Source organism: Wolffia australiana, chromosome 1 (genome assembly GCF_029677425.1).
Source record: "Wolffia australiana isolate 7733 chromosome 1, ASM2967742v1".
NCBI lineage: Eukaryota > Viridiplantae > Streptophyta > Magnoliopsida > Alismatales > Araceae > Wolffia > Wolffia australiana.
The window spans coordinates 302,779-373,780 of NC_135835.1; the positions used below are offsets into that span (position 1 = coordinate 302,779).

At 40.6% G+C, this 71,002-nt stretch overlaps 6 protein-coding genes across 9 annotated transcripts; 2 read left to right on the forward strand and 4 right to left on the reverse strand.

Moving 5' to 3' along the window:
• Positions 1–3,796: 3,796 nt before the first annotated feature.
• DEX1 (defective in exine formation protein (DEX1)) lies at positions 3,797–12,303 on the reverse strand. Its single transcript, XM_078571505.1, has 13 exons — positions 12,014–12,303; positions 11,561–11,671; positions 11,076–11,158; positions 10,791–10,908; positions 10,583–10,725; positions 6,030–6,478; positions 5,871–5,941; positions 5,424–5,680; positions 5,167–5,348; positions 4,796–5,076; positions 4,592–4,709; positions 4,291–4,473; positions 3,797–4,211 (listed from the first exon to the last, which is right to left on the reverse strand). The coding sequence occupies exons 1-13, from the start codon at positions 12,166–12,168 to the stop codon at positions 3,894–3,896; spliced, it is 2,469 nt and encodes an 822-aa protein (XP_078427631.1). The 5' UTR covers positions 12,169–12,303; the 3' UTR covers positions 3,797–3,893.
• Positions 12,304–24,453: 12,150 nt separating this feature from the next.
• Positions 24,454–27,793, reverse strand: LOC144700113 (Josephin family protein). 3 transcript variants are annotated; one of them, XR_013580671.1, is made up of 5 exons: positions 27,481–27,793; positions 26,211–26,992; positions 25,452–25,716; positions 25,280–25,376; positions 24,454–24,613 (listed from the first exon to the last, which is right to left on the reverse strand). XR_013580671.1 is itself a non-coding variant. In XM_078571517.1 (2 exons), the coding sequence occupies exons 1-2, from the start codon at positions 27,742–27,744 to the stop codon at positions 26,309–26,311; spliced, it is 948 nt and encodes a 315-aa protein (XP_078427643.1). In that variant the 5' UTR covers positions 27,745–27,793; the 3' UTR covers positions 26,112–26,308. The 3 variants fall into 3 exon arrangements, 1 of the variants encoding a protein (XP_078427643.1); XR_013580672.1 differs by lacking the exon at positions 25,452–25,716 and having other exon boundaries at positions 25,280–25,407; XM_078571517.1 differs by lacking the exons at positions 24,454–24,613; positions 25,280–25,376; positions 25,452–25,716 and having other exon boundaries at positions 26,112–26,992.
• A 2,260-nt stretch (positions 27,794–30,053) lies between these two features.
• LOC144700144 (Cysteine proteinases superfamily protein) lies at positions 30,054–32,462 on the reverse strand. The gene is made up of 8 exons (XM_078571560.1): positions 32,008–32,462; positions 31,781–31,913; positions 31,605–31,683; positions 31,404–31,467; positions 31,046–31,151; positions 30,905–30,959; positions 30,417–30,470; positions 30,054–30,336 (listed from the first exon to the last, which is right to left on the reverse strand). The coding sequence occupies exons 1-8, from the start codon at positions 32,039–32,041 to the stop codon at positions 30,199–30,201; spliced, it is 663 nt and encodes a 220-aa protein (XP_078427686.1). The 5' UTR covers positions 32,042–32,462; the 3' UTR covers positions 30,054–30,198.
• GIL1 (glucose-6-phosphate isomerase, putative (DUF641)) lies at positions 32,457–33,989 on the forward strand. Its single transcript, XM_078571537.1, has 2 exons — positions 32,457–33,081; positions 33,143–33,989. The coding sequence occupies exons 1-2, from the start codon at positions 32,538–32,540 to the stop codon at positions 33,919–33,921; spliced, it is 1,323 nt and encodes a 440-aa protein (XP_078427663.1). The 5' UTR covers positions 32,457–32,537; the 3' UTR covers positions 33,922–33,989.
• A 50-nt stretch (positions 33,990–34,039) lies between these two features.
• On the forward strand, positions 34,040–35,564 carry DET2 (3-oxo-5-alpha-steroid 4-dehydrogenase family protein). The gene has a single exon (XM_078571548.1). The coding sequence runs from the start codon at positions 34,040–34,042 to the stop codon at positions 34,823–34,825; it is 786 nt and encodes a 261-aa protein (XP_078427674.1). The 3' UTR covers positions 34,826–35,564.
• Positions 35,565–53,241: 17,677 nt separating this feature from the next.
• Positions 53,242–55,889, reverse strand: WLIM2B (GATA type zinc finger transcription factor family protein). 2 transcript variants are annotated; one of them, XM_078571572.1, is made up of 6 exons: positions 55,693–55,887; positions 55,441–55,601; positions 54,638–54,737; positions 54,492–54,538; positions 54,307–54,396; positions 53,242–53,624 (listed from the first exon to the last, which is right to left on the reverse strand). In XM_078571572.1, exons 2-6 carry the CDS (start codon positions 55,573–55,575, stop codon positions 53,373–53,375), a joined length of 624 nt encoding a protein of 207 aa, XP_078427698.1. In that variant the 5' UTR covers positions 55,576–55,601; positions 55,693–55,887; the 3' UTR covers positions 53,242–53,372. The 2 variants fall into 2 exon arrangements, with proteins under 2 accessions (XP_078427698.1, XP_078427707.1); XM_078571581.1 differs by lacking the exon at positions 53,242–53,624 and adding an exon at positions 53,647–54,094 and having other exon boundaries at positions 55,693–55,889.
• Positions 55,890–71,002: the final 15,113 nt, after the last annotated feature.

The following is a 71,002-nucleotide window of genomic DNA, read 5'->3' on the forward strand; positions in this document are numbered from 1 at the left end:
TATTCCATCGTGTTGGGAAGTCTAATGGGATATGGTTGTGATTCTTTTGCATGTCTTTGCACGTCTTCACGTATTGTTGACGTCATTGAGTTGATGATCAGATACTTGTTACTAAGGCTCTCAAATTGATGACTGCATCCCCCAAGGGAAGGGCAGTATCATGAATCACCATGTCTGCATGACTCGTCGCGGCCTTGCGCATGGCATCCAAATCATATATGTTAGTGTCATATACAGTAGCATGTACTTCATCAACTAAGCAGTTTTCCACAATCCTAGGAGGAGGTGTATTCACTGCTACATGCAATGACTTCAAGGAAGCTTGAACAATTATGTTCAGCACGTGGGCAACACATGGAACAAATCAGTCTACTGTGAAATGATTGTTCACCACCTTAAACTCCTTTGCCAATAGTGATATCATATGCCTATTGCTTGAGGCATTGTCTATAGTGCTAGCGCCAACCTACAACGAAAAATTGTGAGTTATGCAATAAAGAAATATACTACAGAATGAAGCTTGATGGGTTGTTGCTGACCTTTGTCCTCAAACCAAAGTCATCCAACTCTTGGAGCACAATTGTGCTCATGTTCTCACTATCATGTTTCCCCACTAGCTTGTGTATTGCAAGCACACTTTCACATACTTCCCGCCAGTTGTTCACCCAATGAACCGTGATGCCCAGAAGTACACATGACTTCTCAGTGGTCCACGCATCCACTATCAACAAGACCTTGGGGACATTTGCTAATAACTCTATTAGCCTCCCTTTCATGACCCCGTATAGCTCCTGTATCGTAGCCTTTATTGCCTTCGATCCTAGCGGGTAAACTATTGTCTCATCAGCGTACTTCCACATAATCTTGAACCCAACATTGTCCATGATGGCCGATGGGGAGTCCACGAGACAAATAAATTGCGCTATGATCTCCTTCGTCTTCACTGCACCACCCTGTTCGTACGACTCAGCTATCGACCCTTGATCAGAATGAATGCCCTTCAGCTTAGGATATATTCTAGAGTGACTGAACTGAAAATGCCTTTGGTTGGGACATCTCGTACCAAACGCAAAGAGAAGGCAGAAATATTGAGATATTTTACGGAGGTAAGAGGGATTTCCCTAACCTCTTCTCTCAATGGCTCTCCGGCGGAGTCACGCACACGTCGCCACGGAGAAATTCCATCGAACAGTAGCTAAATTAAAAAAATAACCTCATTTACCTAAATTCAAACATTTATATGATACATGAAATAAAGTGAATATTGAATAAGTTTCCATTAAAGAAACAATAAGAGAGAATAAACATTCAAAACTCCATTGTGAACTTCAAATCATGATGATACCCAAATTTATTACTCCAACATATAATATCAGGAGAAGGTCATAATGTAAGAGCAAGTATTGTGGTTTTTTAAATATCAAACATTCCAGAGTATTCTGAACATTTCAAAATTAGTCTTATGCTTAGAGGACAATCCTTTAGGAGAGGAAAATTTCTCAGAGTTTAGAGGACAAGCCTTGGAGATTAGCCAAACTTCACCTTCTTATGCTCCCTTTTACCGTTTCTGTCAAAGATCAATCAACAAGGATGAGAAGCAAGTATAATTTCTGATAGATAGAATGTAAATTCACAGAGATAATGAGAGATGGCAAGAGATAATGAGAGATAATCAAGTATAATTTTATATCACAGAGAATTGTAATATAAAATGAACCCTTCACTTCAAAGATCAATCAACAATTTTAATTTGTGATAGATGGATAAATTGATTGACAAATTTACTGATAGATAAAAGGAAAATTCACAGGTATACAGAAATATAGGTATGAAGATTGATTCATTCATTCATTGGAAGTGCATAGCAAATAGCAAGTATTAGAACAAGTGAGAGAGATAATCAATTGAATTTTCTAGAATGACCAATGTCTTATTTTATTTTTTAAAAATAGAGCTAACCAATGTCTTGTAGGATACTAAATATTTACTAATTCAACTGCAATGAACAAGGTTGGCACTATAGAAAAGAAGTTGATCAGTAGTTCTGAATTAGATTGGTGGGGACGTAGGCTCGATTTTTTATATCGATCTCAACGCAAATTTAATCACCAAAATCTTGAACGGGTTTTCAACTTTGTCGCCTTATTTTTCAACTTTTTTATTTTGGTCATTTTTATATGAATTAGACTCATCAAGTGAGAAGCCAGTAGATAAAATATTTTAACTAAGGAGAAATGGTGAAGGCTGAATCTGCGGAGGACGAATCATCGTCTGTACAGAAGAAAACTCAAAGCTTTCCACAAAATCAATACTAAAAAATACCAGACAATGGGTATTCTTCTAAAGAATTGTGCATCTTTCTTTCACCGGTCTCTGCATGCATAGTTTTTCTTGGTAAGTAGGATAATTTTTCCTTTGTCACCATGTCACATCGGAAATCAACATTCTGGACTTACCAAAAAATTCCAGATGGGTAGATAAACTTTTGAAGTAATTGATCTCAAACTACATCATTAAAATATTTAAGACATTCGCCCTTCAAACATATCTCTCTAGCTATAATTCTGAGTGACCTCTATCGATCAATTACTTTTAGGAGTGGTGATAGAAAAATAATATTTGACAAAACCTTCTCCTCTAACTTAGACATTCACATACTCTTTATGGCTCCAAAATCACACAATCAATCTCATTGTGAAGAGGCCATTAATAATTAAATGTAATCATTGAATAAAAATACTTGAAAATTTACAATGGAAGAAATTTGTGGAATGTATATGTGAATCACAATATAATTAGATGGAACACTTAAACGCAAGATTAGTAACATCATGGTATACTCAAATGTATGGAGTGGACTACACTGAAACAGATAATGAAATTCCTTATCATATCTGGCTATGATGTTTCGCTCCTATATACTCACATATATCTATGGTTCTTCATTGTTTTCAACAGCCGAGGAGAAAGATGCAGAGACAAAACCTGGTTGGGCAATCTTCGTTCAGTGATCTAGCTCCCTTCTTTAGCTCTTTTCCTTCTCTTTCAATTGCAGCAGAAAGACAGATTCATCAGACAGAGACGACCTTTGGCTTCTTGCATGGAGCTCCAGTCCCTTGCAGGGATAGAAACAGCGCGAGAGAACAGATCGAGAAAACAAGGGTTGTTCTTCCCATCACACGTGATGTTGACACCGTTCGATGACGGGAACGTGATGGGACATCGCAAAGAGGACAAGTGACACTGTTGTGATGGATTTTTAAAAAATCCGTGGACATGTGACAGGACAGTGACATGCCGAAGTTTCATCACGTCATCATCCGTGTGGATTGTCATCCATCCCATCACGTCCGGCGTGTGAAGTCCTGAACGTGCCGCTCCCTATCTTGTAGCAATGGTGACTCATCATCCTACAATACTAATATCTATTATTGTCTGAAGTTTAATTATCCTTGATAACTTTTCATTCAAATTGTTACAAATCCATATCCTCACTAGTAATGTGAGGGAACTAATTATTGTGATGATCAACATATCTGCCTTAGGTGTGTTCAACTTCTCAGAAGTAAGAAATTATGTTAGAAATCTTATATTCTGGAATTATTTCTAATTCTATGTTTTTAAGAATTTTTTGAGACCATTGGAGTCCAAAAAACTAGATAATGGCCAACCAGAAGTAGAACCAAAGTTTTTATTATGATGCAGATGACTCATAATCTTAAAACTTGATGCATCTCTCCACTCTAATGGAGATCCATACGATTGATGAATTAGGAACATAGATGCTTTTATGAGGTCATCAAAGTAAAAATCCTCTTTCCACTGAAGTATTTGAAACTCCTACATTGCGAGATCAACACCTGGAAAAGATGATGTCGTTTCAATTACCATCATCAGAGCTCAGTGTTCCTAGAGAATGACGGGAGGGGTGCATCATCTTGAGGGTGGAGGATGACTATCATGACAAACATGCCTAACATGGGCAGCACGAGCAGCCACTTAAGGAGCTTGTGGTAGTTCATGTGGAAGGTCAATGAGAACTCATCTGAGAAGAAGAGCCCATTCCTGTCCACCATCTCCACTGTCACCATCCCCGTCGTCTTCACCGGCACTGTCGGCAGTTTCACCCGCAGTTGTCCCGGCTTCTCCACCTCCTGGCTACGGCTAATGCGCTTCTCTCCTTGGTAATTACCCGGAACCAACAGAGTTGTCTGTCATCAAAAGTTAATGTCAAAGTCTAATTCAAATCTGGACGAAAGGTGAAGGAAAAAACAGTGGCAAGTTCCATACGGTGACGTTGTACGGGCCTTGATGACCAGACGGCAGCCTGTAGTTGTCAAAGATCTCCATCTCCACCCAAAAATGTTTCCCTTCCTCATCACGAAATGCTCTGGAAGAATGATGGATGTAAATCCCCTCACGATTATAACGAATGGCAGCGTTATTTCTTCCTTGATTTTGAGATCTCCATGCCTGACCAATACACAATAATGAATTCCCATCTCTATCTTATCTATCTGCTCACTAACCAGAATAGAGCGGTCAAAAATAAATAAAAGTTCAGATTTGGATACAGGAGTAAAGAAAACACCTTCAACGGGTGATGTGCGATGGGAGTTGAAAAACAGAAGACGTTGCCATTCATAGTGGTCACAATGAGGTCGAGGTCGTCACCACCATCGACATTATCCGCGAGGACCATGGTGTAGCTGCAACACCGAGGGAAGATAGATGAAATCTAAATTTCAGGATAGAAAAAGAAAATATGAACATATCTCTGGAAGAAGCCACTAACGAGGTCTCTCCAATGTCAACGACATCTGCACAAGCTGTTCTTCCATCAATGAGGTACAAATAGCCATCAAATGATGTGGTGACAAGTGTCAAGCTCTTTTGCTTTTCCTTGGGTGACAAATCGAGCAGAAGAACTTGACTCATCACCCTGCCGTAGGTGCGATACGGGAAAGGACGGACAAAGGAACCATCCTTCCCACTGAGAACATATATGTTGCCTGAAATAGTTGGAACCACAACATCTGTACGACCATCCCCATCGACATCCCCGATAGTTGGACTCTGAAATTGGAGACAAAATACTCATTCATAAAATAAAACGAAAGATAAGACAACTCATGAAATTGTCAAATTTACTCAATAAGATCTTGCCTGAGGAATATGGCTCTTAAGATGAACTTCCCATATTTCAACACCCTGGGGAGTCCAGGCAGCGATGTTTCCATGAGCATCTGTCGTTACTATTTCGATTTTACCATCATCATTGATATCTCCTGCCACAATGGGGGCTTGAATCTCGGCCATTTCAAGGGGGAACTTCTCCCTAATGTTACCTAAATGGAAACTACAATTAACACCGTTGACCAAGTAAATCAATAAATAAAAATTTTGGGAGAGAAATGATTTACCGTGATGATCCAAAACATAGCAGAGGCCAAATGAACTTCCGATGATGATGTCCAAGTTTCTATCGCCGTCCAAATCAACGACAGTGGGGGATGAGTACAGATAGGCGCGGAAAGTCCCAGTATCAGTGCTCAAGTCTAGCTCCCTCGTCCACTTGACTTCCCTTGTGTCGAGATTGAATACAACAATTGAGCCTGCTACGTACTTGTCGATGCTTATGTCACCCAATTCTTTCAAGTGTTCAGAGTCACCATAGTACCTGTGAATTCACCGATAGCCAAGAGTTTTCATCTCAAAAATTCCAGGAAAGGGAAGGGAGAAGGTTTGGATTCATCCAAAATTGGAGCTTAGGGTATTCCCTATATTTGAGCTAAACTATAATTCAACAGATGCCTTCTACAGATATAAAGAGAAAAATGAACAAAGAAAACTTTTAAGTGGCTGCGTACTCTCGGTCAAAGAAATAGGACGCTGCAACAATCATCTCAGATACGCCATCATTATCAATATCTGCTATAACCTGATTCAAAAAAAAATTAAAGTTGAAAATATTGGAAACTCATCCTCAACTGTATCTGAAAAGGAAATCAGGTTTATGTCAGATTTACCGGCGTACACAGAATGTGTGCGTCAACATACACAAAGTCCTCTGCCTTCTCATGTTCCCCTTCTTGCCAACCCTCATCACCCCACATGGACTCATCCACATCATCATCATAGTCATAATTGTATTCATCACCCATATCTTCTCCACCACGTAATATGTCAAAGGATTCATCAGCACCCTCCTCCAATGGTTCATTGTTCTCAACTGTTGGGGTCTTCCCCCCAGGTACCGCATTATTTGAAAGATTATCTTCAAGAAGCCTCCGTTGAGGAGAACGCGTAGAATTTGATTCAGTGTTATTAACAAGGCCGATTGATCTCTGAGAACTTTCTCTTGACATAGGCGAACTTAGATTTCCATCTGTCGCTGTCTCAGAAACATTACGCACATGAGCTCCAGAGATCTCTGAAGAAAATGATGTATTGGCGGATATTGTGCTGTGATTCTTTTCTGGGAGGACACAGTTGCAAAGATGAGTTATATGTCAGTGCAGGCTTCTCTACATACATCCTCTTGTACATGCCAAAAAAAAAGAGCCGAGAGGAGAAAAAAAGTACCGATGATCAAGAAGTTTGATCGTTCACAGTAAAACATAAACGAAAATGGCAGAAAAAATCCTATGTGAAAGAAAGAAAAAATAATGTTCTGACTACTCCATGACGTTTCTCATTCTTAACTAAGGCAGACATTGTGGGTCGGCCTTGATGCCTATTGATGTTACCATCATCGTCAATGCTCCAGCCATCAGTAGAATTAAGGTCTGAAATGTCCAAAATGCATGTATTGATTCCCGACCTGCCTGTTTGAATTCACACAAGATAATGGGCTTGGACAACTTACAATCCTTTTAGCTGAATCCAAAATTAAAATCTACGCTGGTAGTCCGTTTATGAGATGCCTAACTTTGAGGACCACTTCACACCACAAATCTTGGGGCCCACAAGCATAAGAAGGGCCCTACTAGTTTCCAACATATGACCACTTTCCCGTCCGCCACTCTATTCAACTTAGGGGTGTAAGACCAAGAGGATTCGTGAACTACGCTCATATAATGGAAGAAGCCAGTAACAGAGGTGTTAAAGAGCTCCTTAACACCAAACTGATTTTTAATCAGTCGTAAAAATCTTTAAATAACTTCACTGGCCAATGATTTATATTTAATGAGACAGACCCAGGTAAACTGAGCGCAGTCATCCAAAGAAAATGATAAACTGAAATATCCTAACACCAGGATGTGGTGATGATCTCCAGAGATAAAAATGAAGTCTATGAAATGGAGTTGCAATCCTGTTCTCCCGGGTAAGAAAAGGAAACACAACGTTGTCCGGACATTTGACAGGCCTCACAACAACAAGAAGATAATTCATTTTTACGGAATCAGGAACTTTACAGATGGATGTCTGAATGATGCCGACGAAGCAAAAGTTTACCTAGATAATCTGAAGAGGAGACAGATTGCGAAGTAAGAGTGTCCTCAAAGGCAGATTGGCCTTGAACTGATACAAAGAATCCTCAAAGCCACGGTTGAATTTTCCAAATGTAGAAAAGACTGCAGCAGGTGATAAATGCCTTGGAGCTCTTTATAAAGCAATTGAATTCTGAGAGGAAAAAGGCAGAAGAAGACAGAAGAAAGAGGTTGGGATCCCCAAGGACTTCCGCATACAGAAGGTTCTTGCTACACAACATCCAGATACAGCTCCGGTCGTAAACAGGACTTCTCAATATGAATTCCATCACGCTCGAGCCTGAAAACGTTAAGGGTATTTGTACACATTATTTGAACAGGAGGTAGGGATGCTCATGTCTTGACCATTTCTGCCACCATATTATCCTCTTATCCTCTTCTTTGATAGGTCCGTAAGGGGACTCTATCAGAACTTCCCAATCCAGCCTGCACCTTTTCCACAAAGAGAAATGCCACAGACCCGGGAAAAGTAGAAGAAACTTTCTCCCAGATGACACTGAAGGGAGCCAAATCTTGCCATTAGATTAGTACTTCAAGATGTCTGTAAAGACTCCCTGATTCTACTAGCGAATCCTTGCAAGATTCAAGAACTGAAGCACTTTAAGATACATCCAGAAAGAGAATTGTTCTCACAATTGCTCATCTGCGAATAAGGTGTAGAGAAGTATTGGGACAAAAATGATAGTAATCGGATCGACGCATCCTCGAATTGTTTAAGGAATCCAGCATTGTCAGCCTTCCCTCACAGAGATACTGTCAATAATTCCTCCAGGTCCACTGTAAATTCTCCTTCCTGGGTCAGACAGATAATGGATGACTTTGCCCATGTTGGCGAAAGGTGAGTTTCAACTGGGAGACATGGAAGATGGAGCGAATGGCTGCTGACTGTGGCAGTTTATCTGATAGGCGACAGCTCAGTACGCTGTGAAATACAGTAAGAGATGTCAAATTTTGAGCTTAGTTTCTTAAGAGGCGATAAGGCTTCAACAGGACCAATCTTCTTGCCCTAGATATTTCACAGAACGAACATATGCCAACATCAAATAGCATATGAAAATTCAAGTATGAACAAAGTGTTGATTAGAGACATTCCTTCTACGTGTCTTTGTTGGATCTTTCTTTATCTTTCGATTATTTGTCTGTAAATGGGACACATGTTATAAGAGGCCGATGACATTTCTGTTTCTTCTAATCAGTTTATGAGGGCCACAGTTATAAGTGGCCCACATGATCCTGTATCACTTGACTTATTCAAGAATAAGTCACATTATAATTACGACCCACCAAACTGTGTTATTTTTCTGGTATTTTAAGCCAGCGAGCTGGAATAGAGTTTTTGGCTTTTTGCTCATCCAAACCCTAGTCGCAAGAAACCTGTCTGCAGCTACCAGAGAGAGAAACATCCAAGGAGGATCAGAGAAGACATTGAACTTGTTTAGGTTTCTCGTTTGATAATAAATGGGCGTAAAAATAGGGAACATGAAGAACTAGCCTTCAAATTCCAAAAAACTGTATGGATTAACTATTACCGTCTCCAATAAGTTATCTTCTGACAGTAGGCTATCTGATACCAAATATTATGCTGTCCCAGAATCAATGAGAGAAAACAAAGAAGAATAAGTAAGAAACTACAGGCATGGTCAAGAAATCGACCGTAGCATGCTTGTAAACTGATCAATTTCTTCTCCCAATTTCCCAGTCTCTACCTTGGGTGCTTAGCTGTTAAACCAGTTCCTTTCCCAGTGTCAGGTTTCTTACTTGTGTTCTGAGGCTTGCCATGGATCTTCTAACAAGTATTCTTGGTTTGTCTTCCATGCTTGCCGTAAGTACAGAGTAGATATGCAACAGGATGCACTTTGAGTTTTTGATGCTTGAGGCTCTGTAGACCGATTCTCCCTTTGCTCCTTTATTCTGGTTTGAGAACCCAGGACCAAGACTTCCTCGTTACAAAGGACATTCATAGCAGTATTATCTGTTACATTGATGACATTCCTTAGAATCCTGTTACAATCCTTTTATTAGACAAGGAACATGGCTCCCTCCAAGTCTGGTATTATTTCCCAGGCAAAAATCCACTTCACAGGGGTTTTGTACTCGGAATTCAGACCCATCAGAATTTTTTACAGATGATCTCCTTGGGAAATGGTGTTTTATCTCCCTCCAAACACACTCCAATCAACAACCATACTCCAACACAGCCAAACATCCCAGAGTCAATTCATAGTATTGCACTAGACAATAGGTACGGGACTCATCAGCCTTTTGAAATGCAGTCTATGGACTTTCTCCCATAACATATTTCAGGATTTCAAGTACAAGAATTACTGGCCAATCTTTGAAGCCATGCTCTCCAGCGGTTAATAATGAGTTGGTGCATATCCTCTCGCCACCATGCATATACCAAATGTCAGTTTGTACTTCTTTTTGGGTTATTTCTATGCTGCGTTATGCCCATTGTAAGCGATCAACGTGTTATAAGTGGCCAGCTACGTTTTTAAGCACTTTCTGAGTCCTTTATTTCACATGTGTGAGATAAGTGACTTAACTTAGACCGCCCCCAGGTCCGTTGTAAAAAAACCAATATATAACTGGCTGAGAGGAATACAAATGTATGCCCTTTGCGTTTTCTTTATGGCGTGTCTAATCCAAACAGGAAAGGTGGCTGACAGCGGCAGGAAGGAGGAAGACGAATCAGAAATAACACCAAATCCACACTTCAAGTCGGCAACTGCGTAATACAATCCAGATTCCTTCCCTTAGGCTGCAAACCAAAACAGCTTTGCATCAACCACTCTTAACCTTGACAATGACTTTCCCAATTTAGTGCCACGATAATCCTGACTACTCGACTTGGAGATCTTTGTACTGCCAGTTCATGTACAAAGAGAAGATACCAAAATATCTGGACCATAATAGAATATCAGAAACAAATAAATGAGGAGAAAGAACAAAGCCGAAAACTCTTGTCCACTAAGATAAAAAAAATTGCATTTCCTTACTGAACACTTCCCACAACCATAAACATTTTATCTTATGGATCTAAGACATCACTCAGCAAAAATAACAGTTATCATAAAAAATTATCATACCAGCAGCCTGCTGAGTGAGGGAGGCATCGTGAATGTCAGGATGAGAACGATCGACAGGGTCTGGTTGGAGACCAACATACCAATTCTTTCGGATTTTCCTTCGAGGAACCTCTAACTTATCAGTCATCATATATCCAGTGGGCCTGTGGCACAAAAAGCGATAATAAATAAGGGTTCCTCATAAAAATATATATAATTTTATAATTACCTGAAGAAATTGATAACACCATTGTAGTTAGCTAAAATTATCTCTCGTGTCCCATCTTTATCAATATCATGCAGGAGCGGACTTGAATGCACAGTTGATTGATGGAAAGAAGGCCAACCTGGGAAACGGCAACACCAGATATCAAATGCCGAATAAAGGAAAATAAATAAATATATTATCTTCAATGGTGCATGGAAGTTTGCTTCAAAATTACGTAATTGGAATCATTTACCCAATTAATCCAAAAACCCTTATTTCACGAAGAACGAATATTGGAAATTATACCGGCCAATTTATCTCCATCTGATCCTTCCAAAACCTCCAAGTAGTGGACAAATGATGGGATCACCACCTCAAGTTTTCCATCGCTGTAAAGAAATCAGATAATTCCATCATAAATATGTTATGAGTCACAAACCTGCACAAAATTGAACCAATCGAACTTTATAAAGAAGATAATTAAATCGATTTTAATAAAGAAAAATAATTCAATGAAATTAAATTCAATTAATTTGGTCCAAGACAATTCTTCTACGCAATTAGAAAAATCTAAAAGAAAATTATTTTGGAAGTGAAATGTGACCAGTCGGTACGATTTTCACTTGAAACAATTTCCCTCTTGGCTACTCCAATCAGCGATTCTAAAATACTAAAGAAATGTCAAAAAACAAGACTGATGTGATCGTTTAGGAATTATTGTCGCTCTTCATCTGGCAAGTCATTAGGCATCCGTAATAGATATGAAAAGTGGACTCGGGTAGAAGTATAACCTGTTAATATCGGCAATCAGAGGAGTTGCGTAAATGCTGGAGCTGACCTCAGTTTGCCACCTCAACTCCACATGTCTAGAACACGTTGAATTCAGCAAAGAATCTTCATCCCTGCAGCAAATACCACCGGATGAAAATTACCAGTCAAATGTCGTCTTCGGCGGTTCTACACAGATAACTAAAACACAGTAAGAAAACAATTATTGTTTCGTAAGCCAAGCAGGCCACCGTTTGAAACGAATCATGATAGCAGCGCCACAACATCACTATCTTCAACCGGAAGAGAATCGAATCTCGAGCAAAATAATCCTCCGCCAAAGTTGCACAAATGGCTAAATTGGACCAATTTGAATCGTTCTCTCAACTCCTTCATTCTGGGTTGGCAATAAATTTTTCGGGTCGCGGAACGGAAAAATTAGAGCACCGTACCGAACGGGACGAAGTAAATCTTACATATTCGGGTAACCGAGCAGATCATCGCTGGCCTCGCGTTGCCGGAATTTGTTATCCTTTCCATCTTGCTGCTGATTTGCAGCGCCGTGAAGCCTCCCACAACAGGCCGATGCGAGGATCAACAGCAAGAAAACCTCCCTGGTGGGGGGACTCATTCGGAAGCCCTCGTTCTGAAAATTGAAACAATTCAGCAGAAAAAAAAGCGTAGCTAGGGCTTGTCTTGGAGACCCCGATCTCTGCAGCGAGGGCGACGAAGAAAACCCGACGATGTTGACGATCTAGATAGTAATTTTCCTGCTCTGACCCGGGGCATTTAATTTCCTAGTGACTTGATCTTGGATTAGACCGAGTGTTAGTAACACCAAACCTCGCATCATCCTCTTAAGTATACGGAAAAGACAAAATATTTGATAGTAGTAAAACTTGATTTAAACCTTAAAAATGGAAATTTTTCTATAATCATACTAAGGAATACATCGAAAATTTGGTCTCTGTTTAAATAATAAAACTTCAGCCGCTATGGCCTAAAAAATAATGATATAGCAACTTTTTGTGTGACTATGACCTAAATTTCATTCTATTGGAGACAAGCACTCCGATCAGAATCCGAAGGTTATGGATACTCACTCAGTCACTCACTAGGAATTTCTCTTGTTGTTGCTTCTAGGATAACTCTCACTGGCATTTCCGTGAGCAAGCTTGAGGCAGTCACATATGGAACCAGATGGACCTCACACGGGTTTACTTTTTTTCCCTAGTGTTTTTTGCATATTAAACTTTTTTTTAATGCCAAAATCACGGTGCCGGGTACGGCCAACCCTGCGGTTGTGTCCCTAGACCGATCCATCCGTGCCCTGGACTCCACCCAGGGGGTGTTTATTTATATAATGTAGTATTTTTTATCATTTTTAGGTGTGGAGCGAGCGTACATGTCCCAATTATACACTGACCCTACTCGCCCACGCCCATGTTGTAGGAAAGAAAAAGGTACGCAAGAGTTGGGGGAGCCCTCATAACAATGCAAAGTATGGAGTGTATAGTCCACCTCGCCGTTCACAGATGTCATTGTGGAGGTGCACGACTTGACAGACTATCAGGCGAGAGGGTGAGCTCTCTCGCGTCCAACACTCAAAGCTATCTGCCATTCACATCGGCCTTCCTTCGACAGTCTGCGATGCGTACAAAGGGTCGGCAAGCCGAGGCGTTCAATGTGATATCATCCACGAGTTGTCAAAGGGTGTGCCTACCAAGAAAGAAAAAGAGAGGAAGGGGTTCGTGTGTGTACCGCATGGTTGGCAAGGGCATCTGTTGTCTGATTTCCCTCGTGCAGTTGGTGACGAACACTAGTTGTGCAGGGGCGGCACCGCATGATGTCCTGTCATACGCGTTGCAGTCGTCACGAGGAGTGTTTGCCTGCACGAAGTATGTCAACTAACACCTATGAGCTCAATTCTACAATAATGTGGTGAAGGTTTCCTTCCTTGCAGAGAAGTAAACCATCATGTATTGCTATAGCCTCCGCTAATTAGTTTGTATATCGTAAAAAGAGGAGAAAGCAAAAAGAATACTCCATGTATGATCCCGTAGGATACCACCTCCCCTTACTGGCCCCGGGTTCCCGTTGGCCACACCATCCACATTTAGCTTGAGGATGTCGATTGGCCGTGGGTGCCAACGAACAATCTGTAGCCAAATGCGGATGGGGGCGAGGGTCAACAGAATACTCCAAGATCGAAGGAGGTCGCAGGCTGGGGCTGAGCTGTATCCATTGCTTGACTCGTCCCATGATATCCAAGGCGAGCATGGGAGTTCCTGCAAAATGAGAAGAATTTCGTCCTTCCCAAATCTCCCACAATAAGTAAGCTATGGTGACATGTAGTAGGGGTCTTCATTTGGAGTGTGTTGGCGAGAGATACATCTTGCTAAAACACTCTAAAGATGTCAGAGTGTAGGAGATACCAAGGAGTGGCGCCAATAGTGAATGATTTGGCGCCAACAATCTAGAGATGTTGCACTATAGAAGAAAAGGTGCTCCATAGTCTAAGCCTGGGGAGATGTGGGGCAACAATGACAACGCAAATTGTGAGATTAACCGATACGGGTCACTCAATCTTCAATCGGGAGGCCACGATGAAAGAGTTTCTGGAGGAAGGACGAGTAATGATCGCCAGATGCCAGATTCGGCAACCCCAATGTCGGGTGGGGGATTCCTCACAGAAATGCTCCCAAGAAGAGCGGCAAGAGAATGACCCTCCAGAGGTTGAAATTATGGAGCCCATGTTTTGTGACTTTCTTTGGTCTAGAGACCAGAATATGATTGTATGTCTCGTCTTTTGTCCAATCTCTTTGATGGAATTTTTTTGGTCAATGGAATAAATCACCATTAAGTCCACACCAATGCACTATAGTCCAACCTCTAGATGTGTCCATGCGATAATTGGCACATTAAATATTCTCATTCATCTCGATGAGCCTCGCTATTGCCCCCATGGTTGTCATTATATCCTCTCAATCAAATTGATAGCAGAGAAGAGCATGTCTTAATTGTGTGTGACCCTCTCGGCCCATGTATTAGTCTAGTTAAAGAATCTAATGTCCCATTAAAGTTGTTGAACTTCTAAATTAATTATTTATATCATCTTATAGATTAAACAATCACAAATTTATTTAACTGAATGATAGATTGAATTTCTAGTCCTTGGATGCCAAGCTACGCCTCTTGCTCTAGAAGATAAAAAGGAGTGTGTAGGATCACTCATGTAATATTTCTATCATGGGTACCATGTATAAATATTCCATCATATATTTGATCCCCCCAGGATGACTTAGGGCATGATCGACTATGAGACCCTAATCGGTCATCCATGTTAGCACTTAGTGTCAAAAACTATTCTAAATTATTCTATTACCTTGGCTAAGGAATGTGTCTCGTCAACTTCCTTGGGCTTTCTCCTCTTATACCAAGGCAAACAATCAAATCTTGACCATCCAATCATATTTGTTAACTTCTTGTTGCACTCAAGCTAAGAAAATTTAGAATTTCATAAATAAGAACTCTCATGTCGTAACCAAAGTACAACCATTCATTGACAAGACATCTTTGGTGTCATAGGTCGAAGGACCGCTTACATAACATTGATATGAGTCAACATGATTGATAAATTGGTGAAATATCATTCATGGATTTATATTAGATCAGTCCACTAAACCATTTTTGCCTAAGATTACATACTATCTAACTTTAGTGTCTCAACACTAATGGTTATAGGATCATTCGAAATCATCATTCTAGTGGACTAGGGAGCTATTTGATCCAGATACTTCAGTGTCTTTATCAATTATCCTTTGACTAGGAATATCTGGAATACATGCTTAAAGACGCTAATGATCCTCTATTATCATATCATCATAATTCACTAAGTCAGATCATGTATTCATAGAGTTCATCATCTGCATCACACGTGCATTATCATTAATATATTGTATTAATGAACATAGAACAAACTATTAATCTGTGATTGGCTTGCCAATCACTTATATTTCCATCAATTTGTCCATTTTATCACTATAAAATGATCAATTGATCAAGCACATGAAAGCGATCATTTTGGACTTGTTGTTTCTTTGCATGGTAGGACATGCTTAGCGACGCACACGATAACATGACTTGAGCTCTTTGGCATCTTAGAATTTCAAACACATTGCGCCCCCATCCCTAATGAACATGGTGAGAGGTGCATTGTGCGGCATGAGATAGGAATGTGTGAATGATGCCCCACATATGTGATGGAAATATATGTGGCCGACAAGCCAATTACACATTCCATATCTCGTTCGATGTTCATTGGTAGAAAATATTCATTATAGTGCACGTGTGATGCTCTTAATGGAGTCTATGAATACATGATCAGACTTAGTGAATTTGATGAGATCGTGATATGGAGATCACTAGTCTTTAAACATGTGTTCTAAACATTCCTATTCAAAGGATATGTGAGAAGGACATCAAAGTATCCATATAGAATAGCACTATCTAGCCTCACTAATATGATAAGTATGGTCGGTCCTGTAGCTATTAGGGTGGAGACATTAAGGATAGATAGTGAAAAGAGTTCACTGAATTGATCTATACAAATCCATGATTGGTATTATACCGAACTGTCAATTAGGTTGATTCACATCACGGTTGTGTAAGTGGTCCTTAGACCTAAGACACCAAAGAGGTGTTGTGGACGGACGGTTGTACTTTGACTTTGACCAACAAATCTCTAATCATAAGATTCTAAACGTTTTAGTTCAGGTTCATCAAGAAGTTCATGAAGATGATTGAGTGGTCAAGATGGGATCGTCCACCTTCGGTATAAGAGGGGACATCTCAAGGAAGACAATGTGATGAAGTCCTTCGCCAAGGTAGTGAAATATCGGAGAAGAGTTTTCTGATGATTTTCGAATGCATCAGTACTAACTCGGATGACTATTTAGGATTTGACATTTGACCATACCCTGAGTCGTCCAAGGAGCGTCAAGTGGATGAGGGATTTTACATACATGGTAACCGATGACGAATAGGAGAGTGAGTCGATACACACTCCTTTATACCTTCTAGAACAGGAGGTGTAGCTTGGCACCCTACGTGTTGGAGACTCGACCTATCGATTAGGTTACATCGATTCAACATTAATTAATCTATATGATGATATAGTTAATTAATTTGGAAGACCAATAAAGGTTATTGGGCCATCGGAGTCGTTAACTAGACTGATACATGGGCCTAGAGGGTCACACGCAAATGGTCTTTTTAACATTGATAGATATACTTCAGTTTTAGGGGGGTTTTATAAAAAAATACCCACTTAGTATAAATAGGGAAAGGCCCTAAACGAAATTCACCCAGACCAGAATTATTCAAGGGGCCTTCCCCTTCTTCTCCCCTCTTCCCATGGCTCCTTTCCATTCCTGATGTGATCGGGACGACGTAAGAACGACGATGGAGATTGAACGGGACTCATCAATGAGAAGGAGGAGATCCAATGTGCTGAGGACCGTGTGGATAAGTCTAGAGGCTACACACTTGAGTATCTTGACTCGTCTTGCTCCAGGATCAAAGAAATCACAAATGTGATCCATTCATAGGTACTTCATTTAATGATTTTAATGATGTCGTTATGATTGTGTTACGTGTCTTCCGCTACGTGGAATCATCGTCGTCTACCATGTTAAGGCCTCTAGGACCCAACAAGGATAAAATGATAACTTTATAATATATTTTCCTATGTTCTATTTTTATATTTATTTATTTATTTTTGAGACTAACCCCACTTGACTCCTTAGAGTTAAGAGGATTGCTCACATTTTCTTCAAGTTTCATTTGAAAAACAGGAGTTCGATAAATGCAATGGTGAATTTGAGATGCAAACTAGAGGAAAGTAGAGATTTAAGCCATCTGATAGATAATAAGAGAAGGCAAGAATTGTGGAACTAGCCCATAATTTGAATTTGAAAGGCATGTTTTGACATCTGGGAAGGAGGGAATGTGGGTCTGGGCTGAAAATTAAGAAATCCTAGCCCTCCAAAGCATTGGAATTAAATCCAATGACTTGGAGAGTTAGGGCATTTCCATTTATTATTTTATCCGCTCTCTTTGTATCTCATATTGGATTTATACTCCCAAATTGTTGTTGTAAGCCTAGTGTATCCTATTTCTTTGATCCATTGTTATTCTACAAGAGTGTGGGACAGAGAGTTCAAGGGTGATCAAGATTCTGGAAAAATAGCACCACCTGGCCCTTGGGGGCAGTGAAAACAAGTTTCATATCATTTCCTCGATGTTTGATTTGAAGTGTCAAACCTTTTTTCTCTAGGTAAATATTCCATTGTATATCCTAGATTGCAAATTTTCCAATGCGTTAAGCGACACTGGAAATCCCTTCTATAGCTAAAGTTACAACGTTTTCAGCCTACTACCCACCTGGCGGAGTGTCACCGCCCACAAATTATGGCCGAAGGTTTTATTTAATATTAAATCTTATTTATTGCACTAAAAATTCCCAATAATTACTTAAAATCACATTTAATCATTAGAACTTAATCTAAAATAAAATAAATATGTACTTCATTCATTTAAAATAGTTTTGATTAGTTTTAATTTATTTCATTGATATTCTTATTTAGAAAATACTTAAAATCCAGAAAAATGTAAATCACCTAAAATAATTATTTAAAATATATTTGAAATTAAATTTACTCTCTCATTACCTTGTGGATTTGACCCTTACCCTATTCTAAGGAAGGAAAATTTATAAATATTTTTGCATAAATCAGAGCCTTAAAAAAAATTATTTAACCCAAATTATGGTTTATCTATAATGTTTATAGAAAGATTTAAGTTAATTGATCCATATAATCCCATATGAGTGTATAATCAATAAAGTTCATGAAAGTGATTCAAACATGTCCAAGATTGGATTTAGAAAGAAGTACAATAAGGTGCTTATGTGGTCAATATGGGATTTTCCTCCCTAAGTATAGTAAGAGATTAGCTCGAGGAAGAAGATGCATTAATTCCTTGGCAAAGGTCGTAGGGATATTGGAGAAGGTGTTTGCTAATGATCCTCATTACACATCAAAACTAACTAAATGATGGATTAGGATTTATGAAAAATGTAAATCCTAAGTCATTTGGGAGTCTAGCACGGATGAAGAATTGTACTTATACGGTAACTAATGTTGGTAAGGGTTCCATGAGAGTATTCAACACTAGTTTTTATCTTCTACAGAAAAAGGTGTAGCTTGATATCCCACCGACTAAAAGCTAACCTATCAATTCGGTTAAATCAATAAATAAATTGAGACAATAAATGTTATTAGGCCATTAAAGTTAGTAACTAGATTGATACATGCTTCTAAAAGATTGCATGCATAAGATTATGTGGTTAAGTGTAAATAGAGGGGGGACACTCATTTTAAGTGGCCATGCCAGCTAGGCTTGGGCCCTTGATGGATTTTCTGTGGTCATCAAGCCAAATCGCGCCACGATGTATTATTTTAAGTTCATTGAATGAAATGATTCTTCATTATTTTTCCCGTTTAATGTTTATAATGAATTCCATGAATACATGAAATGACCTTGTGAATTAAGATAATATCATAATATAGTGATCACTATTGTTTCAACATGTATTATAAATATTCTTATTCGATGGATGATCAAGATGGACATCAAATTGTCCAAATAGAACAGTACTATTTATTCCTACTTATACGATGAGTATGGTTGATCATGTAGCCATCAGTATGGAGACATTAAAGATGGATGGTGGGTGCTCTTTGGTGAAAGAGCTCATTGAATTTATCTGCATGAATCCACGAAAGGTACTATACCTAAACATCAATTAGGTTGATTCATGTTACCATTGTATAAGTGATCAATTGACCTGAGACACCAAGGAAATCTTGTGGATGGACCATAATGTTCTGACCATGGCTTACGAGTCCCTAACCATGGTATTCAAAAAATTATTAGCTTGAATGAAGTAAGAAGTGCACATAGATGATTGAGTAGTGAAAACAAGATCAACCACCCTTAATATAAGAGGAGATCGACTCAAGGGGAATATGATGTAGATAAATCCCTAACTAGGGGTAGTGAGGATATTGGAGAAGGCGTTCTCCAATGATGTCAGTTACGCCTCAATATTAACTAAATGATGTATTAGGGATGGACAATTAACCATACTGTCAAGTCGTATTAGACTCTTTGGCAGACAACAGATTATACTTGTGCAGTGACCCATAAGAGAGCTCAAAGACTACTCTATATATTCTAGAGAACTAGGTGTAGATTGGCACCCATATGTCAGAAAATTCACATATCTATTTAGTTGAATTTATCATTTATTAATTAAATTGTATATTGATAATAAGGTTGGTCAATAAATGATATTGAAACTTTAAAGTTATTGACTAGAATGACATATGGACTTAGAGGGTCACACGATAAGACTAAAAGGACACTAGAAGACATAATTTATTTAAAGGATTTTTATGAAAAAATATTAATAAGTATAAATAAGAGGGCACCCATATTAGGTAAACATGCCCGCTAGATCTGGGCGCCCCCCTCCTATCTTCTTCCTTTGCTTTATCCACTCACTCCAAAAGCCTTGGTGGTTAGAAGTTTCATAAGATCTTCAAGAATAAATGGTGAAAAAGAAGAGGAGATCCAACAACCTTCTAATTACATGGATACCGTTAGAGGCTTGACAATTGAAAGGCTTGAAGAAGCTCTCCTAAGAAACAAGTCAATGGTATAAAAATTAACATCAATTTACAAAACATATTGTACATTTTAGAGATCAATTCTAAATTATCTTAGCTTTGTTGCACTGAAATTGGTTTCATGCACCATCACTCCATTGAGTTCTACACACTCAACAGCCCCCCTTCTTGATGGGGAGGATATTAACCAGATCTTCAGGAGGACTTGAAGATGAAGAAGAAGAGGAGATCCATCATTAGATTGATCCTGTGGATATGTCTAAACGCCTAACATGTGAAAGTCTAAAAGGGACTCTCCCAAGGAGCAAGGCAAAGGGGGAACATGTTCTAGATGTGAGCACCAATAAATTTCTAGATTACTCACAATTAATTTATATTTAATTCATTTTATTTATATGCTTGAATGAACAATCAAGCCCTAATAAAACCCAACGCTCTCTATGCTTGAAAACCCTATCAAACATTAAAATTTTACATTTATAAATTTTCCTGGACCATAGTTGGCACTATGTTTCTTGCCAATTAAAGAATATCATGAATATAGCTTTTAATAATTTCCCCATTAAATATCTTTATTAGAAAATGAATATTTGTTTTGGGTATGCTGAATACTCTAATTGTCACTTTCTTGCTCAAAGGGCTATTGCAATATTCCCTTTGATGCAGTAGTCGAAGTGTATTGCAATCATTGTCGAGAATCAATTACACAACTTCAAAACATCAATATATTATATGTTCTATCTCATGAAACTAAATGTATATCTAAGAAAAAATTTAATTGAATGGATATGATGACAAATGAGGCTTACTTTTTTTAATGCTTCAGGATGGCATAGTCTAATTAAAAAGGGTGAGCTTTATTTGAAATCAGTATGATTGTGTGACCAAGGATGGTGCACTTAAATAATATTTTATTTATGTTTTTTTTCTCATTTTAGAAGTTAAATATTGCAGTGTGCCCAATGTGACACAATAAAGTGATGCTACTTGTTGAGTTGGTGCTTACTCGTCTAATCCCAATAGGTTTAAATGTTGAAATGGCATGTGAAAACGCATTGCCATGTCATGTCTCTTCATTAATTTAATTATTTGTATCATTTTATTTGATTTCACAAGTATAAAAGGTGGAAGGTGATTGGACCACATGGCATGCCGTGTGATGTGGCACACAAATATGCATCCCCACTTCATATGCACAGTTCTGTACACGAATACACATTTTTCTCTTTTTGTGCACAGGGACACATGTCATCCCCCAATCATGTGATAAATCACATTAATCAGATAATATTGATAAATTAAGGATGCATAACCCTACTTAAAACGGGGCGGTGGGGATGATAAAGATAGAAAAATAAATGGATTAACTCAATGGCTACTAATTGTCCAACTTTAGGTCTTGATATCTGAGATGAAAAATGTATCCATTTTTCAATGGATACTAATTTTTATTTCTCCATTATCCATCCTCGCAGTTGGATCTATAAGATGAGCCTAAGATTTACCTAAAAAACATATTTGAACTTGCTTTCTTCTTTGAGAGGTGATCAGAAGAGAATGGGGTTTTGAAGATCCATCAAGTGTCCTTTGGTTCCTTGAGTGCTCAGATAATATAAAAAGCAAATAGGAGAGGCTTGCATGCAGCAGATTTTTTCTTTGTGGAACTGGCAGAACATAAGGACCTTTGTTAAGTGCCCTTGCCATACATTGCCTTGATCTATCTCCAACACATCTATTAGGATAGATCTACTTCTTGCAATCCATTTTACCATCATCACTACATCCGTTCCTATCACTTCCATCCCAAATATCCATTTCATCTTTAGTCAACCATAACCCCTAATTCACTCATTTCATCATTTTCTCCCCTTAACTATCATCTCATTCCATCATCACCTCTTCACATCCTCATTGATCTTACTCTCTCCTATTTTCATTTTTGTCAATTCATGTCCTCCTAATTATTCATGTTATTAAAAAAAAATTATCCCACTCTCATGTCATAACATTTCACTATCTCATAATTATACATTTCTCATCTCGCCCACTGGAATCACCATTGACCCATACTCATTGCTAAAAAAGAAAAATTTACTTGCTTGAGTATCAATTTTATATAAATTTATTGGTTAAACTCAAAAACACCAACCACATAATTAGACTCTAAAGTTTAAGTTTATCACCCCTATATTTGATCATATCATTCATGTGAACTGCGACATCATATGCCATGATTCTTAAGTGTGTTCATTTTTGGTGATTCTCTACATATGTATTAATCATAATTGTCTTGCTGATTCTTCCCTAAAAATCCGTAATAAATTCTAATTTTGATCCTGTTATCTTTTTGGGGTTCAATCTTCATTTTTGAAATGACGTGGAATGCATGCATACTTGAGGAAATAGTATCTTCACCGACAAAAAGTTGATATCAAGCATGAATGATTTTAGAAATTTCCAAAAGTTACATTTAAGTTCATTTAGTCTGTTATGGGATCAGTCAACATAATAAAGCCAAGAAAACTATATAATTTCTTCAACTCTAAACAACCTTTATACTTCTTAAAAGAATCCAGATTATATCAAAGGAATGTATGATTTAACTCATCCGAGATGTTAGATTCACATTATATCAAGACTACTGAATCATGTAATTATTTTATATTTATTGGCGCTGAATTATTGAATCTCAATGAAAGTCACTACACCACTTTTTTTTTAATAATGACATTTGAAAGATACCATCGTACACCTATTTGCGATCTTGAACTTTTTTCATTTACTCTGTAATTATTTATTTACATAAATAGGAAGGAAATTGAAATATTACTTTTAGTTCACATAAGAATACTAAAATCTCTTCAATATATCTATGGCCTCAGGACTCACTCATATTAAGTTTTACACATTCTTTATATGAATATTTTTGGATGAAAATCAAATCAAATTTTTTATATATGAGAAACATTAAGTTTTGATATTTGATTGTTTTTCAGTTTTGTGACTTCTTGAGACTTGAAAGTGCAAGGAAACATTTTGTGTTACTGGGCACTAATTTTTTTTAGTCTGACTCCACTAATAAATTCATCCTTTTTTTTTTTACTTCATGCATTTGATCTGGATATCTTCCAACCCTGACTAGTAATGATTGCTCGTTCAATATCCATCCAATATCCGATATCGGACAACTGATATCCGATAGAAATCTGGGGGTTTGTGATATCAGATATTGGATGGTTATTGAGTATTCATCCGACATCGGATATCGGAACAGAGATCACAGGGCTCCAGAAGTGGCGGATGCCGGTACCGGATTTCAAAATCGATATCCAAATATTGGATGTTGAAATCCGTACTGAAAATGGTATCCAGATAATGATATCCAATAACTGGATATTGGTTCAAAAGTAGAGGAATAATGTCCTATATGGAGAAAATTTAAATTTTGCAGCAGTATAAATATCTGTGGTCAATTAATTGTTAGAAAAGCTCGTTCGATATACCCAAATGACAATACATTAGTTAAATGGGCTAGTAATGTGCTTCGCGGTGAGAGCAATTTGGCCCATTTTGTACAGGACCAGACCAAATACGATATTAAAAGCAAAATACAAAATTAAACCATCAACAAAATCATAAAATACTCAAAGAAACATAATATATGACTCACAATAGCTTAGTTAGGTATTAAAAAGCATTCAAAATATATTTCCTATTTGTATTTCAGATGTCGAAAAACCCTATATCCGACATCGACATCCGATATCATCATCCAACCTTTGAGATGAGGGCGGATGCTGATATCGGGGCGGATAATGGTATGGGATTTCAGTGCTGTAGCAAATGAGATCAGTATGGGCAGATATCGAAAAGCCCATTTCTGAGATCCGGTTCAACATTCATCCCGATATCGGCTATCAATATTGGGGTTGGGGCGGGCGAACATTACCAACTAATCATGTATTCGCACTTATTTGGCCCACTGAATAGATCTAGAGCATGGCCATATTAGATACTACTCTTTGTGGTTTGGCTTGGAATTTCTCTTTCAACTAAGTTAGTTACAGCCAATAAAAATAAATATTAACTTGATACACGGAGCATAACACCACCTCTGCAAAACTGACCTAAAGAAAGCCTTGGGGCAACCACACAATAAAATATTGTCTTTCTCAGCAGTTTATGCTGCATTTCAATCAGTAATTGATCGTATGGATTGGAATCTCTCCATATATATGTGTGCGTCTGTGTCATGAGACAACTCCAGAGGCAATCCCGTAGTTACATGTGATGGCTAAAAAAAGCTTACACTTGAGATAGAACCTGGAAGAATGGTATAAATATTTTAAAACTCAAAAATACCACTTCTGCCTTTTTTATGGAATTTTGAGACCAGAGCAATGCACAAGTTTAAGAAATCCTGAAATTTCTAAAATAAGATAAGAAGCTTCATAACAAGAAAATTTGTTATTAATGAAGAAAGTAAAAACGAAAATTCATTTTAAATCCAAGGATGATCACTTTTTAGCCAAAAAATTCATTCACGTTTATAAGTCATGTCCTAAAATCCAATGATGTTTATTAATTAATAAATTTGTCCTAAAATAAACTATTATCTTATTGCAAAATACATAGTTTTTATTTTTTACGTTATTTATGAGAATTTGTGAATAATTTATACAGCTGGTTTGGAAATCAGCACAGGCAAAACATTTTACATTGTCGGATCTTGTGGGCCCCAATCACAAAAATAAGAAAGCTAAAAGAACAAATTCAAGATGTACATTTTACATTTGTAAAAGGCATAACAAATTATCAGCTAGGATTAAATGGATCAAAACCGACTATTATTGAGCGAATCCAAATATTTGTACGTGAAAATAAAGGTTTGATGGTTGATAAAAGATTTGAGACATTTGAGAGGCGAAAACATAAGTTGAATAAAAACTATTAACCACGCTAAGACAAAAGGGACTTATCAACTCTTACCAATAAAGCAAGAGAAGTTGCACTTGTCAAACCAGTCAGTAAGGAGGCCAAGGTCAATTCATCTCTGATTCGGCTTGCGGAGGGAAATAAATAACCGCTGCTGAGATGAAGAAGAATCTCTAGGAGAACTGAAAACAAAGAAGATGGCACACAAGATATCAAGTAGCATCACCTGCAGATCTAGTGATCCGACAAAGGCAGCTCCCTAAATAACCAGAATGTTGATTTCCGGGGGAGAAGATCTGAAATCTGGGATGACAAAATATGATTTCCGATTTCTGGCAAATATGATGTTGTTGGTGAAGAATTCCGGGATCTTGCAGAGAATGACAGTGGACATAGGATCAGCTGAAGGTCAGGACGATTAGAACTGTTTCAAGACCATATTGAACCTTCGATATGACCAGTATTTATACGTGCTCTTCCCCCGTAATATCCTGAAATCAATCAAATGACTTCTCCTTGAGATACTGTTGCTACATAGGGATTATACAGGGCCGAAATAAGGAATACAATCTCCAAAAGCCACACTTGTTGGCTGTGAACCTTTGGATGAGAAAATCACAGTCAGATTTGATCTAAAATCAAGTAAGGTTCATCATTCTGTAAATATCTAGTCCGGACAAGCGCCTGGCATTCTGTCTCCACGCTAGTCCTTTCGTGAAAAAAAACTAGAAGGGTATAATACTTTCTCTAAGATTTTTGTAACAGCTCCTGCTTTTCATCAGTCAACATTAGTTGTTCATTTCACAGAACAGATCAAGCAGAAAACAAAGAGACACAAGAAATCAAATCTCTGCACGCACATCCATGAAGAGCAATGCAAAGAGTATTTATGAGCATACCACAACAGACATTCTTTCAAGGTACGAGTTAATGTATTTACATCAGTTTCAGCGTATAGCTAAAGAAAGAAAAAATAAAAAAATACCAGAGAAAGAAATGTGAGAGTCGCGCATCCGGAATAACAGGTCTTGGCAACTATCCTTGGCAGGGCCATGTAAGAAAGACTAGAGGTTCAAACAATATCTAGTCACCGTTGTCTCCTTGCCCAGATTTTTCTGCAAAGACCTCCGCAGCATTTGCCAAACTGGCCTCAATAGCTGCACTTAAGATCTTGGCGTCATCTTCATCCAAAGAAAGAGACAATTCATTGCCTTCAAGACTAACATTGTCCTTTTGGCTACAAGGTTTCATCGCCCACTTCGAACTAGCAGCCGGTTCAACCATTGCCCTGGTATCATGACTACCCTCACCATACGTGGCAGAGCCCAACAAGCTGGCCCGTATAGCAGCATTGAAATCAGCCTCTTCTTGGGTAATTTCTACAGAATTAAGTCCACTGCTTTGAGAGCAAGACTTTGTAATCCTTTCTGCATCTTCTGGAGTCAACCACTGCCCAAACCCATTCAAAGAATCGGAAGGTGGGATTGGGCATTCCTTCGGGAAATTGCCCCAGACGACAAAGATGGTCCAGCCTGAACTTCTCAAAGAGTCTAGATAGGCTGAAAGGTAGAACTTTGTGAGGTGTTCTGGGGCGGGGTAGAGGCTGTTGAAGTTGTACCACTCCCCGTTCACCTTCCGGATGCAAAACCAGTGATTCTGAAGGTGGCAGATGTATGCGCTCTCCTTCTCAGCATCATGCTTGTTTAACTCAGGTGATTCAAGAGGGATTACAAGTAGATCCCACACTTCTAAAGCCTTCTGAAGTACCTGCAGTAAGCGACATTCACATGATATTTAGTAATGTCGGATCCATAGAGAACTGATAATATCTAAGAAAAAAATCCCCCACCTTATCCGCTAATTAAGGTCTCATTGATCGTGTATGAAACAAGAGGGTTCCTTTAGTCAACAAGAGGAAAAAATGGAAATAGATTTTAGAGTTCAAAAAATAATCCGCCGGAAGAATTCGACTGGGTCCTTTCCGAGTTGGTTTTCTGGTGAAGGCGGAAAAGAGAACGATGATTCAGTTGGATTTTCGTTAGCATCTGGACAGTGAGTTTAAGGCTTTGTAATGGAATTAAATCGACAGAAAGCTAGACCCCGACGAACGACCAATGAAAGAGAACAGATCACTGAGCATGACGGAAATAACGTTTTTCCCCAAAAAATTTGGAACCCATTTAAGAAACAACGAAATACATTCCACAAAAGAACGCCCCCAACGCCTCCCCACTGAGCAGGGAGATTCTCCTGACCTGGATGCTGAAATCGCCATCCATGGAAACGTTGTGCGATTCTTCGGAAAGGAAGCCACCAACACCCTTAATTGGGCCCAATTCCGTCTCGATCATCAACATCTGTCTCTCCTTCCGATCAAGATCCGAAGCCAAAGCGGCAAGATCAAATTCCGAAAAGAAAGGTCCCTGAAGAACAGTGTTGATACAATGCACGGCGCAGAGCTTCGATTCTTGCACCTCGTGGTACAGCAGCCCGCCGTTGCTCGGCGACGCCCCCTCCATCACGCCGCGACAAGCCCTAGAACAGCTGCAGATGCAACCCCTCTTTCATCCTCCCGTCTATATCATACATTCACACTGCGGGACAGAAATCAAGGCCGGGCCGGGCCGGCCCGGACCAGAATTTCGGTCCGGTCCGGTCCGGTACCGGTTTTTTTTTATTGGAGCACCTACTCTCTCTCTCTCTCTCTATCTATCTCTCTCTTTCTCTCTCTCTCTCTCTATCTCTCTCTCTCTCTCTATCTCTCTCTCTCTCTGTCTATCTGTCTCTCTATTTCTCTCTCTTGTTCTCTCTCTCTGTCTGTCTATCTCTCTCTCCCTCTCTCTCTCTCTCTCTCTTTCTCTGTGTTTATCTCTCTCTCTTTCTCTCTCTCTCTCTCTGTCTATCTCTCTCTCTGTCTATCTCTCTCTCTCTCTTTCTCTCTCTCTCTGTCTCTCTCTCTCTCTCTCTCTCTCTGTCTATCTCTCTCTCTCTCTCTGTCTCTCTCTATTTCTCTCTGTGTCTCTCTCTCTCTCTGTCAATGGTCCTCGTCCCATTGACACTGGTTGCCATCAACTTTGATGTTCATCTTTCCCATCATCAACGGTCGTCATCCCCGTCTATGCCAGTCCTCATTCCTATCGTCGACACTCATTGTCCTTATCCACGACAGTACTCATCCCCTTCTATAACAGTCATCTCTGTCATCAACGGTCCTCATCCCATTGACAACTAGTGTTCCCACGTCCTGAGACCAGTATAAGATGACTATACCGGGACGGATGCTGAACCAGATATCGGAAATGGGGTATTGATATCTGTTTGTACCAACATCTGGATCTCAGATGACATTATCAGATGTTAGTTGCTTCAGTACCAATATCCAATGCTGTTATTCCATCATGATATTGGCATCTGTCTTGGTCTCAGGGGTTCGATGACGATTTTGGATATCTTTGTCAGATATCAGATAGCGTGATGCTGGATTATAGTGTTCTTCAAGCTGGATCAATTTCGGGCCAGGCCCGGCTTATTACTAGCGGATTTTAGGTTGGACAACACCTCCTATGACTTCAACCAGACTACCTTGATTGAATACTGATTAAATTCATTAACAAAGATTGATTCTTCTCACATAGAGAAGAAATATGACTCATATAGCTTAATCACTCATTAATATGCGTGGCAATAAGATGATAATTATTTAAACTATATTTCAATTTTAAGATATTCGGTGGGCCATCTACCACGCGACGTTCATCAATGGAGCCACTGGTGGAGTTGCCAGCGGAAAGTAAAGTTTGTGAATCTTTCTCTGCTTTTTTCAACGTCCTATGTTCAAATTAAATTTGTCCGTCAAGTTAAAGGAGAAATAACTCTCTGAAATAGTAGAGATCACAGTGGCATGAGAACTATTTTTAGGTATGCCTTTGTTTCCAAAATAACTCTCATTTTCTGTCTGTTTCTGGTAACTTGCATTTTACATACAATTTTAATCTTCGTTTTTTATTGGATTGAGGTGGACAGTTTGATGGAGAAGGGCTGGCTCATCTTCATCATATTCATCCCCAATTGGGAGATGAATGGAATTGTCAACCTCGGAACAAGGGATCAATAATAATACTCCAAATATCTTCATTAGATGTCCTTGATCTATCAAATAGAACATTCTCTACTCTCTCGGAGTTTGAGATGACAAGATAAATTTGAGATGACAATATAAATTTGATAAACCCATCTCATGTATGTAAGTATAGTGCGGGGATGCGGACGGGACAATTTTTTCGTCCCGGGATAAAATCGTCCCGTTCAAGGGTTTGGGCGAAATTCAGGAGGAAAATTCGTCCCGAGACCACCGGACGGGACGGTTTTCGTCCCGCGGGACGAAAACACCAACAGTCCAGAGGTGTCACGTGATGGACGGACAAATCTGGACGAAAAACCACCAGATTGATATCTGACGGTTGAGATGTAGCCAAGTGGCCTTGCTATGACAATTTATATCAAAGTCCCTGTATTTTTAAGCGCGTGCAAACTGCCGCTCAGAAATAATTGTACATATGTCCCTTTGCATTCTCTCTCCTTCGCATTTCCCTAAAAAACTTAGAAAAATATATATATTAATATATTAAAATTTTAAAACAGGTTTTTTCCGTCTGGGACGAGGGACGGGCCGAAAATTCATCCCGGGAGGACTGGACGGGACGGTTTTCGTACCATCGGACGTAATATTCATTCCGTCCTTCGTCCCTGCACTGAATCCGGACGTCGGACGGGATGAAATTTGTCCCGTACCGTCCATCGTCTACGTCAGGGACGACCCAGAACTATATAAGTACCCGGATATCTCATGTTCATTTGCGTGAAAAAAAATACAGAGCAGAGGTGGGAAATTCCCACGAATGCTATCTGCTACATCCTATTAAAAAATGCAACAGATTAAGAATCAACGCCTCCGCAAAAGAATGTAGGAGAAGTCAAACCAACAAGTCATAGTGGTTCCTCCCGCTATATAGTAGCCTCACAGGCGCCCTTGGCTTCCCCTTGGACGACCCCTTCTTAAACTCGATCCCATACTCGGCAATGGGGATATAACCGTGGCCGCCGCCAGAGTGCTACATTAGCAGACAATGATCAAGAAAAAACATCCTAAAACATAGGCCAAAGAGGTAACTCTCTGAGAAAGAAAGCCCACCTCATGTTCAGGTATGTAGACGATGACTGGCTGGCGGCACAACTTGGACAGAACCTGAGAGAGACGTTATTAAAACTCAGAAACAGGGGGTCCTTTATTTTTTCACTATAAGTGAATGTTTTGTCCAATTCGTGGATCAAATTCGAATGGTTAATTAGTCAGTAGTCTTATTACTGATTATAGAATATTTTTCATTTTCGTTCGATTCATTTTCGTTCGATTAACTTTCCCGAATCCATATAAGAACATGCATCTGTGAAAAATTCAGATGAATCTATGGAATCTAAAGGAATCTGGATGTAAAAGATTTTGTGATGGAGATAACCACTTGGATAATAAATTCAAGTCTGTTTCTGATTGACGTAAAGGGATTCCGATTCCTCCAATGAACAAAGTAAATACTACCAATATAAGAAAAGGAAACGAGTTTTCAGAGGAAAAATCATCGAACATGTGAACTGAATAATATTGTGTGACCATGGGATTACCAGGAGCTCTGCTTCCCCTCCCCAGAAATCAGACCTGGAGATGAGCTTGCAATACCTGAAAAGGGTGAAAATGCAGCGATTGATCAAAAACTTGTAATGTCATGGCCTTCCACGGCGATGAATTTTTTTGAAGATGCGCACCTCTGCAATGAGTTCTCAGAAGTGATTGCGACCAGCGCCTCCTCGTATTGTAGTCGCTCGTTCCCACTGTCACAGATAACTTCCTTGACTGCCATGCGCAGCTCATCTGAAGAAATTTCAATTACCTGATCAAAGAAAATCCGTTGACCGAGCACAATACAAATCTTTATATTGAGTTGAACGGCCATCCTAATCGTTCATGAGAAAAATATCCTCATGTTCAAGGGAAAGAAAAAAGAAAGTCGCCAGAATTCAAAGGAAGTTACTTTTCTTTAGCTCGCCACCAGTTACAGAGATTTTCAAGCTTATCTTTAGTAGATTAATCTAAAAGGGATTTCGATGATTTGACATGGGATACCTGCATCATTCCTCTCTTGATGTGGACTGAGCCTTTCTCCCTTGTTCCTGGCCATTCCTTTCGCCTGAAAATCAAGCTTCAGTCGTTAAATTTTAACCAACTTCTACGGCGATAGGGTTTGATATTCAGTCGCCCATCTCCCCGTTTTCCTAATTAATATTCCGACACTGAATGTCGAGATGAATCGATGAAGAAACCAACCAGGGCACGAAACATGCAGCGTCCGTCACCCGTCACCTTCACGACTGAGTAGCGCTCCAGCTTATTCATCGCCGGAGATCTTAAAATTCGCCATATCCGAGAACAAGAAAAGCACACGCTCTCATTCATCGGCAGCAACTTCAAATAACACACAGAGAAGACGAGATAAAACTCACAGAGGCGATCCGATTCTTGCGAAGAATCCGGCACGGGACCAAGAAGAACCCCCGGATGGTAACGAGCACGTCGGCGTCGGGGAAACAAGCTCGAACTGAGCACTGCCTTCACTAAGCTCCCGTAGAACATCATCTAAAAGACAAAGGCAGAAATTAAATTGAAAACGAAGTTTCCATCAGCAGTTCTTCAACGAAATTCATGATTTGTAGTCGATTTAATCTCTTACCATTCGAAGGTTTCCTCTGTCGAAACAAGCCCATGGCGCCGACGAGGTTCAACTCCGCAACGAGACGGAACAAACTTTAAAATCGCACCTGTCTTATCCAGTGCGAAAGACGGATGACAGACCGGACGGGACGAAATCAAATAACTGACCGTTATCCGTCGTCCGTCCCGGATGCTACTATTTACTACTATAGGGTCAACATGTAATAATTGGCCCAGTTAGGGGCATATTCAATGTGACTGGCCCACAGACAGTCGGGGACACCGCGGGATCTGTTTAGTTACCCATTCCAGGCTCCAAACCGATCGATCGTGCGCACGAACACCGTCGGATCCTGGAGGAACAGTATAAGCAACATGTTCTGGAGGGAGCAAGATACGCCACCACGTGGCCGCAGCCTTTAGTAGTTAATAACGCGTCAGAAGAGTTTTCCACCCGAGTCGGAGTATGGACACCGCGGTCACTTTAAAATTACTGTCACCGTCCCGTTCCCGCTAACACGCCTCTTCTCCTCGTTCTGAGGAGAGGCGATGGCGGCGAGAGCGTCTTCTCTATCTGGCCTCCTCAACAGAGTATCCTTCTCCTGCCTGAACGCTCCCCCAACGCTCGCCCCGGGCGAAGTAGACGACTCCGAACCAGACGAAGGCGGAGAGAATGAAGTAGCAGAGGAAGAGCCAGAGGAAGAGGAAGCCACGGCGGCGGGAGGAGCAGCGGAAGCGCTGATGGAGGAGGTGTTCCAGGCGGTGGCGGCGCTGAAGAAGGCCTACGTGGCGCTACAAGAGGCGCATTCCCCGTGGGATCCGGCCAAGATCGCCGCCGGCGACGCGGCGGTGGTGGCGGAGCTGCGGCGGCTGGCCTGGCTCCGCGAGCGATTCCGGCGGGGCACGCCCTCAACAGAGTATCCTCTCCGGGAGTGTATCGTTCCCTACGCGGTGGCGATGGCGGACCTGAAGAGAGACTTGAAGGTGAAAGAGGCGGAGATAGAGAGCTTCCGGGAGAGGGTCCTCGCCATCGAAGGAAGAGGCGCCTCGTCGAGGAAGGGCCGCCGGCGCGTCCGCCGTAGCGCCGCCGTCGGTGAGTCCGGCTATCCGTCCTTTCTTCTTCTCAATTTCCTGAGATTTACTGTTTTCTGCAGCGCCGCTGGTGGGGAAACCGACGGCGGATCTCTTCCGGGGCCACATGGAGGAGGTGAGGCGGGCCGTCCGATCGTTGGCGTCGCGGTTCCTGACCCTGATCCGCGGGGCCCGGTGGGACATCGCCGGCGCGGTCCGAGCCATCCTCGACGCGGCGGGGACCCGCGTCCCGGACCTGGGCGCGGAGCACGCGAAGCCCGCCATGGAGGCGTACGTGAACCGGAAGCTGTTCCAGGGGTTCGAGAACGAGAGCTTCTACTTGGAGGGCAGTCTGTCGTCGCTGCTGGACCCGGACAAGCACCGGCGGGCCTGCTACGCGCAGTTCCGCGACATGCGCGGGATGGACCCGGGCGAGCTGCTGGGCGTGCTCCCGGGCTGCCCGTTCGGGCGCTTCGCGGCGGCCAAGTACCTGGCCCTGGTGCACCCCAGCACGGAGGAGTCGCTCTTCGGGGACCTGGACCAGCGCCGCCTGGTCCAGGACGGCGCGCACCCCCGCACCGCCTTCTACGGCGAGTTTCTCCGGCTCGCTAAGGCGGTTTGGCTGCTGCATCTCTTGGCCTTCGCGCTCGACCCCGCTCCAAGCCTCTTCGACGCGCTCCCCGGCTCCGAGTTCAGCCCGGCTCATATGGACAGCGTCGTCCCGCGCCGCCGCGGCCTCGTCGGCTTCGCCGTCGCGCCCGGGTTCAAGCTCGCCGACCGCTCCCTAGTCCGGGCTCGCGTCTACGTCGTCCCCGCCGACTCCAGCTCGGAATCGGCCCGCGTCGTCCCTCTGATTTCCTAACCCCATCTACCTATAATTTATTCTCCCGATAAATGCGGAAAGGCGTGTCCTTTCCTTCTCCTCTACAAGCTCATCGGCCTGAGCCTCTCTCTTAGAAAAACCGTGATTTTTGACGAGAATGGAGGACGTAGACTCGTCGATCTTCTCCGCCGCCGTCTGGGTTCTGTTCGTGTTCTGCCCGGCGACCGCCGCCGCGCTCCGCTACGTGACGGCGCCGTACGGGCGCCATGGGCGAGCTGGGTGGGGCTTCTTCCTGTCCCCCGCGCTGGGCTGGTTCCTGATGGAGAGCCCGGGGATCTGGGTAACGCTGCTTCTCCTCCCTTACGGCCGCCACCGGCGGCACCCGATCTCCGTAGTCGTCATCTCCGCCTATCTTCTCCACTACTTCAATCGCAGCGTTGTCTACCCGCTGCGGCTCCTGAAGAACGGCGGGAAGGGGAAGAAGGAGAACTTGCCCGTCTCGGTGGCCGCCATGGCCTTCGGATTCAACGTTCTGAACGCGTACGTTCAGACGAGGTCGGCGACGCAGTACGTCGAGTACGAGGGATTGGGCTGGCGGGCGTGGGCGAGGGTGGCGGCGGGGTTGGGCCTGTTCGGGTGGGGGATGTGGGTTAACGTGGCGGCGGACGCGGCGCTGTTGCGGCTGAAGAGGGAGGCGGGGGGCGGGTACAGGGTGCCCAAGGGGGGATGGTTCGAGCTCGTGGCGTGCCCGAATTACATGGGCGAGGCGGCGGAGTGGCTCGGGTGGGCTGTGGCTGCCGGCTCGCCCGCGGCGTTTGGGTTCTTCCTCGGCACCTGCGCTAATCTCTTTCCGCGCGCGCTGGATCACCGCCGGTGGTACGTCGAGAAGTTTGGCCCCTCTTTTCCGCCGTCCAGGAGGGCTGTCATTCCCTTCATCCTCTAGAATCCCCGTTTTTCTCTCACTGCGATCTCTCTCTCTATCTATCTATCTGGATCTCTATCTCTATCTCTCTCTGTCTATCTCTATCTCTATCTCTCTGTCTATCTCTATCTCTCTCTCTCTATCTCTAACTCTCTCTATTTATCTCTCTATTTATCTCTCTATCTCTATCTCTATCTATCTCTCTAACTCTCTCTATTTATCTCTCTATTTATCTCTCTATCTCTATCTCTCTCTCTAACTCTCTCTATTTATCTCTCTATCTCTATCTCTCTCTCTAACTCTCTCTATTTATCTCTCTATTCTATCTCTATCTCTCTCTCTAACTCTCTCTATTTATCTCTCTATTCTATCTCTATCTCTCTCTCTAACTCTCTCTATTTATCTCTCTAAAACTATCTCTATCTCTCTCTCTAACTCTCTCTATTTATCTCTCTATCTCTATCTCTCTCTAACTCTCTCTATTTATCTCTCTATCTCTATCTCTCTCTAACTCTCTCTATTTATCTCTCTATCTCTATCTCTCTCTAACTCTCTCTACTTATCTCTCTATCTCTATCTCTCTCTATCGCTCTCTATCTATCTATCTCTCTAACTCTCTCTATTTATCTCTCTATCTCTATCTCTAACGCTCTATCTCTCTCTCTCTATCTCTCCCTCTCCTGGTGGTGTATCACAAACATAGACGGATCTGAAACCGCGAAAATTCAATCGGTTATACTCGCCGATATTTTTATTGAAATGTGGTGACCTTTCCTCGACAAGTGGGTTGCAGCGGATGACAGTGGGGGTATAAAAATTGTGGGAACACATTAAAAAAGGAACGCCGACGGGTTACCAAACAACTATCACGTCTTTAGTAAAGAATGAAAATGAATTCCTAGGCACAGCAATAAATAGAAGAATTCATGACCATGGAAGGACAGTTGATTTATTGTTGTCGTAAAGATGCAAGTGGAAGTTTCAAGGATGCAAACAGGAACTACTCTGTAATCAGCACAAGGCGTAAAAAAATTTAGACAACATTTATCTATAGAGTGTAGGTCTCCTTGGACAGAATCAGAACTCTGAAATGGGCTCGGATGCTCTGAGAACAATGACCAAGAATCACACAATGGGGCTTTTTTTTAATCGTCATCACGGTCTTCTTTCCACTACCATCCCTCTCTTGCTGACCCGACTGCTCTGATACCACTTGTTGGAGGGGAGGGGCTGCTGTTGCATGAAGATCAACAACACCTGCAAGAGAATGGGACAAATGAAGCAACATGGGTGGAAGATGGCTGAGCTCTGTGTGATGCTATACAACATGCCAACAACACTACTTATCAAACTTCAGATATTACTGAACTGCCTCAGTCAGCATGCCCCATGGTCTGGCCCGTTTCTCCCTCTAGTGAATACTATAACATAAAGGTATTTTGGTTATTGAGTGCTAACTTCCAGAAATTTTATTTTGGATGTGTCATCTTCTTACAATAGTTTTACCACAAGTCTTCCTCAAGGTCTGGCAGCTGGAAATCGTGGCCTCAATTGACTCTATTCAAACTCAATTGAACAACATAATATTGAATCAAAGATGGATCTAAAATTAAAACTTATTTAAACCAAAATCATCACTTTTTCATGCACTGAATCAGCAATTTATTGGTTCTTTGTATGTGCATATTCAAGTTACTAATTGTTTAGCTTCCATACATATGCATGTGATCTTCAAAGTGTTGTATTTCATCTTCTTCCCCCAAACTGTTCTGCTAGAAATCTGATTTCCTCTCAATCTAGTTTCACTGGAATTAGCATGTATGAAGAGCAACAAAAAAAAGGGGAGGTATCAGAAGAGGGTGCCCCCTTTTATTTGAACTCCCTAGGAAATGTTTATATAAATCCTTAGTAAAATTTCATAGAAGTCCTTGTCCTTCAGGTAAAAATTAATGAAATTCACCAATGTCCAAAATTCTTATGTGTGTCACCCTCTTGGCCCATATAACATTATAGTTAATAACTTTTAAGGCCAAGTGACTTTTATTGGCCAAAATTTTTAAATAACTATGCCAACACAAATTAATGAATAAAATATCAATTAACATAATAGATATGTAGGATTATCAGGGCTTGGGATGTTAAATGACACCTTGCACTCTATAAGATAAAATGAGTATGCCACTCTCTCATGAATTCTCTATCATCATGAGTTACGGTGTATGTATAATCCTTCATCTAGACTTCAGCCCCGAATGACTTTATGATTAATCATCAAACCGTAATATGCATTTTAGTCATCAAAACCTAATATTAATTTTCAAGTACGTATGTGTGGTGAAATTATTAGAGACACTTTTAAAGATATTTAATTGTGTTTAACTCCTCTAATCCCAAGGGCTGATATTCTCATCTTAGCCACACAATTACCTTCAAGGCTTGTTCCATTCAAGCTAAGATACCTTTGAAATCGCATGGTTAGAAATTAATAGATCATTGTTGAAATTGGAGAGTCCATCTACAAAGTGCATTTGGTGTCTCAGGTTTAAGGACCACTCAAATAATTGTGACATGTTTCAACATGATTGATGTTAGTTGTAATACAATTCAGGGATTTATATGGATCCATTCAATAAACCATTTTCCTAAATATCACCCACTATATTTTTTTCTTGTATCCACACTAATGGCCAGGGGATCGACCATATTCATTATATGACTAAGATTATATACTGTTATTATATCTAAATATTTTTATATTCTTCTCAATTACCCATTAAATATGAATATTAAGAAGAGATTATTCAAGTTTTGTGATTTCCATTTTATGATGTCATCATAAATTCACTTAGTAATGCTATGTATCTATGGACTTCAATGATACATATCACATGTGCATTATGGTTAATAGATTTTATTAATGAATATCAAACTGGAAGTATAATGTGCAATTGGCATGTAGGTCATATATACTTCCAACGCTATCATCATGGCATGTCTAATTTTTCCACTCGCACTTGATGGTTCTATGTTTGTACTCCTCCCTACCACAGCTCTAGGAACTAGACAATTGTTAACTTTCGTGGTAGATAAAGTCATTTGATTGGTAGAGTATGGATTCATAACAAATGATAAATATTTATACTTCTCAATAATAACGTTAGTGGCTTATAAATCTTTGGTATTTTCTCCCTGTAGAAAATATGATTATAGAGACTTTGTGTTGTGACCCAGAAAAAAGGAAAATAAATATTTTTTAGAATGTAGTTTATCTATTTAGAGGCAGAGGTTCTTTATCAGTTGATTGAGGTCAATTTCCCTCTAGACCACATTTAACTTGAAGGAACTTTATCCCATTTCTCATGCTACAAAAATTTCACCATACACTGCCTCATTGTCTTAAATATCCATTAATGGATCAAGGGACACTTCACCGACCATGAATTCTAGGAATAAAAGGTTTTTATCAAATATTCTTGAAATTTTCTTTCAACAAATTTCAGATTGACCTACTTATGACATTCATACATGTTGATATGACAAAAATTGACTAGAATATCTGGTAATACTTGGCTATCCTTGACATAGTGAAAATATTTCATATATCTAGTTCCTGTATATTTCCTTTCATCTAAAACATATGTTATGGGTTGCAATTTTTTTCTGGAAAAGAGAGGATAGATTTTCTCTTGCCACAACAAACCGCCCATGGATAGCATATCAAACTTAACCTCCCTCGGAGCTACAGTAACCTATCAACATTTGAGCAATTTATCTATATTGGTTGCCTTGGACTTAAACAAAAGACTACATTCTACCAACGTTAAGAGCTCATTTCATTACCATGTTACAAATTTAAGCCTAGGACAATTAAATGAAATGCAAAAAGGAAGTACAAGTGAATCTTAGTAATCAAGTGACCTCTTAAATAATTTAACTATTATATTGTTTCATAAGTTAAGTCCAAAAAATATATTTCCAAATTTTAAGAATATTCAATGACAATAAATAGATGATTTCTTTTTAAGTACGTACTAGTGAGACCTGATCAGCTAATTACATGTCCTGCATGCTACAGGATCCATATCTGAAAAATGGGTCAGACTCGATACTGAGAGGATTGAGTCAGATGTGATTGATGAAAGGTGGGACGTAACCCCTGGCAAAGCTGCCATGACTTGGACTAGATCTTATACGTGCACAATAAAGGCCTGAGCAATTTGGAAGGAGAAAGATCCTATTCGAATTAAGACGGGCCCTTCCTGTATAGGCAAACCTAACGACAAAATAAAATAGGATTATTGTTTTTTGATGTTACTTTAATTGATGAATGAAAAATTATATACTTTGATCCATAAAATAATTTGATTATTTAGTGATACGAAAAGGTTGTCTTCACAAGGAATGGATATTAGGAATTTAATGAATTTTTATTTGGTGATTAGCTGATGAGAAAAATATATTTTACTAACTAAGAGTGTGACAAGAAGATATGGAAGAAAATTAAAGATAGATACATGGAATAATTATATATGAAATGTAAATGATGTAATATGTAGGTAGGCAAATGACAATCCACATAGATATTATAGATGAAACGATGGATGATGTGTATGGATGCTATGGATGAGATTGGTGTGGATGTGGATGGATGGATGTGAAAAAGTCCATGGATCTGTGATTTGACTTCGTGAATTGTGATGATATTGTAAGTAGAAGATAATTAGTGTTTTTGTATGTGTTATAAAATTCCAATCCGAAGCATATTGTGGAAGGAAATCAAAGTAACCAAATACAATAATACTATTTAGTCCACTCATATCATGAATTTGACAGATCCTATAGCCATTAGTGTGGATAAAATAAGGATAGATAGTGGAAAATATTTTTCAAAAAGAGTTTTAGTGAATTAATATAGTAACAATCTTGAATGTAATTATACCAAATTTTAATTAGGTTGATTCATGTCATGGTTATATAAGTGGTCCTCTGACTTGAGGCACCAAATATGTCTTAAGGATGAACATTTATACTTTTATGTTCTTAGAATACTAAATTGTCTTAGCTTGTGTTCAGTATAAAGTAAACAAAGATGATTGCATTGTCCAGAGGGGATTGTTTGCCCTTAGCATAAGAGGAGATAGATCAAGGAAGATGATGCAATGAAGTCCCTAGCCAAGGTATTAGAATACAAGAGAAGAGTTGTATTGTGATTTTTTAACACAGTGCTAACTCGATAAGGGTTTCATAGTTGACCATACCCTAAGTCCTCTCCAGAGTGTCAAGTTGATGAGAGTCTATATGCAGTTGGTAACCAATGATAAAGGTTCCATGAGTAAATACAATCCATTGTATCTTCTAGAGCAAGAGGTGTAGATTTCTACCCACAATTTAGAAACTCAACCTATCAATTGAGTTAGTTAAATAGATCGGTGAATTAATCTGTTTGATTATATAAATTAAAATATCAATAAAGGTTATTGAGTCACTAGCGTCATTAACTAGATTGATACATGAACCTAGAGGGTCACACATATATGGTCTTTAGGACGTTGAAAGACATACTTAAAATTTAAGAGGGGCTTATGAAAAAGTTCCCATTAAATAAATAGGAAAATTAACCAAATGTATTGATATGGAAAGGTAGGGATGATGAGGGATGAGGATGGAGGTGGATGAGAGATATTGATGGATGAAAACAGTTAGACTGCCTAAGTGTGTTACTCAATATAAGGCAAGAGGCTAACCTTAGATCCCTATATTCTTCCGAGATGAAGGAATCTTCCTGAAGAAGATCGACGACCTATCCACTTCTCTATTGAACCTCTCTAAGCCACTAAGGATACCAAGGAACACTTGATGTACCTTCAAAACTTTACTTTCTTTCAATCCGCCTCTCTAGAAGGAAGTGAGCTTAAATATATTTTTTGTAATGATCCAGGCCTCAATTTATAGATCAACCAAATGGATGGACAGAAGGCATGAATACAAAGCTACCCTTAAAGTTTCATCTCAATCGAAGTACTGCTACGTCGGATGTCAAGTTTGGAAGTTGGACAATTCCTAGACGTTGATTTAATCTAAATATTTCTCTCTCCTCATCCTCGTCAATGCCATCACGTCATTTGGTTAGTGTTTTATCTAGTCCCAGAAATTAATGTGATCATTGGCTGAGATTCTTCCTATCAATGCAATCGATGGCTCTTATCACGCCACATGTCACCCTAGAGAAAAAGACAAAATAAAAGAATAATACCACATTATTTAAATATTGTATTTAATATCTAGCTTGAAGCTGACGTGGCAATGAGATAGTGCGCCACATCAGCTATTTTCCTCTATAATCCAATGAGAATCAGACATGTCAGCACCCGATGTACATGTTGTGCCATGTGTCACGCAACAGCTCAACACACACCACAATAAGTGACTAATCCCAGGGGAGAAAGAGAAATAGTAATGAATTTTTTATTCGTCTTTGCCTCGGTCTAAGCATCGCATTTATTGAAAAAAAATCACCCTTTTTTATTGGGCCACGTGACTCTGCGCCAGAGAAAAGAAAAGAAAATTTTATTAGTTTTAATTGCAATTATGGCATCGCTAATCGCGATGCCATAATGGCTTAGTTAAATGATTAGCTAACGCCAATCATTTAACGGGCTTAATGTTTGGTTGTCTTCAATCATTACCCCTCACTCTAGTTGGTTGCTGTTTGACAAATCGAACGGCAACACATGGCGTCGTGGAAATAAGGCGGTATAATATGTCCTAAAATCCATATTTAATAAAATAAAGGCCCAAAAATATGAATAAATACATATTTAGACTTTAAAAATAAGATCTCAATGAATTTGATGTCCAGAAATTCTATAAAAATTATATTCTTACTTAAAATTTTATATTCTTTCAGAATCTCATGTCATAAATATCTCCAAATATACGTAAAAATTCAGGAAATTCAAAATATCATTGCAAAAATAAATACAATCACTTTATTTTTTATAACATTCAATGCAAATAAACATGAAAATATGGTCAGATTAAGCTTCCAAAAGTGAATGTTATCACTTAACACTACTGAATTGCTGACTAAGATATTTAATTAGTGTTCATTAGGATTTTTTTCTATTAAATTCCATTGAACCCCAAATTATTTTCCAAATTTAGAGTACATTATGTTAAATAGAAAAATGTTCTCTCGTTGTCTTAGAAATATTTTGAATTAGTTTTCATTAGTTTAATTTGATTAAATTTGATAGTACTTTTGTAATATATATACATTTATAAATACAAAGAAACTTAAATTTCACTTTCTTAATACTTGGGGATTAAACCCATTATTAATCTGCTTTCACAAAAATAATAATTAATATTTTTTATAAATCAGAATCCTTGAAAACATAATTAACATTATTTTTTGGTTTGTCAAGTGGTGTTGTTGGGGGGGGGCATGTGATATGGTCTGCGGTCAAGTGCATCGAAGCAATAGGAGATGACTATAACTGCCAAGGTGAAAATAAAGTAGGCAGGCAGTAATTCATGCATATTTTAGTTTTACTTTCCTTTACTCTCTCTCTCTAGCTAAATATGTATCTTTCTCTATCATCTCCTCATCCCTTCCACTTACCCAATCAACCTCATTACCCCTTGTATACTCACGTGATAGCTCCTCCAGGACTCCCGTTCATGCAAACTGGTATTCGAACCTCGAGAGGCTCAGTTCCTCGTTTGTCCCTACTCTCACCCTATTCCTTCTCCTCTCATCCTTCATCTCCCATGCCACCTGGAACCAACAAGCCCTTTTGTGAATGGGGGAGTTTCCGTTTCGATTTTTGGAAGTGATCTCTCTTAAATTACATAGTTTCATTTGTGGGGAATGCATCAACATGAGTAATTAAGTTAGTGAATTTTATTATTCAACTATTCATTATCATATCTTGAGTAAAAAAATAAATTAAAGGGGGACTTATGAGGTATTCCTTAATTATAATATTTTGTTATTGTGGTCAATACTAGATCAAAGAAACCCAATATTGATTCAGAAAAAGAAAACATTGCTGTTAAAGATAAAACATTTCGAATAGCAGATAACATAATAAAAAAATTATGAAAACAGAAGAATCAAGATGAGAGAGCATTAAAAAACAACTTTTATCAAAGGTATTACCTCTACTCCTGTTCCAATAAGAGAGATAATGAAACTTAACATAGATAATGATTTAATTAAAATTTTACCTATTTTTCATGGTTTATCTACTGAAAATCCTATGCATATTTAGATGGACTATCAGAGATATGTTCTTTGAGCCAGATAGTAGGAGAACCCACAAACATCATGAAGATGAAAGTATTTCCTCACACAATTGTGGAGATACATTTCTGGATAGTTACAATGATTTGCTGGTTGATTTAATTAGGAAGCTAACAAGGAGATTCCGCATCTGATGTTGATTGAAAATATTTTTCTTTGTGTATTACTCTTTTGACTGTCAAGTGTGTTTTATACAATTTCTTCATCCATATAAAATGATAATTTAAACAATCCTCCTTTTTACATATGATTATACATTGACATAATACTTTTTTAATTAAATGATTGACTGGAGTCGTCATAAAATTAATTGATGAAAAATCATTTAGATTGTCCCATTGATTTCTAATTATGCCAGAACCATTGTCTTCAAGTTTTCTTTTGATCCAAATAATATAATTATTTCCCTACATTTTATAGAAGTTTGGACTCCATACTCTAATTTCATTTTTTAATGCGTTGCTTGAGAGCAGGGTGTTTGGGTTCAAATGTTACCAAGTAATCATCTTCATGTCCTCTATTTTTTAACCATATGGCATTACCTTCCCCATATTATAAACTCTATAATCTTCGGTTCCATCCAAAGCAGGCATTAAATCTGGAGAAGGTGTCTATCCACAAGGCTGGTTTTGGTGGAAGAATTAATATGTAAGTAGCTCTTGCTGCTACTGATTTACTTGATGAAGAGGGGTCCATTTTCTCTTGTATTCTCTTTGTATCATCCTTTAGTGAGAAAGATTTATCGCATTACCTTGTACTATTCTATTTAATAGAAAATGTCATTAGTCTTGGTTGGTGAATTCATTGAAGTTTACACTCTGGTAGGTGAGGAATTATAGTACAAATTTTGAAACAACAGAGGGTAAAGATGTGGCCAGATTGAATCCGGAACAAGGAACAATGCCCAAATTGAAAGGATGTTAGCCTTAGTGCTGGAGCAGGAACACTAAGCAGCCTTGCTTTGTTGCAGTAGAAGTCTTTGAAATAACTTAAGAATGCTTGAGGGGATTAAGGAGAGATGGGGACGCAGCATAGTGCATGAATTGAGTCATTGCAATATCTATAATAAAAGGATTACAACGTAGTCGTAGTCATTACATGGGGGAAGACTAAGGAAGATACTGAAGTAACTAGACCAAGCGTTGAACACCTGTATAGTGTCGATCTTGCGCCTTGAGGCATGCAAGCCCATGCTCGTGCCTACCAGCAGTGCCGCTACACGCATGCCGTTAGGTCGGGCGCCATGCGCCCGTAGGCCTTGGCACTCTACACACCTGCCAGTCCAACCCCAGCGTTGGCGCTCCCTACGCCAAGCAACCGCGCTGATGCCATCGTGTGTGGTCTATGCAGGCAGTGTCGTGCTCGACACCCAAAACTAGGTGTAGCATGCCCAACACTACTCGCGGGAGCACTACACACCCCACAATCGTCTTGGCGCTCTCTGTCCACCAGTGCCTTAGTCTCTTGATGGGAAGTCTCTTGCCTCCCGCCCCACACACACAGTGTGCGTGGCGTGTGCTCGTCATCTCATAGTGTGCACGCACGCACAACACATAGCGCCCAAGACGTGCCCATGCGTTTCCCATGCATGATGCTCGTGTCTTTGCCGCCCAGCCAGTGAGTTCCACGTGCGTGCAGGGCGATTGGTGCCCGCGCGCATACCTTTGGCAGCCCTGCATGCCCAGCCTGTGCATGACCTTGCCCTAATCTATCGCCATTGCGCACGATGAGCTCACACACCAAAAGATCCTTGGCTTTAAAGATCAGGGTCAGTGTCACTACCCTGATGCGTCTGGTGTTTCATGCTCAAGGACTTGATCTCAATATCCTGAGTCCAGTACACGAACATGTCCCCACAATAAGCACGCAAGACTCTGTGCAGGACATGACGCCTACTTTGGGGCCTTACACCAAGATATATGCGAAAATGTGGTCGGATGCCGCTTCACTTCACCTTGCTCTTTCATTTCCTTTTTGTGGAAATCAATACTGAACTTCAGAATCCAAATGTATAGATCGCGTTATAAGTGAAATTGCTTGCAATGGCCTGTTCATCAATTTTTCTTATGATCTAAATATCTGTTAAAGGTAGCAATGAATCCAATTATGTTGCCACAAAGTTATTGTGAACCAAGAATTGGCAAGTGTATTTGTTCAAAATTGAAAGAAAAGAGAATGTTGGCTTATCTCGATACTCATTCCGAAGATAACAAAATGATCGACAATGGCTTCTGTATCAAAGGCCAATAGCTTATAGACAGAGAGGCCAGCACGCAGACAACTCGGAAAAAATCCATTTCCAGATAAAACTGACTGATTCCTTCATATATTCTCAATGGGTCTACAAACATATTATGGAGGCATTTCCGGTTCAATTACGGTAGAATTGACGCTAAGCTGAAGGGAATTCCGACTGATCAATGCGCAATAGTTGAGGCGTATGGGCATGGCCATGAAGTGACGAAGACACTTGACAAGATGAAGGAGATTATAGTGCAATTTTTTGGATTGCAGACTCCCCTTGGGCCATCGTGGACAATGTGGGGTTCAAGATCATGTGGAAGTATGCTGCTGAGACGACTGTTGACCCGCTAGGATCGAAGTCAATAAAGGCTGCGATATAGAAACTATACAGGGCCTTGAAAGGGAGGCTGGTAGAGTTATTAGCAAATGTCCCAAAGGTCTCATTGACAGTGGACGCGTGGAACAGTGAGGATTTGTGTGGACTTTTGGGCATCACGGTTCATTGGGTGAACAACCAATGGGAACTTTGTGAATGTGTGCTTACAGTATGCGAGCTTGTGGGTAAACATGATGGTGTGGATATGAGCCCAATTGTCCTTCAAGCATTGGATGTCTTCAATTTGAGGAAGAAGGTCAGTGACAAACCATCAAACTTACTTCCATAATATATTACCTTATTACATAACTCACCATTATTTAATGTAGGTTGGCGCTATCACCATAGAAAATGCCTCAAGTAGCAGGTCGATGATATCACTAGTAGCGAATGAGCTTAGGCCGATGAATGACCATTTCATAGTGGACCGATATGTCCCATATGCTGAACATCATTGTTCAAGCTGCCTTGAAATCATTGCGTGAAGTAGTGAATGTACCTCCTCAGAGGCTTGTTGACAACTGAATAGTTGGCGAATGAGATGATACTGCTTATGACGCTGACATAGATGATTTTGATGCCATGCACGAGGCCGCAACGAGTCATGGAGACATGGTCATCATGCTACTACACTGTTCTTGGGGGATGCGGTCGCTCGTCCATGATCCTTCGTCACAAGCGTCCGACCATCAACACAATGACGCCAATGGTATGTGAAGACATGCAAAGACGTCAGACAATAGAATCATAATCAAATCCCATTAGATTGCCCAACAAAATGGAACAGTACGTATGACATGTCACATGATGCTTTGGAGAAGTGAGATGTCATAGATTTCATGGCCTTACAGATCTTGTCCATGATGGAGACGGACTTGAGAGTTTCTCATGAAGAGTGGAAAATGTTGGCCGACTTCTGCGACATCCTAGGGCTATTTTACAGGTCAACAAACTATGTTAGTGGCTCGCAGACAGCGAGCCATGGAAGTACTTCACATTTTGAAGGCATTGATGAGAAATATTGATACTACCCTACAGAGGTTTGATATGTCTATAATCTTTGGTTGGGAAGAAAGCTGACTGATGGACAAATTGAATCGATACGACAAGCGTGTGAGAGTAAAAATACTAAGATATCAAAGTATGAGTTGATTATATCTAATAACCATGCGACCACAACAACGGCCATTCTTGACCCTTTCAACAAGGGGTCATCACTCGATTCTAGCATAAGTCATGATGCTTTGGTATTCATTCGAAAACTAATGCCCCTATAGGGGGACCAAGATCTAGCTTTTAATGACCCGGAGGATGATGTTAGGCTCACTGAATTAATCGACGGGGTACCACCCTCTAGAGAGAAGGAATGATGGGTAACCACTCCAATAGAGGAATTGGAAACTTATCTCCAATCAACAAAGATGAAGGACAGAGAGATAACACTATGATGGTGGGCATGCATAGGTGCACGGGCTTACCCTTGACTATCTACGTTTGCGCAATAGTTTCTTTCAATATGTGCAACTAGTGCCTCGATAGAGCCTTTATTCTCCGCAGGACGTGCACTCGGCACTTTCAAGAGGGCACGTCTTAATGCTGAAAGCATTGTACTGCTATTCACAGTGAACTGTTAGTTATGTGCCGAAATGCTCGGCTGTGTGATGAAGATAATGTCAAGGGTTTTTTGACGACGACAACTAGTATGATGTTTTCAACCTATTTTTTGACCATTACTAGTGTTATTTTATTTGCATTCACATATCCTTATTTTGATTTTTGTCGCCTTTCATATTTCTAATTCTCTAACCTAATGTAAACTTGATTGATTCAATTTTATTGAATGTTTTTAGAATATATTCAAGGAATAAATGAATTTTTAAATCAAAAAAGGATATAACTATAAGGAAAATTGGAGGTTAAATTAGTTTTTAAAGCTAGAGGGACTATTGGTAAATTTTGATTGCAAATGTACCCTTAAAATGTCTCCCGGACGCCTGTTGCAAGCGAAAAAATCCAATAAAAACTTGTGGGGTCTTATATAGATTATCTTGAATTTTCTGTGATTTGTTTTAGGGAAATATGGAGGAGAGAGAATCAGAGGGGCATATCTCCAATTTTTTTGAGCGGTATCCTTTTGCGGGTGCGAATTAATGCATGGTCTTCTCTGCAAAATGCCAAGAAATTGATTTAGAAATGCCATGTGGTAAAATCTCAGCCGTCAGAAAGTTTAAATCTAACGATTTTTAACTCTTTTTTAGTGATTTTAAAAGACTCTTAAAAATCCGTCATGACTGTCACCCGTGATGGCCGTCCCGTCACATCCCCCTTCCAATGCCCCCAGTCACAGTCACGTCATCGTCTCCACCAGGTCGTCATCCATCACCGTCACTGTCATTGGTCCCTTATTCCGTCACCATCCCTGTCACGTCATCTGTCACAATGTCATCACCGTGACGTATGACGTGACAGATGATGGCTGCCAAACCCTAATTCCCATGCATGCATAAGCATAAGTAGGCTTTGGTATTTTGGACGGGGGACTGGTCGTACCAGAACAAACTGAGATCGCCGGTCCACCATTTTAGGGTGGACCTGTTGGTTGGGCCAGATCTAGTCCGATGGTCAAACTGGACCGAGATCGGATTAAAAAAAAATAAAAAATATCATCCCCGCTTACCCCTCACCCACTTATCGTGTTCCCCTCTCCCCCATCCCTGTCTGGACACGTCCCCACCCCCTCTCCCTCTGGCTCCCTGGCTTTCTCTCTCACTCTGTCTCTCGCTTTCTGCTAAAGACACATGTACGTTGCAGACTACTGAGACCGTACCTCACCCGCCGCAACTGACACCAAGCGTCGCGGGCCTTAACCTGACATTAGGCATCATAATGATTACTCTGCCATCGTACTTCATTTGAATTCCTTCACTTATTCTATAAACTCAGGAACATACGTTCTTATATATACCTGTACAAAATCTCTTATTGAGTTAAGGGAAAACATTCTCTGAAGTTTCTATTTCACTCCATCGTTTAATTTTGTTGTCGCTACTGTTCTCTAACACTTACTCTCTCGTGTTCTTTCTCGCACGCTCAATCTCCCGTTCACTCTCTCTCTCTCTCTCTCTTTCACACACTCTCTCTCCCATTCTCTCTCTCTCTCCTTTGCATGCTCTCTCTCACCCGTTCTCTCTCTTGCACGCTCTCTCTCTCTCTCATGCTCTCTCTCTCTCTCTCCCATTCTCTCTCTCTCTCTCACGCTCTCACTCTCTCCTGTTCTCTCTCTCTCTCACTCTCTGGCTCTCCCGTTCTTTCTCTCTCACACACACTCTCACTCTCTCCCGTTCCCTCTGTTAAGGATAAAGAAGAGGAAGACGAATAAGGGAGTGAACAACTTGGCAAGCCACATCAGCAAAGGCCTCCACGTCAAGACAGATCCTCCAATAGGACTTTTAATAAAAGTAGACTAGTAAAATTCAAACACGTACCCTATACTCAGCAAGAGAAATAGATGGAAAGGATTAAATGTAAGTTCATATATAGACGTGTAGGATTCAATCTAGAATAGGATTATGCGGCTAGGAGTTCATCTAAACAGGAGAACTAACTGACGGTTACGATTTAAATCATTCTAGCCGTTATAACAATTATGACGGCCATGATTCAAATCATTCTCGCACGCTCTCACTCTCTCCCGTTTTCTCTCTCTCGCACGCTCTCACTCTCTCCCGTTCTCTCTCTCTCTCATGCTCTCACTCTCTCCCGTTCTCTCTCCCTCTCTCTCTCTCTCACGCTCTGGCGCTCCTGTTCCCTCTCTCTCTCACGCTCTGGCTCTCCCGTTCCCTCTCTCTCTCACGCTCTCACTCTCTCCCATTCTCTCTCGCTCACGCTCTGGCTCTCCCGTTCTCTCTCTCTCTCTCTCTCACGCTCGCTTTCTCCCGTTCTCTCTATCTCTCATGCTCTCTCTCTCTCACACGATCTCTCGCTCTCTCTCTCTCTCTCCCATTCTCTCTCTCTCTCGCTCTCTCTCTCTCTCTCGCTCTCTCTCTCTCTCACGCTCTCTCTCTCCCGTTCTCTCTCTCCCATTCTCTCTCACGTGCACACCCGCTTGCTCTCCCTCTCACGTTTTATCTTTCTCTCCCACTCTCTGAGTCCCCTTTTCTTGCTCTCAATTTGGAGAATGTTTAGTTTATCCTTGTTTCTTTCTCTCCTCAAACTCTGTCGAGTTTGTTTCATTGTGTTCCAAGCTATGTTAGGTTTCTCCACTTAGATTTGTAGGACGGATGACGTTCCACCATCCTTCCGTTCAAAAATCGTCATCTGTCATCCTCCGGAGCGATGGACAGATGACTGAACGGAGGGCTATCCATCATTCGTCACTAGTCATTTGTGATTCGTCATTCGTGATGAACGACGGATGACGAAAATACCGAACGGATAACAGAGAATGGCGGATGACTTTTTCTGATGACGAAGGAAGAAGAGAGGAAGAGGAGCGGCAGGGCACAGGGAGGAGAGGAGGGAGGGGGGGAGGAAGGCTTGAGAGGCTCAGCATCGTCTTTGTCAAGATCACAGCTTTCTTGGGTCATCCTTTGGATCTGGGTAGAGAGAGGTCGCTGGCACAGAGAGAGAGCAAGAGAGAAAATAGAGATATAGAGAGAGAGACAAAAGAGAAGGGAGAAGGTAGAGAGAGAGAGGATAGAGAGGGGGGGGGACGAGGTGAGCAAGAGAGAAGATGAAGAGAGAGACAGGACTGGAGGAGAGGAAGAGAGAAGACGAAGAGAGAAAGAGAGGGTGAGAGAAAGGGAGAAGATTGAGAGGAAGGGTTGGGGGGGGGGGGAATGGGCTCTGCCGGAGTGGCCACTGGCATCACTCGTCCATTGAAAGAGAGGGGGGGGACGGTGCAGGCCGCGGAGGAGACGGCACCGCCGGAGGCAGCGCCGCCTGGCCGGCAGAGGAGAAGGTCCACTAGCGGCCGCAGAAAAGCCGACGAATCTTCCGTCATCTGAATGTTTGTTCCGTTCCATTTTTTCAATGGACGAGTGATGGACCGGACGATGATGATGTTGTGACAATGACGAATCCATGACGAATGACGACGGATAACGTAACAGAAGTCCGTTCAGTCCCGTTCAGTCCGTTCGAAGACAACATCCGTTTTCGTCCAACATCTCTATCTCCACTCTACACCCTACTCTATCGAGTTTTCTCCATTTCTTTAGTCTTCTTCTATTTTTATTTTATTCTTTTTTCATCATCCATTGTTCCTTTTTTTCTTTTTCTCCTCTTTTTTATTATTCTTTTCTTCTTATTTCATTCTTCTTTCCATCTTCTTTTCTTCTTATTTTATTCTTCTTTCTTCTTATTTCCATCCTCTTTTCTTCTTATTTTATTCTTCTTCTTCTTCTTCTCCTTTTCCTGGCTTCTTTTACTTTTTCTTTTCGTTACCTTTTTCCTACTATTTTCCTTCTTCCTCTTCTCCAGATTTTCTTATTTTTCATCGTGTTTCTTTACCTTGTTCCTTTTCATCTTCCGTTCTTCTTCTTTAATTGTTCTTTTATTGTTCAATTAGTATTCTTCCAATCTTCTTTTCTCTTTTTATTTTATTCTTCTCTTCATATGTGACTTTGCAATAAATTTTCCGAGAAGTCCGAGGAAGATCTTACCATAAGCATTTATACACTGTAGGAGTTAGTAATCATATGCATCAACCTTTTGATCTTTACGTCGGCCGGTTGCACTGCAGATCGAGGGGAACTATTCTGGAGTAAAAAACCTGGCGATTCCTTGTCCCTCGGTCGGCCGGCGGGCCGGATTATCCGCCTGTTCTTTGCGGTTCTGAGGGATGCACACCAAGCTTTTTAATGGTTTCTTTCTTTCTGGCGGGGGCGGGGCGCGGACGACGCGAACGCCGAGGAAGATCTTGCCGGAGCTCTCTCTGGGCAGATCGCCGGAGTAGCAGAAGCTGAGGACGTCGCCGGGGAGGAGGCGGTGGTCGTCGGCGAAGTGCGCCCACCCGCCGCCGCAGACGACGAATTGGGCCCCGGCGCAGCGGCGGCGCCAGTAAGCGGAGTAGCGGCGGCCCTGCTCGTCCTGGATGGTTATCGCCACTCCGCGTCCCATTTCGGCGAGCTTCTTCTCGTCCTGGGTCATCATCCGGGCCACGGAGGAGGCCTTCTCCTCCACCAGCATCAACCCATCTCGGATACACTTCTGGTCGATGCCGTAGATCTTCCGCTCGAAGAGGGTGGTGGAAGCGCGCGTCGTTTTCACCTGCCGGCTACGACGACGGCGAAGTGGTGGCGGGCTGGGGGATTTCGCAATGTGGCGGCGAATCGTCATCGTCGTTCCTGGCGGGGTTGAGGGCGGGTTTCCTTCCGTCGCTCGAATGGCTTGGTGGTGTTGTCCGCCGCCGGGGTTTAAGTAGGCTTCCCGCCCGCGACTTGCGGGGGGTTCTCGAAACCACGAACCAATCTTCCTTCATCTCCGGAGCACCCGCAAAACCAGTACTCTCTCTCTCTCCCTCTCTTCTTTCATCGACTGTCTCCTTCTTTCTTTCTTTTCTCTCTATCTATCTCTCTATCTATCTCTCTATCTCTCTCTCTCTCTTTCCCTTCTCCCGCATTTGGCTCTCTCTCTCCGTCTGTTTCCCTTGTCCCGGAATTGGCTCTCCCGCTCTCTCTGCTTCCCTTCTCCCGCATTTAACTCTTTCTTTCTGTTCCCTTCTCTATCTCTCTATCTTCCGCTTCGTCCGCATTGGACACTCTCTCGCGGTTCCCTTTCTCCCCCAGTTGACTCTCTCTCTGTTCCGTTTCTCCCGGATTTGACTCTCTCTTGGTTCTCTCTCTCTCTCTCTCTCTCTCTCTCTCTCTCTCTCTCCGTTCTCGCTATCTCCCCTCTCTCTCCGTCTATCTTTCTCTCTCTCTGTCTATCTCCCTCTCCCCTCTCTCTCTGTCTATCTTTCTCTCTCTCTCTTTCTCTCTCCCGCATTTGGCTCTCTCTGTCTCGCTTGGTTCTCACTCTCTCTCTCCGTTCTCGCTCTCTCCCCGCTCTCTGTCTATCTTTCTTTCTCTCTCTGTCTATCTCACTCTCCCCGCTATCACTCTCTCTCTCTCTCTCTCTCTTTGTGCATATATCGTATTCTCTCTCTCTGTCTCCGTTCTCACTCCACATTATTTTAGTCTCCTTTCGTTTCTACATTGTACTTTACCTCTATTTTGCTCGTTGGTTCTCTTCTTGTCTACCCTAACGCGTCTCCTAGCCCCTCATCCTCCTTACACCCTTCTCCCGCTGATCTTCTTTCTCTTTGGCCTTTTTCTACTCACCTCTCTCTCTCTCTCTCTCTCTCTCTCTCTCCTTCTCTCTCTTTCTCCCTCTCCCCCTCTCTTTCTCGCCAGCTCTCTCTCTCTCTCTCTCTCTCTCTCTTTCTCCCTCTTCCATCAAGTACTCTTTGCACCCTTTCTCCCCTCGCCAGCTCTCTCTCTATCTCTCTCTTACATGAAGACTGGCCCATAATGACACAAATCAACGATTCGAGCTCCCAAAAGAGGCTGAAAACAAAGTGAGATGATGGATCATACAGTCATCAAGGGCGAGAGAGCAAGCAGCCAAGTGGAAGATAGACAAATTGGAGGACAACGACGTCAGGCGGCAGAGGGGGGCGGCGCCGCCGCCACTGCCGCTGCCGCCGCCACCGCCACCGCCGCCGCTGCCGAGTGCTTCATGGAGGCGGACCGAATGTTGTTGTAGCTGCCCTTCTCCTTGAACAATTGGGCAAAGTGTGGTTTGCAGTAGAGCACGCCCTCCAGGGCTGCATAGTTTGATGGTGAGATTGAGCAACCTCCATGGAAGCACTTGAAACACCATTTGTGGTATGCTTGCCCTTCCACCGTCACCTGAATATGCCATCATCGTCACATAATGAATTCCATGACCATTCGTCTCCCTAACCATTCAGATAATTCGGTTCTCAGCTGCACCCGCAAGAGAGACGTGTGGATATTTAAATAGATGGATACATAGATAGATGGATGGATAGGGATAAAAAGAGAACCTCCATTGTTTTTCTCCTCCTTTTTCTTCTCCATCCTCATCTCTCGCACACCCACTTTCTCTTATCTCAATAAATCTTCCACAACCATTCAAAATGTTTGATTCCGATACTAAACAAGGTCTCTTCCTGAATTGAATAATATCAAGCTGAATCTCTTCCTTTCATCATCATCATCATCATCTTCTTCTTCTTCTTCTCCTTCGTCTGTGACTTTGCTTTCTTCCTCCCCTCATCTCCTATTTCTCCTTCATCACTCTGCTCTTATCCAGCTCCTTAATTGTAGATCGTGCCGATACTAAACAAGGTCCCTTCCTGAATTGAATAATATCAAGCTGATGGGTGTGATTCCCTTCTTGTTTTCTCAGGATATTATTACTTTAAACTTCCATGTTTCTAATTAATTTTAGGAAATGCCAAAAACGCAAAAAAATGCTGTATCATTTAACTCAGAATGGAAAGCGCCGGCGAACGAGGGAGATGAATAAAATCAAAGAGAGTTCTTATTTTGGTCTCAGATGATGTACCTTTTCAAGGGGATATGCTGTTTTTTCGCAGGTTGCACACTTTTCCTGAGTCCCGGAGAACATTGAGGCAGCTTTGCTTGGAGTTCTGAGCTGAAATTATAGAAAAGAATTCAGGAAATAAAGTCAAGTAATAAAGTCCGGAAACTTGGGTCATCCGTCTGTAAGAAGCTGAAAGATCTTATTACAAGCAGTGGAGTCGACTTCTCCGCTGCCACGATAACTGGTTTTACAGCTGAACAAATGGAAATACAGGCGATGAGTTTTTTTTTTAAACTTGAGGCACAGGTTGCGTGGGAGTCAAAGAAGAAAAAATTTCAAACGTTGGCCTTACGAGACTGAAAGCCCGTGTTGTAGCCACCTGTCTGCTTGAACAGCAGTTCAAAATGAGGCTTGCAATACAGGACGCCCTCCTTCGACGAGAAATCGCTCAACTGTACAGATTAAGAGAAATTATCATAAGGTGTGGATCTATTTTATTTATGACGAAATGAGATCGTTGGCAATTTTTCATTGCAAGGGATAAAGTTTATGACTCTGATCTCCTCTTCAGATCTCAACTAGATTTGGGCGTTGGCTAGAATTTTGGAGGGAGAAAGAATTTCTAGTATTTTCTGTTATGCAGAGGGTCAAATTTAAAAGAATGGACCAATCGAAGAAAAAAATAGACTAAGATTTTCCGGCAAAGAATATGATTTTTAAGGAAGATTTTCTTCGGACTTCTTCCAACAAGCGATGGCATTACATTAGCACTTCTGAGATGATCATCAAGGTAAATCTTACAGAAACGGTGTCGACTGTCAAAAATGCTTCCCGGCAAAAACAACCGGTTAGAATGAATTTCATAGTGAGAACAAGTTTATGAAATTCGACCACTTCTCTCTTGTTTTTTTGACAGTCTTCAAAGAGAATGACTCCCCGTAAATCACAATTCTATGGTTGTTAAGAAAATTAAAGAACCGGTCATTTTGCATAGGTCGTCGCCAATAATATCCGTAATGGAATTGATCGGAACAACAGAGAATTGCTTTGGAAATTGAATGAAACCCTCCCGTCTGTAAACTTATCAGAATCTTCTTGTCCTGCAGACACAAAAGCTAACGAAAAAACAAATTTTAAAGAGGCATCATGTCGTACTTTGAGCGTCCCTTTGCAATGATCGCACTTGAAGCAGGATCTGTGGTAGGCGACACCATCCGCGGATACCTGATCCATTATGTACACCGTCTTGTCGCACACCTTACACTTCAGCTGCGTTCCAACGAAAGCCATAACCACTATCTCCCAAGATACCAAACCTGAATCAAACGAAAACCCGCTGTTCAATCCCAGATCTACTCCATGGCCCCCACGGCCAATAATGAAGCGCGCACGCCGGATTATACACACCTGCACTACAAAAATCGCCGATCTCGGCGGATCACACGCGGCTCGATCAAATTCAACGCTGGGTAGCCTCTCGATCAACAATGCGGAGATGAAGACGAAAGAATCGGAGCAGGGCCAATCGAAGAGAGGGAAGGAGGGCGATGGAGCTTTTTGGCGCAAAAAGTCAGAGCCGAGGCAAGGAGTCAGAGAGGGAGGAAAAAATAATAGAGATTTCACGACTTTTTTCGTCTTATTAAAGAAAAAGAAGAGGGAATCTTTTGGATGTGGGGCCATAGTTTATCCGACGGGCATATCTCAAAAGTGAACACAAAAAATCTGGACAGATAGATTGATCAGCCGTCCAATTGTCTGTGTAATTTTTCTCTTAATTCCTGGATTTCAGCTGTCTCACAGTTTTGGTTTTGTGTTAGTAAGCTTCACATTATGTGTGTTTTATTAGGGTTGTATTCTCAAACTTTACATAGACTATATTATGTTGGGTTCTATGGCCTTGTTTGTGTGGTTTTTCTAGTAGCTGTTGGATTTCAGCTGTCTCACAATTATGTATCTTTTATTAGGGTAGTCTTCTCAAACTTTATCTAAACTATATTACGTTGGGTTACATGACCTTGACTGAGAGACAACTGAAACGATCCATGCAACAGAAGGCTCTGAACGAAACCATAACGACATTCCCAGAGTGAGACGTGAACATATTGAATTGTTCATGTGTCCAGCCTCTAGATTTACCCTCGTCACCTTGAATCTCATGTCCCCTCTCTTCAGGGTCCACCCTCATCTATCATTCATTTCACATGTCCCCTACACCATGACGCTCTCAACACGAGAACTGTTGGATGGATGACAGATCGTCATCCGTCCGTGTGAAAACCATCATCCGTCATCGTCCAGAGCGACGGATGGATGACTGAATGAAGAGCTTTCAGTCATCTGTCATCTGTGAAGGATGACCCATGGTGGAAATGAAAAAAATATGACTAAGGATGACTGATGACGTTTTGGATGACCGAATACTGAAGAAATATTATTAAAAAACTATAAAAGCTATTTATTCAATTCTTCTAGATGGGCGCTTGAAGCGATGACGGGGATAAGGACGACCGAGGACAGGGTGGACGACCGCTGAGGATGGGGGACGACTGCTGAGGAGGGGGATGGGGACGACGACAAGCGAGGTGGGGAATGATGACCGCTAGTGGCAGGGACGACGACTGTCGAGGGCGGGGATGGCCATAGACGAGGAGGGGGATGGGGACGACAGAGGACAAGGTAGACGACCACTAAGGATGGGTGGAAGACTGCCAAGGAGGGGGATGGGGACGACGACAAACAAGCAGGGGGATGATGACCACATAGGGTGGGGATGGCCAATGTTGAGGAAACACAAACAGGGACTCCAGAGGACGAGGACAGCGACAAGGCAGGATCCCCGAGAACAAGTGAGGATGAATATAAGTGAGGATAGAAAACATGACGGTCGAGGGTGGGAAACGACACACGCTGAATGTTGGATAAATGTTGTGGAGCTTAAATAATTAACATAAAGTTATCAAAGTGTTATAAATGAAAACATGTCTTACACCCAAGGAAACAAAAAAAAGGTCACAATGCGAAGGATCTCCTGCTTATATGACTTCTCGCAGAAGCTCGATGTTCATGCTTTGCTTGTGAAAGGACGCTTCAATAACCAAAACACGTAGAGTTAGATTAAAATTAAAATTAAAATTTTGAGAAGTCATTCAAAGGGTAATTACCTCATTCATGGTTTTAGGTGTAGAAACATCATTTTCATAGCTGGATGAGGTTGTCGAGTGCATCCAATAGTGTAACACACACATCACCTAAATACTCTCTACATATAAGCTCGATCTTTTGGGCATCACTACATTACCATCCACTAAAAAGAGCCGCTCTACCGGTGTACTTGTTGCTAGCACAAAGAGGTGTTTCATGGCCAACTTTGCAAGATGTGGATAAGCTCGCACTCCAATGACCATCCACCATTTCAGAGGGGTTCCACTTTCTTTGATGAGAGGCTCACTAATGTAGAGATCCAGCTCCTTTTTGGGTCCTGCTTTCAGCTTGGATTTGATGTTAGCTTTGGCCTCCTTCATTGTCTTTGCAATTGTAGGGGTATGACGGTGACTAACTATAGACTCGTTCACTTCCATTGGAGTGGGGTGGTCATCATGAGTAAGTGAACTATGGCAACAAGATTGAATGTACGTAATGGATTCTTCAAGGCTGTGAGGCTCTATCAGAGCTATCTTTGTTCACGGATCAAGAAGTGTAGTTGCTGCGATGCATTCATTGTGGCGTATGATAGTCTCATATTTGTAAAACTTAAGCTTCATGGCCTTGCATGCATCTTGAATGGATTACGTATGTGATCTTGGTATCATCTCTATCATGGCAAAAACACTATTGTTGTCGAATCAATCCAGGATATCATTGAGGTGATTTGATATAGTCTTGATCATGACAAGCATCATAGTCGCAGTGACAACATTTGAACTACTTATGAAGTTAGTTTCCTTGAGAAATACCAATAATATGTTGCAAAAATCCTCCAACCTTGCCCACTCTTGAAAGCCAATTATGTAATTATTCTCGCTTGTCAAGATGAATGCAGGGGCCATTTGATCAATAACATCTCGCTTTTCTATGGCACCGCACAACATATTGTATGTCGAGTTCCACCTTGTTGGGCAATCTAGAAGGACTTTGTTGTTGTTTGGAATTGCAAGAAGCATGCATACTTGGATGTAGTTTGCTTTCTTTTGAGGTCAACGAGAGATAGCGTTTACAAGTTCGCAAACTCGGGCCACTGCCTCCCCAAGGAAGGTCCTACTATGTCGTTATGATGCGTCGATTGAATCTCTGACTTCTTCACACACACACTGCTCTATTTCTGTTGGAGTCACACAAAGGCTCTTTAGGCCTTCCTGCACAATCAAATTCAAGACAAGTGCCATACAATGAATATGTCAATCAACACTAAATGTGAGATGCATAGGATGCAATCTTCACGCTAGAAAGGGCATTAGCGACGTGTTGTTTCCTGCGTTGTTAGTGGTGGCAGTAGAGACCTGCATCTTAGTGGAAATTTACATAGTTATGGTTATAAAAATGTCAGTGTTGAGAATTATTGATGGGAATGAAAATGTTGATCACACCTTTGACTAAAGGTTGAAATCTTCTAGGACCTTAGCAAAAAGCTTGCTCACTGTCATCCCATCATGCTTGTCTTGGATATGGCATAGGCCAAGAATGAGCTCTTGAAGCTTCCATTCTGCGTCAATCCAATGTCTGGTTACAACTAAGAGGGCATGACTGTTTGAAGTAGTCCATGCGTTCATTGTGAGGGACACATGATGTACATCATTGAACCTATTTCCAATAGCTGCCTTTAGTTTAGTATACACTATCCTATCGTAAATTACCCACCGTCCATTGGACTGCACTCTGAATCACCATGCTCGTTGGAATCCTCTAAGTCAACAAATGACCATGGCAATGCATTACAAATGATAAGCTGTAGAATTTCTTGCTTCTCCGCCTCTGGAGAGACACCGGTGTAGTACTGGTTTATCGAGGACAAGTTGGAAAATACTTCTACAGCAGAACTTGTGAAGTTGCTATATCTTTGAGTTCATCATTTAGCTTTCAATGAACTACTTCTATACATCACCAAAAAACGATCTTTACTTCATTTTGAGTATACTTTGTTTGCGGAGTTTGTATCACGACACAATTGACATTTGATACTTCAAGTTGTCCACTGGTGTGAAGTACTTGAAGATTTTTGCTTTAGGTGGCTTCCTCGAATTTTGACTTTGCCCTTGAGGGCAGTTCCTACTATCATTACCTTCCCCCATCCCTCGCTCACCGTCATTGTGATGGGGCGGCACATTTTCCCCATTGGACTCCATAATTTTTACTGGCTCCCCTTTCAACATACAAAGCAATTTTTTTAATAAAAGAGTAAAATATAACGGCCTTGTAAAATATTAAACCAGGAGTATAAAAAATGATTTAAGAAGTAAGCAGCCAATTAAAATCGTCAGAGAAGAATGAGGAGAGAGTAATAAGCTACTAGAACATTTCTGCTAATACTACCTAGTTATCTCAAACTCACTATTCCCTTCATTCCCATGTTATGTTTTAACTCCTATTTTCTCTCCAAGGTAGAATAAGAGGAACTCCCTTTCATTCACTTAACACGAACAAAATAATAAAAAGTGATTTGCCTTTTAGAAAGACCGTGATCACAATTAACATAAACAACATTCTTATAGAACTATGACATCACACAAATGGTCGATTACTTTGCCATTGTTGGGCGTCCAAAAAGAATGGTTCAAAGAGAACTGTAATAAGATTCATAGGCTTGATTACTTCTTCAAAAAAATTACATTTTCATTAAAATTTTCATTCGTTCAAGAGAATGGTTCCAAAAGGACTATAATAACATTCACAGGCTTGATTAATTCTTAAAAAAAGATTATTTTTTCACAAAAGCTTTCGTTCAATCAAGATAATGGTTCCACAGAACTATTACAAAACCACAGAATTTGATTATATTTCATGAAATAATTCATTCAATAAAGATTATGGTCCAAAAAGAACTATAAGAACATCCACAAAAGTTGATTATTTTTTCATAAAAATCTTCACTGAATTGAGAGAATGGTTCAAAAAATACTAAAACAACAGCCGCATCATTTGATCACTTTTTCATGAAAATTTTCAGTCGACCACGAGAATGGTTCAAAAAGAACTATAACAACATCCACATAAGTTCATAACTTTTTCATTGGAAAGATATGTTTATACCTCAGAACCCAATTTTAGGAATGATTTTTTATTTGATTGCTGATAGTGGATGGGGAGGAAGAGAAGAAGAAAGGCAAGACTCTCTCTCTAAAAATAAAAATGGGGAACAGTGCTCTAGATTCAAGAGAGGGAGTGGACCTAGTGAGGGACTTGCGGGATGTGTTTTTGGGGCCGCTTTTGAGGAAGCCAGTGGAGGCAGGGCGAGTAGACTTATGTTCATGGGTGAAGAATGAAGATGTTAGGGAGTCCTTTCTATCTCTATCCATGTCTGGTAACCTTCATTGGGGGGAGGAGATGAGAGCTGTGAAGAGAAGGACCAGCCTCAGAGACAAAGTCACATTGTGCGTATAATGATTATGTGAAATTATAGTTTCACTCTGCTGGTTTTATAAAGAGAAAGAGAGAGATGAAAGGTGTATGAATGTCCAAAATAGCAAACCATAGAGGAACATAGAGTAGACTTATGTTCATGGGTGGAGGAAGAAGATGGCAAAAAGGAGGTAAGGATCAGATTTTTTGATCACATCATTCAAAAAATAATGTGCAGCTTGAGACTAGTGTTTATATTCTCAATTGAATGTTCACGGAGCTACTAAAATAAGGCTCAAAGAATATACCTGAAGGTTGTATAAAAATGACTGTCTGCCACAAGAAAAGGAAGAAAGATATAGAACAGCACATGATAAAAGAGAATCCAGGAGAACATAAGTAAACCAGATATATGGTTGAGAGGCTGGGAGAAAGTGAGAGAAAAGAAAGAGATGAAGGAAAGAGAAGAAATAGGATAAGAATGGGAGAAGAAAGACATGAGGAATTGTGGAGAAATAAGAAATAAGATAAGCTAGCTCACCTCTAATAGAATTTTATCATGAGATGGGTTGCAAGCGGCGGGTCATAGTGCCAAGCGGTAGCCGACAGCTGAAGGCAGCAGGCAATGGTGACCGGCATGGGCGTGACAGATAGCGGAAGGAAGAAGTACCATATGTGGAACAACGAGACAACAAAATTATACAAGTTTTATTTCTAAGTTATATTTCTAAACTATATTTTAAGTTATATAAGCTAGATTTTTAGAAAAAAGACTGTGTTCAGTCATCCATTTGTCCTTTGTTAGTTTCATTTTCTACAACAGACGAATGATGGGAAATGACTGATGAAGGAAGTGTGACACTGACACCTTGCACATGGATGTTGAAACAGACAACTCAAAATGTTATGGACGGATGACGGCTAGAAAATCCATTGAGTCCTGTTCTGTCCCTCCAAAAACCTCATCCGTCATACGTCCAACAACTCTACTCATCACCTACCTTTCTCCTTTCCATTTGTTTAGGAAGACATACACCACCTATATCTCCCATTTTTATCATTGTTCTATCACATTCTCACTATCCATATCAATATGCCTCACACCCTCTTTTTTGTTTCATCTCATCTCTCCATCCTCGTCTATCTTAAACCCTAACTAATAAAACCATAATTAGCCATATGTCATCTTATCTTTCACTCCCATCTTGTCTCACATGCTCATCTTGTGCCACCATTTATCTCCATCTCGATCCTCTCATCTTACTAAATGATCTACTATGAGTACTAACACGTTACTCTTCTATCTCCTTAAATTCCTCCTACCTCTATTGTAAGCACTATCGTTACCCATTCTCTAACTTTTAGTTATAATTCTTCTCATCTTCTCAACTTTGCCCTATAGAGAGTTCCATCCCTAAAATACATTTCATATGGAGACAACCCTTACTCATCAGTAGCTAACTAAATTCTTTACGAGTATAGGTTTATAAATATTATTGATCAAACTCAATTACACAACGACGTAAAAATTACCCCGATTTTGAGTTTATCATTGAGTGATGGTTGATGTAGTGGGTGTGAATGGAGAGGAGCAGGTGAATTAGATACCATTACTATTAGTGAAAAAAATAAACTCGTAGGTATGTCCCGATGAGCAGAGAAGTGCGACGAGGGATATGGCCTTATTATTGTGGAGTGTGACGGAGATGGCAGTGGATACATACCAATGATTGGTGGAGTTGATGATTGCATTCACGAGGGTGAAAATAGGATGTCCTTGACGATGATAACCTAGGGAAACTGATGAAGATGTGATCACAAAAGATGAAGATTTGACTAACCTTACGTCATTTTCCCAATGGATAACAAATGATGCTTTAACTTCATGAGTCCTTATCATACCTCCTCTTCTTAAATCCCTCATTCCTGAAACTCAATAATAGACCAAAATGAAAGTTTGTATTATTAAATCAATCGATAATCTTAATTAGAAACAAAAGAAGATGATGGGTAGTGGTTGTAAATATGGCACTAATCTTAAAATTTCACCCCAAAAAATCTTCTACATTGTTAGATACCACATCATGAGGTTAAGAAATATCGGCGGTTGATTACTTCTCTTCTCATCACATATTCCTATCATGGGGTACAATCCCCAGATTTGTAAAATATTATGTGTTTTAATCCACATTGCAAAACATGCTTTAATATTGTGTTGACAACAGCCATTGATTTTGCAAAAGGCATTAATAATTAGGATAGAATTACCTGAAAAGACTAAAAAAGGAAAATAAATGTTGGTATAGAAAGTTATGACACCTGGTTTGATGAACCAAAAATTAGGGTTAAAATATTTGTTTAAGGCTTTTGGTTTATGAAACAATATTTTATGTATTTCCTTATGAGCATAGGGCGAGCAAGGGTTGAATTCATTGAGAGCAAATATTGAATAAGTGAATTTTATCTTAGATTTATTTATTTTAGGATATTTATATTTATTTAAGGAAAGAATCTGATTTAATGAAATCAAAATAATGAAAATTAATTTAAATAATTCTAGGATGGTTATAAAATATTAATTATATTTAACCACATATATTTAAATTTTGTAGAAAAATTTTTGGAACTTTATAGAATTTCATAAAAAAAATTACTAATTAATTTTAATTAAAATGCCTTCTCTAGTTCTTCCATAGCGCCATGTGACAGTTGATGGAGATCAAGATGAGTGGACTAAAGCAGATAAAAGAGATACCCGGCTGGTTTCCACAGAGATGCTGCCGATACGTGCCGACGAGTGGCCGATCGCACACGATGATGATGATTTTACGATTGCCGATGCTGATGTAAGCGGATACGCTGATAAACCAGAATTTGAGTTAAGTAGTTTTAAGGTTTTGATTTATGCAACAATGTTTATAACATTTTCTGTAGAATAGGGTAAGGGTTGAATCCGTTAGAAGCAGGTAATGAGAGAGTAAATTGCATTTAAATTATATTTTTCAATAATTTTTAAGGTGAATTTATATTGTTTTTTGGATTTTTATGTATTCTCTAAATAGGAACATGAAATAAATGAAAAAAATTCAAAACTATTTGAAATAAATGATATACATATATATATTTTTTAGATTAGTTCTAAAAATTAAATATGATTTTTAAAGGAATGTTCGGAGAATTTTCATGGCAAGAAATAGGATTTAATGTTAAAGAAAACCTTCAGCTGTAAGTTGTGGGCGGTGGTGCTCAAGGGGGCAGGTAATAGAATGAAAATTTTGTAACTTTTGTTATATGAGGAATTTTTCAATGTTGTTTGATGCGTTCAAACGCTTGAAGTCTAGGCTATCCACAATGGTTACCTATGGAAAATCCAAAATAATAAAGCAAGTCAAAAAAATAATGGAATGAATGATTTGCCCTTGGATTTTTATGTATCTAATTTTCTTGGATTGAAATATTTTCCTCATGCCTGGAATTGTAATTAACTAGAAGAAGCTATCGCAAAGAGTTATTACTCAAGAAACTGACATTAATGATGTTTTTCAACCTGGATCCTGGAGAGATTTGTTCTTTCCAAACTCCCCCAGAGCACTTCTATAGTAATAAGAGAGAGTGTAGCTGATAACCTATTCATAGGGCACGGTTAAGAAATTTCATTTTCTCCTATATAATTCCTTCCCTTGGAAATCCTTCCTTGTTTTTATTGGTTGAGAAACTTTGAATTTCCCATTCAATGCTGAAAACCATAATATTTCCCATTCAATGGATTCAACTAACTTGTTCTCCCTTTTAGGTTAATTATGTTTCTCAAGGTGGGTAGAAATGAATGTAAAATGAGGTACTGTAAGGGTACCATAAACTATGGTTCTAATCAGAGAGGGAGAGGGAGAGAGTAAAATGGAAATAGATAGATGTGGATAGAGGGAGAGAGTGACATGGAAATAGATAGAGTTAGAGAAAGAAAGATAATGATGGGAAAGGGATATAATTTGACCGGGACAGAGAGTAAGAGGGGAAAAAGATAAAGTCAGAGAGGGGAGATGGAGTGAAAAGATATAGAAAGAGTTAGAGAGGGAAGGGAGAAAGATGGAAATATATAGAGTCAGAGATAAGGAGAGAGTCACATGGAAAGAGAGAATGACTGAGCGAGGGGGAGAGTTTGCGTGAAAGGGAGGGGAAAAGATAAAGTTAAATAGGGGAGAAGGAGTGAAAAGGAAAGAAAAAGATTTAGAGAGAGGGAGAGTGTCCATGAAAAGAGAAAGATTGAGAGAAGGAGAGAGTGTGTATGTGAAAGGGAGAGGTCGAGAATGTGAAAGTGAATGAGAGGGGTAAATAGAGAGAGAGGGAAAGAGATCAAGAGGGGAAAAGACAAAGTGTTGGGCACGTGGGCACTGAAAAGGCATGTGACTCATATATTTTCAGCCATTAGGCCATGTTTTCAAACGTGACTGATTAGCCTGGACATGAAAAGCTCATTTAGGGCATTTTAGCCCTCTTTCAATGAGATTTTTACTGTGCTCAGGTGGTGGCTGCTGTGGGAAACAAGGGCCGACATTCACAACCTGGATGAGAAAGGCGCCAGCAGCTCCTATGACCCAGGTGAAGGTCTAGAGGGCTCAAGAGCCCATCCTATTGCTTGTCGAGCAATAGGAGCTTGTGGAGGGAGCAAGCTTGTGCCTCTAAAGGATACACTGAATCAAGTAAGGTTTTTCTCAAGTAGAGGACAAAGAGAGAGGACAACAAAAAGGTTTATCCAGGTTCCTGTGCTCTCCATTAAACGTAGAATAGCATTGCTCTTGTGCTTGAATCTATTGGAGAGGCTTTTCAAGTGACATTGGGATTCCTTGTTCTTTTGTCTTGCTCTCTTGAACTTGTTTATCAAGTGATTGGACATTCTATCATCTATAGTTAACTTCTTTGAATCTTTGGTTGCTTGTTGACTCAAAATTTGAGCCGCAAAGCTCATCTTGGTATCTATATAGTCAACGTGTTATTGTTGAAGGTGTGAATTACAAAGCCCGCCTTGAATGATTCGTATAATATGAATTGATTCTCTTCAACTGGTCTCAAAGCCAGGTTAGCAAATGAATATGAGTTCTGCTAGTAGTGCTCTCATGATTTGCTCAAAAGGAGAGCACTGGACAATGTGGAAATCAAGGATGGAGGACTTACTTTTTAGCGAAGATCTATATTTGTCATTGAAAGGTATTTCTACAAAACCTGAGAACATGTCCACTGAACAACGGGAAATATTAGATGGAAAGGCAGTATGTACCATTCAATAATGGGTTGATGATTGTGTCTATTATCATTAATCAGATGCAACTACAATGCATGCCCTTTGGATGAAGCCGGAGAGTGTTTACAGCAAAAAATGATTGGCAACAAGACGTTCCTGATCAAGTAACTTGTAAGTTTGATATACAAGGATGAAAAACCTATTCCTCACCACTCAAATGAAATGACATTCATAGTTAGCCAATTACATTCACAGTTGCAGGCATGTTTACTTTTGGAGCTCCTTGTCAGACAGTTGGGAGACGCTTGTAGTCTATCTTAGCAATTCTGCCATAAATAGAATCCACAGTGTGAATCAGGTCACGAGCAGCATGTTGAATGAGGATTTGAGAATAAAGAGCTCTGGAAGTTCTCACGATGAATCACATGCACGCGTCTCGAAAAATAGAGGAAGGTCAAAGTCAAGAGAGAAAGGTCACTCGAAGAAGACAATAAGCAACTCAGATCAAGGAAAGACATTACTTGCTATAATTGTGGCAGGAAAGGGCAGTTCTAATAATTAAGGCAAGCAACCCAAGAAGAACAAGAAAAATGAGAAAGAAGGAAAGAATGAAGAATCACCGTTGCTATGATAAAAGGCGGTGAATTATTTGTCCTCTCTACCACACGTAATTTTTTTTGTTCATGTCAAAAGTTTGTGGGTGGTTGACTCTCATGCATCTTTTCATGCAATACCATGAAGAGAATACTTCACAACATACATGGAAGTAAATTTTGGTGCTGTTATGATGGGCAACGAAGGGCAGCATACATTGTTGGCATGGGGGATGTTTGCATCAAGACCAACCTCATCTACAAGATGCTGCTCAAGAGTGTGAGACATGTGGCCCACTTGAGGCTAAATTTAATTTCACTTGGAAGGTTGGATGATGATGGTTTTGAAAGCAAGTTAGGTAGAGGATGGTGGATAATATTCAAGTTTTCTCTTGTCATCGCTACATGGAAGAAGCATAATACCAAGCTGAAGTGTGGGGCAACTGGGTGAATGCCACTAAAAAAGAGTCCGTCATGGAGTTTGTAGCACAAAAGGCTGGGGCATATGAGCAACAAGGGGTTGCAAGTTCTCAAAGAAGAATATTCTATGGGCTTTCAAGGTATGCGACTGAACCCATGTGTTGATTGTTTTGTTGACAAACATCATAGAGTTTCTTTCTTGAGTCTTCCAGTGCCACGAAAAATGCATGTTTTAGAATGTGTCTATACAGATGTATGAGATTCCCTTTGGACAAAGACACCACATGATTCCACCAATATGTATGGCATTAGTAGTGCTATTTATTTGTCACTTTCATTGATGAATACTCCACGAAAGTTTGAGCCTATCTTCTGAAGATTAGAGACCAATTTGTTAATGTCTTCAAAGAATTAATGTATGAGTTGAAAGAGAGACAAGCCAGAAGCTGAAATGCATCAGATCAGAATATATGGGGATGCTTGATGAATATTTTAGGCTATTGGGTATTCATCACGAGTCGACAGCTCCAGGGACTCTTCAGCATAATGTAGTTGTAGAGAGTATGAATTGCATCATCATGGAGAAGATCAGATCTATGCTATCACATTACGAAATACCTAATAACTTTTGGGATGAAGCTCTAAGGAGGGTGGTTGATTTGATTAATCTTTTGCCACATATTACTCTTGAAGAAGATGTTGCATAGCTTGCATTGGTCTGGGAAGGATGCCTCTTATGAGCACTAGTGGGTGCTTGGTTGCCGTGCTTTTGCACATGTTCTTCACACTAAGAGGTCCAAGTTAGATGGAAATACAATTTATACTTTGAAACCAGAAGGTTTCAAAGTCAAAGGAAAGGGAGATCATGTTTTCCAGTTGAAAAAGAGCTAGTATGGCCTTAAACAAGCTCAAAATATTTGACTTATTTATGGTTCAGAATGGGTACAAGCAAACTGCCACTGACCACTATGTATACATCAAGTGGTTTGGCTAGGATTTTGTTTATTCTCTTGCTATATGTTGATGGCATGCTTAACATTGGGAAGGATATGGCTGCCATTAATAGGTTGAAAAAGGAAAATGATCACGTCATTTGATTAAAGAACATGGGGCCGGCAAAGCAAATACTAGGAATGCAGATCTCACTTAATAGAAAAGCCAAGAAGATATGGCGATCAGGAGAGAGATACACAGAAAAGGTGCTGGACAGGTTTTGTATGAATAATGTAAGCTCGTCAGTTCTCCTTTTGGAAATCATTTCAAAGTCAGATATAAGCAAAGTCCTACAAGTGATGAAGAAAAGGAGAAAATACGCAAATTTCCTTGTGCTTAAACAGTGGGTTGATGTATACTATGGTGTGCACGTATGTAGTGGAAGCTGCAAGCAGATTTCCTGTGAATCTAGGGGAAAAGTACTTGGCAACTACCAAGTGGATATTGAGATATCTAAGATGAATTTTGAGAATAAAGGGGAAAAGCACTGGGTATGTTTGAGTTTTGGAGATGGCCTACTTGCACTGACTGGTTATATAGATACTGATGTGTCCAAGGATGTTGACACGAGATGATGCAGGATGACTAGGACTGACACAGGTAGGATAGGCTAAAAATTTACTTAGGATGGATAAAACAGACCACAAATCAACATGATCAATTGCCGATCATTTAAATTCGGAGAAAATGTTGATAGTGCATCCCCTTTCCTCGGTCGAGGGTGGGAAGACTATCTTACAACCACTGTGGTGAAAAAAAATCTACAAATTCAATATTCTGAACGGTCGATTATGAAAAGACACACACCTTTTCTACTAAGTCCAACGGGGTTGGAAAACTCACAAGAAACACTAGACAAGTAATACTGACACCAAAGAGGGAAGTAGTATTCGCCCGTCCCGATACCGGTACCGGATGCCGGTATCGGGAGGAATGCTGAATCGGATAGCGGAAAGGCCATTTCCGGTATCCGGTTTTTTTGATATCCGGATATTGGATATCGGATATCAGTTGCTACACTATCGATATCTGGTACCGATATCCGTCCTGATGTCAGCATCTCTCCGTCTCAAGGGGACAGATGCCGGTACCGGATATCGGATGTGGATATCGAAAACCGATATCCACATCGGATTTAACCTATTTTGTTAGGTCCACCGTGTATTTTTTATTCAAATTTATGAATCAAAACTACACGGTCAGACCTCAAATGAAGCTGGATGATGGAGGACGGTGGAGGCGGATGACAGACGGTGGCGACGGACGGCGGCGGCGAAGGGCGCATGGTTAACAGCGGTAGCTACAGCAGTATGTCTTCTTATCTTTCACTTCAAATGAATATAAGTAAATTGTGATCTTCATACTTCATAGTTGTCATTTTTTCATTAGGATTATGCAACTTCTTTCTTGCAATACGTGAGATTAACCAGATCTTCTGAAGTCTCAACCTCTTCTTCTCCCAATTCTCTAATTCTCCATCTCAAATTATTTAATCTCCCTTTGAAGTCTCAAATTTTCTAATAATTGCAATCTCTCTTCTCAACCACGAATTCAATCTCTTTCTCTCTCCAATTCTCACTCTCTCTTCTCCCCCCCTCTTTCTCTGCCAATTTCATTCTCTCTCCAACTCTCTTCTCATTCTATCTCCCCCCCTCTTTCTCTGCCAACTTCGTTAAATCTCTCTACCTCTCCCTCTCCCCCCTATTCTCCCCCTCTCATTTTAACTGACTCTTTAATTCTCTCTTTTCTCCCTCTCCTTCCACATTCAGATTCTATCTCTCTCTCTCTCGTTCTCTCTCACCCTCTGCTTTTTCTTTCACTCTCATTCTATCTCCCCCCTCTTTCTATGCCAATTTCCTTAAATCTCTCTACCTCTCCCTCTCCCCCCTATTCTCCCCCTCTCATTTTAACTGACTCTTTAATTCTCTCTTCTCTCCCTCTCCTTCCACATTCTGATTCTATCTCTCTCTCTCTCGTTCTCTCTCACCCTTTGCTTTTTCTTTCACTCTCATTCTATCTCCCCCCCCTTTCTCTGCCAATTTTGTTAAATCTCTCTACCTCTCCCCTTCCCCCTATTCTCCCCCTCTCATTTTAACTGACTCTTTAATTCTCTCTTCTCTCCCTCTTATTCTTCCTTTTTCCATAACTCTATGATCTTCGAACTTACTCTCGACCTCTTCAAATATCCTCCCGTTCTCTCTTAATGTCTCCCACTCTTTATTTTTGATTCTCTAATCTCATTCTCTTCCGCTCTCTTAGTCTCTTCCACTCTCTTATACTTCAGTGTTAATTTATTTGTTTTATTCATCGCATCCGTTACTTAATTCAGAGTTTAAACTGTAGTTTGGCATCATGTGATGCCGTTGTATTGAATTTTAGCTTACCAAATTATGACTTCAGAAACATGAACCCACCCGGAGGCAATGACCCAACCCAAGACAGATTCGGGTCAAGTGCTGTAGGCCCTCAACGTACGAACGCAGGAACTTCTTGTGTCGTACAGAGTCAACCTTGTTTGAATCGCTCAGTCATCATTGACTATTTCGAACAGATGGAAGATGGGTACTATGCATGCTTACTGTGCCGGGAGTTGAACCCGCACACTAAGAGGAGACCAATAAAGAGGCAAGCCAACAACAACACCAATGTATTTTGGTGACATTTCAAATCCTGCCATCCAGCTCGTCACGCGGAGCTTAAGGACGAAGTGTCGGAAGACCGTGATCAGCCACGTATCACTGACATAATGAAAAGCAAACAGCAGGGGGAGCCTACCCGATGAGGGCCGAGTAGAGGGCATACTCCAGATGAGACGAAGAATTTCATTGCACAATTCGTATGCATGACTGATTCACCTTGGAGCATTGTTGAGAATGTCGCCTTCAAGGAGATGTGGCGTTACGTGACACTTCTCGACTTG

Bases quoted from the DNA above. Each gene is read 5' to 3' on its own strand.
- DEX1 (XM_078571505.1), bottom strand. From the start codon at position 12,168: ATGAGTCCCCCCACCAGGGAGGTTTTCTTGCTGTTGATCCTCGCATCG. The intron at 11,672-12,013 runs GTAAGATTTACT...TATTTGCTGCAG, and splicing joins CTGCTCGGTTACCCGAATAT to GGATGAAGATTCTTTGCTGA. The intron at 10,909-11,075 runs GTATAATTTCCA...GCCGTTTCCCAG, and splicing joins AGATGGAGATAAATTGGCCG to GTTGGCCTTCTTTCCATCAA.
- LOC144700113 (XM_078571517.1), bottom strand. From the start codon at position 27,744: ATGGAGGGGGCGTCGCCGAGCAACGGCGGGCTGCTGTACCACGAGGTG. The intron at 26,993-27,480 runs GTCAGGAGAATC...CGCTTACTGCAG, and splicing joins ATGGCGATTTCAGCATCCAG to GTACTTCAGAAGGCTTTAGA.
- LOC144700144 (XM_078571560.1), bottom strand. From the start codon at position 32,041: ATGGGCTTGTTTCGACAGAGGAAACCTTCGAATG. The intron at 31,468-31,604 runs GTTGGTTTCTTC...CTTGATTTTCAG, and splicing joins GCTGCATGTTTCGTGCCCTG to GCGAAAGGAATGGCCAGGAA. The intron at 31,152-31,403 runs GTATCCCATGTC...AAATTTCTTCAG, and splicing joins TCAAGAGAGGAATGATGCAG to ATGAGCTGCGCATGGCAGTC.
- GIL1 (XM_078571537.1), top strand. From the start codon at position 32,538: ATGGCGGCGAGAGCGTCTTCTCTATCTGGCCTCCTCAACAGAGTATCC. The intron at 33,082-33,142 runs GTGAGTCCGGCT...TGTTTTCTGCAG, and splicing joins CCGCCGTAGCGCCGCCGTCG to CGCCGCTGGTGGGGAAACCG.
- DET2 (XM_078571548.1), top strand. From the start codon at position 34,040: ATGGAGGACGTAGACTCGTCGATCTTCTCCGCCGCCGTCTGGGTTCTG.
- WLIM2B (XM_078571572.1), bottom strand. From the start codon at position 55,575: ATGGCTTTCGTTGGAACGCAGCTGAAGTGTAAGGTGTGCGACAAGACG. The intron at 54,539-54,637 runs GTAAGGCCAACG...CCATTTGTTCAG, and splicing joins CAACACGGGCTTTCAGTCTC to CTGTAAAACCAGTTATCGTG. The intron at 54,397-54,491 runs GTAATAAGATCT...CTATAATTTCAG, and splicing joins AGAAGTCGACTCCACTGCTT to CTCAGAACTCCAAGCAAAGC.